We start from the raw sequence: 72,089 nt of genomic DNA, 5'->3' as shown, positions 1-72,089 counted from the left end.
TTGATTATGTGATTAGCTACACATTATATATATGCCATGTGATTCGCAGGACTTGGGTTCGGGACGAGCATCTCGAAGTGGAATTGATTTATCTGACGCGGTTGACAGATAAAGGCGGGTATTTCTTCCTTGGCTCTATATAGATTTTTATTGAGCTTAGTGCATGGTTATTATGTGATGGTTTAGGCTGCTTTACCTTATATCATATCTGTTTGTTGACTTCCTGCTAGAGACTTATGCTTGATCTTTGAGGTGTTCTATTTAATTCATATACAGTCTAAACTTTTGATATCTACTCTATGGTGATTACACGTGTAGAGTATGTCCTGTAGGGATTGTCGGGTGGCTGGTATTATCATGCTGATTGAGTATATGATGTGGACTGTACATAGGTGGGTATGTGTATAGGAGTCATCTGGTTGACCGTGCATTTACATGTGGTGTGTATATCCGTATTTGTTATGTACTTTTGGAGGAGTTGTGTTGATTGCACGTCTGTGATTTATACACGTGTCCGATGTGTTTTTATTGGAGGATACATGTTGATTGTATATGTGGGGTGGTCCATGTATGTCTGATATGTTCATTGGGGATTATTGGTTGATTATACATGTGTAGTTGTATACATAGGTTTGGTGGGATATGTGGAGGTATCATGACGATTATACTCATGTTGGAGGTATTTATGAGGTTTGGGGTTGTTGCATGGATGATGATTATATATATATATATCATGTTCATCATTCATTGCATCTGATGACCATTGTCTCCCTTGTGGTGAGAGAGTCATCAGTTGGTTTGGTTTAGCACCGCCCACTCGGCCACTCATGGGTAGTGGTAGTTGGAGCAGTTGCTGCTACTCCTGTCGTGCCACCCGGTCACGAGGTTTAGTGAGATCCGGCGTTGTGAGCAGTCAGGGACCCTGATGCTGTAAGGAAACAACTACTATTCATCTACCTATCTATATAATGTGGAGGGTGTTACACCCAAGCCTCTCGGCCATACAGGGGTCGTGGTGTCTAGAGAGGTGGCGGGGGTGACCATGGAGCATGCATACGCAGTTATTATTCTTGCATTTGATGCGCGGTGCATCTGCATTTGCATACATGCCTAGTAGATACTAGTTGCATGTGATTGTCGTTGTTGCACTTGATTGAGATATGGTTGTTGCATTTGGTTGCCATACTGCATACATGTCATTTATTTTACATGTATATGCAGTCGTACTTATATTGCACAGGTGTCACGGGTATATCTGTTGCAGATCCAGTGAGTTTACCGATCTTTGTACCTTGCGTCGATTTCAGATTGGGTATGTATTTACCATTATGTCAGCAGTGGTTTGTGCAGTTTGTAGGTTAGTCATGATTATGTCTGGTTATTACGTCAGGTATGTTCAGATGCATTGATTATGATAGTATGATCATGATCTTTATTCCCTACTGAGACTGTATACTTTTGATCTCCATACTTGCTTATTTACCATGCACTATCTTTTCTATTACCCGCTGAGTTCCCTATACTCACCACCGCATGTATACATTTATGTTTTCAGGTAGCAGGTAGATGGTTGTGTGTCGCTTGGAGTATCCTGTCTGCCGGGTCCTACGTCACATCCGAAGACCGTGCTGGTTTTCTTTTGCATGTCTTCTATTATTTTTGGCATTGTATTTATGTATAGCCATGTGGCTATCTTATGGTTTTGGTGTTGTATTTGTGTTTAAGCCGTGCCGGCATGCATTGTATTTATTTGTGTTGTGTGGGCTTTCCGTTTTCGTTTTTCCGCTGTGTTGGTTTTTAGTACAGCCGTGTGGGCTGTTTTATATATAACTGCGTGGTTGTGATTGTTTCATTCCAGCCGTGTGGGCTGTTATTATAACTGCGTGGTTGTGTATATAAATATTCCAGCCGCATGTGGCTGATGTATTTTGCTTGTAGTGATGCTTCAGATTGTCACCGGTACAGGGGAGGTTCTGCCGGATTTTTGTCTGACAGGAACTCCTTTGGGGGCGTGACAGCTCCATTGTAGTCACAATAGAGCTCAATGGGGTCAGCAATACTGGGAACCACCCCAAGTTCAGTGATGAACTTGCGGATCCAAACTGCCTCCTTTGCTGCTGTAACGCCCCACTCCTCCTGCTTCAGGGACGGGGGTTACTTTACTTACTTACTTATTACATACTTACTTGCATCTTAATAGTCTTTTCTACTTAAAATAGAGGAAGTCTTGTTTATAGAAAAGGTCACATAGCATACCTTACATGATTTTAAGTCATAATACCAAAAAGCATGATTAAATGTCATGGAGTCATGAAACAATAACATAAACTAAGCATAATTCTTATTGAATAAAACCAGGACTTTCTCTCTTAGCCGAGCCACTACCACACACATCCTTCTTGCCCCTCCTGCTGCTCCCTTAGTTCATCCATTCCTTGCCTTTATCTATGGTACAAGGAAAGTAAACTATGAGCACACAAGGCTTAGTAAGACCCTTTCCTACTCACAAAAAAAAAAATGTATAGCATAGCATAATCACAAGGCATAAAGCATGGAGTCAAACTCATCATATCATATATAGAAGCATCATATCGTAACTTTCATAAACATAAAATACAGAACGTCCTATCATATCATGTCATATTAAAAAAAACCCCAACTTGTATCATGTCATAAAGTACATCATGGCATATCGTAACATAATCGTAAGGTATCATGGCATATCATGATGTAATCATAAAGTGCATCCTAGCATATTATAACGTAATCATAAGTATCATGGCATATCATGGCATAATCATAAAGTATATGTAAGATGACTTTCAAAACATGTATCATGAAAATATATGCAGCATGTCTTTTGAAAACTTATTATATACATAATTAAACATAATTTCAACATAAGGAGGGCCCCGGCTTGTACCACATACATAAATGTGCGCGTCCTATGTAGGTCCAAGGTAGCAAGTCTTGAACCCTACAAGGCATACATACTAGGTCCGTTTCTTAGTCCATCGACCTAGGGGCACTTAGGAGCCCATCCCTAACGAGACCCGTTTCTTAGTCCATCGACCCCGGGGCGCTTATGGAGCCCACCCTTGGTACAAGCTGTAGGACCGTTAGAGTCGATAGAGGGGGAGGGTGAATATCGATTCGAAAATTTAGAGTATAAACGCAGCGAAAAAGTAAAATAGACACAGATGTTTTTTTACTTCGTTCGGAGCCTGTGACGACTCCTACTCGAAGGCCCGTGGTCCTTGACCACTTTCGTTGGGCAATCACTAACAATTCGAATATAGTTACAAAAATGAACATAGGAACTGCTAGTGAAAATAAAGCAATACCGACAAGGAAATTAAATAACCGAAGGTGCGCTTTGTCGAAGCTTAGTTGGCGTCGCACTGAACGTCGAGCAGCAAGACCAGCAGTAGAAGAGTTCTCAGATTGATTGATGATTCTGAAGCTCCTGTCTGGGGCTTCTTTTATATGCTGTTCCGAGCGCCTGGATCCCTTCCGGGCGCCTGGAATGTGACGTAGCTGCTCAAACCGAGATGCTCCACGTGGCGATGCGCAATCAGGATAAAGTTTGCCTCCTGGGCGCCCGGACCTCTGGGCGCCTGGATTCCTTCCGGGCGCCCGGGCCCTGTTTTCCCGCAGAATCCGTCCTGCACGACAAACGTTAGTCCGGAGGCAAATATATATCCTGTAAAATATATTGTTAGCACAATTAAAGTTCAACAAAGTAATAGCAAAGAGTATGACTTAGATTCCGTCTTTCCGAGATCGGAATCTAGTCACGATCTCGACTTAGACATCCGAAATGGATCTAAGCCGGATCGGCGCCTAATGTTCCCTTCCCGGGAACGCGTCCTCGCAGTCACTCCCCTCCAGTGACTTACCTCTTCTCGCCAGCTATCCGGTCAGCTCGTCGACCTAGCTGAACTTCTCGCCAAGCGTCCGGTCAGCCCGTCGACCCGCTTGGACTTCTCGCCAGCTATCCGGTCAGCCCGTCGACCTAGCTGGACTTCTCGCCAAGCGTCCGGTCAGCCCGTCGACCCGCTTGGACTTCTCGCCAGCTATCCGGTCAGCCCATCTTCCTAGCTGGATTTCGTGCCAGACATCTGGTCAGCCCGTCGACCTGTCTGGACTTCTCCTGCACACTCGATCAAAGTGTCAGACAACAACAAAATTAACTTAACCTATTTGTCATTCATCAAAACCTGGGTTAGACCGTTAGTGCTACCCGCACCAACAATCTCCCCCTTTTTGATGGAATGACAACTTGGTTAAGTTAGTGAAAGAACGAAAAAGCCAGGTACATTGGTTTTACAGTTAGTTTCAGTGTTTTCAATTTGGTTTATCTAACTTAACCACTTAACCCTCCCCCTTTGGCATTCATAAAAAAAAACAAGGGTAAACAATCATAGTGTAGAGTTTCTGTAAAAATAATCACAGCTAATCTTGAAGAAATCTGAGTTTGGTTTAAGAAAACAATTTTTAAATCCAAGGAAAAAATCAAGTTGACTTGGGGGAGACAAGTTGAATTTTGAAAAGTATAAATTTAAAGTTTTAACTTCTCAAGCGTGAAAAATTTTTAAATTAGGTTTTTCAACTTTTCAAAAGGTAAATTTTTCTTTTCAGGTTTGAGTAACATTTACTTTTAAAAATTTTTAACTTCAATCTTTCAAAACAAAGCAAAAGTTAAACGAGTAAGATTAAATTTGCCAAAATAATTTTTAAGGCTAATTTGATAAAGGCTAAATTTGGAAAGTTTAATTTTCAATAGTCAACATTTTAAATCAGGTTTGAAAATTAGGTGGGATTAAACTTTCAAGTTTTTCAAACACTTAGTTAAATTTAATTGTTTTTGTAAATTAATGTTCAAACATAAGCTAGTTTTTAAAAAGCATTTGTCAAACACATAAAATTTTGATTAATTTCTCCCCCTGAACTTGACACTTAAAATTAAACAGCTGTCTAACCAATTAGGTACTAACTAACTATCAGAATATAGTAGCTTTCACTTGGTTAGTCAGATTAAGGTGATTATAAACAGTCAGTGTATGACTTGACTGATGATCTTAATCTGATTACTGTCTGATTTGTATTTAACGTCCAGACTTATGCTGATGGACTGAAATAAGCATCTTAAGTCCAGACAGTTGGCCTATGCATCTCACCCCTTTCTATGTTTGTCAAACACAAGCAAGGTAAACCTAAGGTGTTGGTGAGATGCTCAAAAACTAGTCCTATGGGTACATTCTTTCTAAGGATTCAAAACAAGTCTAAGGCCAAAACTGTTTTTGAAAATCTAAAAATGAAAAGTTTTGAAAACAAACAAGTTTAACCTATAATTTGATAAAACCATTTTTGAAAGTATTTTTGAAAGATCCTAGTCTATCAAGATAGAACATAATCAATGTAAGTCTGAAATATCACTAGATAGATCCAAAATATTTTACAGGTAGTGTAGCTACAGAAGTGAGTCATAACTAGATCTACTGAGATGATGAAGGGGGTGGTCCAGATCCCAAGGATCGGAGAAGCGCCATCAGCTCAGTGTGTCGGGTATCCCCGGCAGCTCGTAACTCGGCTACCTCTCGCCGAATGTCTCGATGAAAATCAGAGTTCTCCTGCTGAAGACTCGCCATAGCTCTCTCTAGTCCGGTCATACGGTCGGATAGAGAGCGGGGAGCGTGACGTGGTGCTCGAGCTGGGGGAGGTGGTGGAGCCGGTGCGGCTTCCTCTGGAAATAGTGCGAGCATGAACTCGTCCACCTGTGCGTCTGGATTGGGCTGGTGCTGTGCCCCCCTCCGCCAAGACATAGTCCCGTCATCTCTATCTATCTGGATACCGGCTAGGGAGAAGTTCCGAGCTGCTATAACATCGAACTCGGTCATATGGGCAATGTCTCCTCTAGTGACATCAATGCACAACGAGGACATATAGGCTGTCAGAATGTGACCAAATGGCATATGGACTCGTCTATCAGTCACGAATCCAGCCGAGTAGATAATGGTGGAGAAAATATGTAGGCTGATGTCAATTTCTAACCTATGAATTAGGGCATAAAGTAAGAACGAATGGAATGGGTGCATCACAGCGATGTCCCGAGTAGTCAGTGGTAAAATGCAAAGGACTACAACCCTATAAAGAGCGTAGTCCTGGACCCGAAGTTCTACTGACCTAAACTGTGTCACAGTGGGATCTCTCTCTCCCCCAAAAAAATACGAATAAATCGTATCGAGAGTAATATGTGAGTAGGGATCTCCGAATGGTAGATCCCTCGGAGGATAGCACAAAAAAGAACAAGTAAATGGACGCAACTCTAAAAACTCTCGGATAGTCGTAGGGGAAAATGTGATATCAGTGTCTGCTGCCCTAGTGGTATAGGTGAGATCGTCTACTTTCACTAGGTTATTGTAAAATTCGGCACACAGACTTATGTTTATTAGACTGGTACATTCGACAAGGTTCCTTAAGTTATAGTGGCCTATAACCTCTAAAGCGGAGGGACATGACCTTAGAAAGAACGATCTATCAATGCAGGTAGTCCTAATGGCCTTATAAATGGTTGACTCAAACTTAATCCTAAGTTCGTCTGTGGGAAACCTAGGGTCTGTACTAGCATTGGAGGGTCCAGCACCAGTATTTGTTCGTTTCCTACTATATATAAATAAAAGAATATTCTAAGAAAAAAATGAGAAGACAAATTCTATTAAAATTTTTAGAGAGGGGAAGAATTTTTACCGAGGAGCCATCGACAAATATAGATTTGACGACTTCGGTTGAATCGCAACAGCGTCTTCACCGCAAGAAAATTTTGATTTAGAGTACTTTCGCACTGAGGTTCGGAGTGAACCTTGGCAAAAGTGAGAATTGGTGGGGCAAAGGTTGGGGGCGCCTGCTGCCCCTTATTTATAGGGGACTCCGGGCGCGCGGATCCCTTCCGTTTTGACTTTTTTTTTTTTTTTTTTTTTTTGATTTGAAGTTAAGTTTTAAGTTTAAAATTTTGAAATTAATTTTTTAAAATTTAAAATTCTGAAATTAATTTCTTAAGTTTAAAATTTAAAATTTTGAAAATAATTTTTTAAGTTTAAAAATTTAAATTTTGAAATTAATTTTTAAGTTTAAAATTGAAATTAATTTTTAAGTTTAAAATTAAAATTTTGAAAATAATTTTTTTTAAGTTTAAAATTTTGAAATTAATTTTTAAGTTTAAAATTAGAATTTTGAAATTAATATTTTTTTTTTAAGTTTTAAATTAAAATTTTGAAAATATTTTTTTAAGTTTAAAAATTAAATTTGTGAAATTAATTTTTAAGTTTAAAATTAGAATTTTGAAAAAAATTTTAAGTTTAAAATTAGAATTTTGAAAATAATTTTTTAAGTTTAAAATTAGAATTTTGAAATTAATTTTTTAAGTTTAAAATTAGAATTTTGAAATTAATTTTTTAAGTTTTAAAATTAAAATTTTGAAAAAATTTTAAGTTTAAAATTAAAATTTTGAAATTAATTTTTTAAGTTTTAAAATTTAAATTTTGAAAATAATTTTTTAAGTTTAAAAATAGAATTTTGAAATTAATTTTTTAAGTTTAAAATTAATATTTTGAAAATAATTTTTTTTTTTTGAGTTTAAAATTAATTTTTTAAGTTTAAAAATAAAATTTTGAAAATAATTTTTTAAGTTTAAAATTAAAATTTTGAAATTAATTTTTTAAGTTTAAAATTAAAATTTTGAAATTAATTTTTTAAGTTTAAAATTTGAATTTTGAAATTAATTTTTTAAGTTTAAAATTAGAATTTTGAAAATAATTTTTTTTAAGTTTAAAATTAAAATTTTGAAATTTTTTTTTTTAGTTTAAAATTAAAATTTTGAAAATAATTTTTTAAGTTTAAAATTAAAATTTTGAAAATAATTTTTTTTAAGTTTAAAATTATAATTTTGAAAATAATTTTTTAAGTTTAAAATTAAAATTTTGAAAATAATTTTTTAAGTTTAAAATTAAAATTTTGAAATTAATTTTTTAAGTTTAAAAATTAAAATTTTGAAAATAATTTTTTTTTTTAAGTTTAAAATTAAAATTTTGAAATTAATTTTTTAAGTTTAAAAATTAAAATTTTGAAAATAATTTTTTAAGTTTAAAATTAAAATTTTGAAATTTATTTTTTAAGTTTAAAATTAAAATTTTGAAAATAATTTTTTAAGTTTAAAATTTAAATTTTGAAAATAATTTTTTATGTTTAAAATTAGAATTTTGAAAATAATAATTATTATTTTTTTTTTTTTAGGTTTACAATTTTAAACCTTATTCATCTCACCCGATCTATATTATCAATCAGGGAATCCTATGATTTTGTGAGATGAAATTAGATTTTTTACTTATGGAGTTTTGGTTTAACTTGTGTTAGATTCAGATTTAGCTTTGGTCTCCACAAATAAGCATTCTTCGGATAAATTTCTAAGCTTGGTGAGTCACATGGACGTCATTAGAAGTAACCAACCTTTCGAGATATTCCGAATAGTCCTATCCACGGAGCTTAGTACTAAATCTTGGTCTAACTGATTAGGATCCATTTAAGGGTAGCTTCGGTCAATTCCACTTGGCCAAATGCACCAGATCGAAGCCATATCTTTCTAGACATGCGATGCCCAAGCTTCCTTAACGTACTATCATCCAAAAATTTCACCAGTACCATGATTCAAGTTAAACTTGGTTTCTAATCCTAATTACCCTGTCGGGTTAGTTTGTTTTGGGTTACCCTGTCGGGTAAGTTAGTTTTGGAGGTGCCAGCTATTCTGGAGCCTCCCCCTGAATTATTGACCATTAATTTAAATTTTGGTTTTAGGTTTGTGTCGATTCTTTTTATAGTTATGGTTAACTTGGTGATAATTTTGTTGATTTTTAAGGTGTTTAGATTTTGAATTTGGTTTAGGTTTGTATTTTGGATTTTGGTTTGGTTTATTCGATTTTATATAATGTATTTTTTCTTTAGGTATATAATATTGATTAAGTCCTACTTGCGTGGTCAGATACGCTTTCGGGACCCAAGCTTGATTAGTTGATTTGTATTGAGTTATTAACGACTTAAAAGTTTTATTTGAGTTTGACTTGTATGCGAGTCCGACTTTATTATAACATGCTTTTTGATTATTTAGGATTAAGTCTAAATTTTTTGATCTTGTTGTGAACTTTTCTAACATTTCTTTTAAATTGTTAATCTCATTTTTTAGTGATAAATTTTCCTCCTCAAGTGTTAGATCTTGAGTTGGATTTGAAATTTTGATTTGTTCCTTGAGGTTTTGATTTTCCTCAAGAAGTGATTTGTTTTCATTTTCTAATTTAGTTAATTTACTATTTAAACAGGAAATAATTCTAAAAAAAAATTTGTTTAAATTAAAATATACCTCATTCGGGCCTTCGGAAACGAGTACGGACTCGTGGCTTGTTTCGGGTTCAGACCCGTCTTCATCTTCCAACTCATTTTCTGTTTCGGCTTCGCGGGCCATCAGTGCGAGGTGGCTCTGATGTTTCTGCTCTTCTTCCTCCGATTCGTCCGAGGAGTCGTCCCACGTTGCTTTGAGTGCCTTCTTTTTGGTTGGCTTTGGTTTGTCGAACTTCAGTTTTGGGCATTCGTTCTTGTAGTGTCCCTTTTTATTGCAGCCGTAGCAAGTCACGTTCTTTTGTTCTGAGGGAGAGCTGATCTTTTGAAGGTCCTTTTTGCTGAAGCTCCTCTTTCTCCTGGTGAACATTTTTCTTACCAAGTTCACCAGGTGTTCTTCGTCTTCGGAGTCTTGGTCAGATTCTTCTTCAAATTCAGGCTTGCTTTTCTTTTCTTTGGAGGAACCTGCAAATAGAGCTATACCTTTCTCGGCTCCAGCATTAGTTTGTTCGTGTAATTCTAATTTACAGAAAAGCTCATCTAATTTTAATTTAGAAAGATTCTTAGAAATTTTGTAAGCATCCACTATTGATGCCCACAAACTATTACGTGGAAAGGCGTTTAATGCGTACCTTATTAAGTCTCTATTTTCCATCTGGTGGCCTATCGCATGAAGCCCGTTGAGGATGTCCTTGATCCTCGCGTGGAGCTGATTCGCTGTTTCTCCTTCCTGCATTTTTATATTAAAAATTTTATTTAAAAGCAGGTCTCGTTTTGTTACCTTAGCGTCGCTCGTTCCCTCGTGCAGCTCGATCAATTTGTCCCACAGTTCTTTAGCGTTTTTGTGTGAACCGACTCTGTTTAGTTCTTCTCTTGTTAGTCCGCACTGTAGAGTGTTGATCGCTTTATTTTCTGTTGACACCTTCTTCTTCAAGTTAGCTGTCCAGTCTTCAGGATCCAGTATATTCCCGGAGGTGTCTGCTGGAATTTTGTAGGGTCATGTAATGCTCATCCACTGGTCGAAGTCTGTTTTGAGGTAGACCTCCATGCGCTTCTTCCAGTATGGAAAGTCGTCCCCGTTGAAGAGTGGAGGTCGTACTGTGCTGAATCCTTCTTGTTGGGACATTCTGTGCACAGGTAAATAACCGAAAAAAAATATCCCAAGACTTGGTCTTGGATTAGTATTGCGGGAAGAAAAAATAGTAGAAAAATCTAGATTGGTGTTGCACCAATTTAGCTCTAATTAAAAAAATGATAAACCAGTTTGGAGTTTGAGTGTAAAACTGAAGACCGAAAAAAAAGAAAGAATTTCACCCCCAGTCTGATTGGTGGTTGCACCAAATCAGAGCGGTACCTGCTCTGATATCACTTGTAGGACCGTTAGAGTCGATAGAGGGGGGGGGGTGAATATCGATTCGAAAATTTAGAGTATAAACGCAGCAGAAAAGTAAAATAGACACAGATGTTTTTTTACTTCGTTCGGAGCCTGTGACGACTCCTACTCGAAGGCCCGTGGTCCTTGACCACTTTCGTTGGGCAATCACTAACAATTCGAATATAGTTACAAAAATGAACACAGGAACTGCTAGTGAAAATAAAGCAATACCGACAAGGAAATTAAATAACCGAAGGAGCGCTTTGTCGGAGCTTAGTTGGTGTCGCACTGAACGTCGAGCAGCAAGACCAGCAGTAGAAGAATTCTCAGATTGATTGATGATTCTGAAGCTCCTGTCTGGGGCTTCTTTTATATGCTGTTCCGGGCGCCTGGATCCCTTCCGGGCGCCTGGAATGTGACGTAACTGCTCAAACCGAGATGCTCCACGTGGCGATGCGCAATCAGGATAAAGTTTGCCTCCCGGGCGCCCGGATCCCTTCCGGGAGCCTGGATTCCTTCCGGGCGCCCGGACCTTGTTTTCCCGCAGAATCCGTCCTGCACGACAAACGTTAGTCCGGAGGCAAATATATATCCTGTAAAACAGATTGTTAGCACAATTAAACTTCAACAAAGTAATAGCAAAGAGCATGACTTAGATTCCGTCTTTCCGAGACCGGAATCTAGTCACGATCTCGACTTAGACATCCGAAATGGATCTAAGCCGGATCGACGCCTAATGTTCCCTTCCCGGGAACGCGTCCTCGCAGTCACTCCCCTCCAGTGACTTACCTCACTTACCTGCCAGATGTCCGGTCAGCCCGTCGACCCGTCTGGACTTCTCGCCAAGCGTCCGGTCAGCCCGTCGACCCGCTTGGACTTCTCGCCAGCTATCCGGTCAGCCCGTCGACCTAGCTGGACTTCTCGCCAAGCGTCCGGTCAGCCCGTCGACCCGCTTGGACTTCTCGCCAGCTATCCGGTCAGCCCGTCGACCTAGCTGGACTTCGTGCCAGACATCCGGTCAGCCCGTCGACGTGTCTGGACTTCTCCTGCACACTCGATCAAAGTGTCAGACAACAACAAAACTAACTTAACCTATTTGTCATTCATCAAAACCTGGGTTAGACCGTTAGTGCTACCCGCACCAACACAAGCCATATAAAGTAAAGTAGCATGTCTTACATATCATGATTCTTATCATATCATGCATATCATATTTCTTAACATATCATAAAACATGCATAATTTGGGCACATAGCTCATCATAATAGCATGCATAATTTGGGCACACAGCACATCATAAAAACATGCATATTTTGGGCACACAGCACATCATAATAGCATGCATAATTTGGGCACACAGCTCATCATAATAGCATGCATAATTTGGGCACACAGCACATCATAAGAGTTATTAACATGCATAGATCATGGGCATACATAAATAACATAGAAGCATAGCAAGTTCTTATCATATCATGAAGCATGGCATGTGAGACACATGAGGATCATAATTAGGTCTCTAACCCTAATATCACATAGTGGCCGAAACATATGGTTGTAACTTAGGTTAACAATCAACATATAAGCATGTGAACCTTTAACCAATATCGTATCATATATCATAAGGAACATCATGAGCATGTTTAGTTTAGGTTCTAGGTTTCCTAAGCTTATAAACCTGCCATGGCCAAATCTTATCAAGCCTTACATTTGATTAAAAATCAACATACAAGCATGTGAACTCTAAACCAATATCATATCATATATCATGAGGAACATCATAAGCATGTTTAGTTTAGGTTCTACGTTTCCTAAGCTTGCATTGGCCACCTTGTTCGCTTTTCCAGGTTGATAAAAGATTTCGCAATCGTAGTCCTTGACTAGCTCGAGCCATCTGCGTTGTCTCATATTTAGGTCATTCTGCGTGAAGAAATATTTCAGACTCTGGTGGTCTGTATAAATCCTGCACCGGGCTCCATATAAGTAATGCCTCCATGTTTTTAGAGCGAAGACCACAGCTGCTAGTTCTAAATCATGAATGGGGTAATTTCTTTCATGCTCTTTGAGTTGTCTAGAGGCATAGGCGATGACTTTGCTATCTTGCATGAGTACAGCTCCAAGTCCTAGTAAGGAAGCATCGCTATACATATCAAAGCCTTTGTTACTTTCCGGAAGAGTAAGGATCGGAGCACTGGTCAGTCTCCGTTTCAGTTCCGTAAAACTCTTCTCGCAGTCGTCCGTCCATTCATACTTTCTATTTTTCTTGGTGAGAACTGTCATAGGGGCTGCAATTTTGGAGAAATCCTCTACGAACTTCTTGTAGTATCCTGCTAGTCCGAGAAAAGTTCTGATTTCACTGGCACTCTTTGGTCTGTTCCAGTTACTTATAGCTTTGATCTTGCTTGGATCTACCATGACTCCTTCCTTGGAGACAACATGACCCAAGACTGTTACTCGGTCTAGCCAGAACTCTCATTTGGAGAACTTTGCATATAGTTGTTTCTCTCGGAGGATCTGCAGTACAATATTCAGGTGTTTGGCATGTTCTTCCTGGGTTCTTGAATAGATGAGAATATCGTCAATGAAGACGATCACAAATTTATCGAGATATGTCGTAAATACTCGATTCATCAAATCCATAAACACGGCAGGGGCATTTGTCACTCCGAAGGGCATAACTACGAACTCATAGTGTCCGTATCTTGTTCGAAAGGTTGTCTTTGGTATATCATCTTGTTTCACTCTCACATGATGATAGTCGGACCTTAGGTCAATCTTAGAGAAAACGGTTGCTCCCTTCAACTGGTCGAACAGGTCGTCGATCCATGGAAGAGGGTACCTGTTCTTGATTGTCACATTGTTCAGCGCTCGATAATCTATACACATTCGCATAGACCCATCCTTCTTTTTCACAAACAGTACTGGAGCTCCCCATGGCGAGTGACTAGGGCGAATAAGTCCCTTGTCGAGTAACTCCCGTAGCAGCTCTTGAAGTTCCTTCAACTCAGTTGGTGCCATCCGGTAAGGTGCTTTAGAGATCCGTTTAGTACCAGAAACTAATTCGATCATAAATTCTATCTCCCTATCAGGGGCTAATCCCGGTAGTTCATCGGAAAACACTTCTAGATAGTTGCATACCACCCTGACCTCTTCTAGCTTCTGGCCCCCGGTTTGACTTGTATCGACCACGTGCGCTAGGAATCCAGTACATCCCTTGTCTAGCATCCTCTGTGCCTTTATAGCTGATAAGAATCTTTCAGTTTCTTTCCCGGGTTCTCCAATGAATTCAAACATCGGTTCAGCTTCAGGTTGGAAAACTACTTTTCTCTTACGACACTCGATCGAAGCGCTGTACTTGCTCAGGAAATCCATGCCTAGTATAATGTCATAATCTTGCATGTCGAGTACTATCAGATTACAGTAGAGTTCTCTGTCTGCGATTCGGATAGGTACGACCCGCAGCATATGATCCAATGGCATAACTTCCCCAGATGGTAGGGTTGTTAAGAACGTGTCATTTATTGTTTGTGGTGGCATATCTAATTTCTTCATAAATGGTGTTGAGACGAACGAGTGTGTCGCCCCAGTATCAAATAATACTATAGCATACTGACTGAAAATAGGCAGCTGACCTGTGACGACAGTAGAGGCACTCACCACATCTTCTTTGGTAAGCGAGAAAACCCTGGCGTTCGTTGCCACTGGCGGGGCTTCCAATCTCCCTTGGCTAATCGATGTTCCTTCAATAGCAGCTTGCATCTGGTGTAGCTGTGAGGGGGCACTCCTGTTCTGGTTATTCTGCTGGAGTGGTGCCTGAAACTGGGTAGTGCAGTCTCTGGCCAGATGTCTTTCCCCTCCGCAATTGTAGCACTTTCTTGTACCCTTGTGGCATACTCCGGAATGCAGCTTCCCACAAATACTACACTAAGGGTATTTCGGTTGCTTATTCACTGGACCACCTTTTGCATTGTCCCATTGTTTCCTTTTTCCGGTAGGGGTCCCTTTCCAGCCTGTTCTGGTACCTAAAGGTCTCTGTCCTTCTGTTCGTGCCTGATTCTTATTCTCGTTCATCGCTTTCTAATAATGTTTTGTGATCAGGGCACTGTTGACCAGTTCCTCTGTAGTCTGCGGTCTATTAATTCTGCCGGCCACGTTCAGTGCTATCTCGGGTCGAAGCATCTTCAGCATCAGTCTGACCCTTTCCCTTTTCGTGCGGACCAACTCTGGACAAAGGCGTGCCAGACGATTGAAGCGCTTACTGCTTCGTTCACTAATAAGTCACCTTGCCGGAACTCGGTGAACTCGTCGTAATGCCGGTTCGTCACTTGCATATGGAAGAACTCTTCGAAGAACTCTGTGTCAACGTCCGTCCATTTCATCAGATTAATTTGTCTCTTAGCATTAACTCTTTCCCACCACATTCTTGCGTCACCGGAAAAGCAGAAAGACACGCATTTGATCTTTTCTGATATGGGCCAGTCCAGTAATTCCACTATGCTTTCCACTGTCTTGAGCCAGGCCTGGGCGTCCCATGGCTCGCAAGTACCCGAGAAGTTCTCCGGCTTCAGCCTTAGCCACTGTATTAAGTAGGTCTCCTGTCGGACCATTGGGGCAGGGGCTACCGGTGGTACTGGTGCAACTATTGGTATGACGGGCACTACATTTTGATTTACTGACGGGGTGGCAGGATTTCCTTGTTGACCTATTAAAGTCGTGATCAGCTGTTGTTGCTCTGTGATCTGACGCTAGAGGTCGGTGACTACCTGGGTCAGATCTGGTGGAGTCGCTGTCTCGTCTGCTCGGGTAGTGCGTAGCCTAGCCATGCTTATCTTCATTGATGACAATAAATTATCGTTATTCTGATCCAGGCTGACATAAGATTATTATCATTCTTATCCTACCATCATGCATACTTACACTAGAACTGTGACTTACCATAATCAAAAGAATAAGTAAACATGCATAATATTAAAGCATTATAAAAGAATTAAATTAAGCATATAGATTCTTACTTGGAGAGGCAGGATGGAGGCTTGACATGTGTGTAGTGAAAGTCTAAAACCTCGCTCTGATACCAACCTGTAACGCCCCGCCCCTCCTGCTTAAGGGACGGGGGTTACTTTACTTACTTATTTATTACATACTTACTTGCATCTTAATAATCTTTTCTACTTAAAACAGTGGAAGTCTTGTTTATAGAAAAGGTCACATAGCATACTTTACATGATTTTAAGTCATAATACCAAAAAGCATGATTAAATGTCATGGAGTCATGAAACAATAACATAAACTAAGCATAATTCTTATTGAATAAAAGCAGGTCTTTCTCTCTTAGCCGAGCCACTACCACACACATCCTTCTTGCCCCTCCTGCTGCTCCCTTAGTTCATCCATTCCTTGCCTTTATCTGTGGTATAAGGAAAGTAAGCTATGAGCACACAAGGCTCAGTAAGACCCTTTCCTACTCACAAAAAAAACGTATAGCATAGCATAATCACAAGGCATAAAGCATGGAGTCAAACTCATCATATCATATATAGAAGCATCATATTGTAACTTTCATAAACATAAAATACAGAATGTCCTATCATATCATGTCATATTAAAAAAAACCTCAACTTGTATCATGTCATAAAGTACATCATGGTATATCGTAACATAATCGTAAGGTATCATGGCATATCATGACGTAATCATAAAGTGCATCCTAGCATATTATAACGTAATCATAAGTATCATGACATATCATAGCATAATTATAAAGTATATGTAAGATGACTTTCAAAACATGTATCATGAAAATATATGCAACATGTCTTTTTAAAACTTATTATATACATACTTAAACATAATTTCAACATAAGGAGGGTCCCGGCTTGTACCACATACATAAATGCGCGCGTCCTATGTAGGTCCAAGGTAGCAAGTCTTGAACCCTACAAGGCATACATACTAGGCCCGTTTCTTAGTCCATCGACCTAGGGGCACTTAGGAGCCCATCCCTAACGAGGCCTGTTTCTTAGTCCATCGACCCCGGGGCGCTTATGGAGCCCACCCTTGGTACAAGCCATATAAAGTAAAGTAGCATGTCTTACATATCATGATTCTTATCATATCATGCATATCATATTTCTTAACATATCATAAAACATACATAATTTGGGCACACAGCTCATCATAATAGCATGCATAATTTGGGGACACAGCACATCATAAAAACATGCATAATTTGGGCACACAGCACATCATAATAGCATGCATAATTTGGACACACAGCTCATCATAATAACATGCTTAATTTGGGCACACAGCACATCATAAGAGTTATCAACATGCATAGATCATGGGCATACATAAATAACATAGAAGCATAGCAAGTTCTTATCATATCATGAAGCATGGCATGTGAGACACATGGGGATCATAATTAGGTCTCTAACCCTAATATCACATAGTGGCCGAAACATATGGTTGTAACTTAAGTTAACAATCAACATATAAGCATGTGAACCTTTAACCAATATCATATCATATATCATAAGGAACATCATGAGCATGTTTAGTTTAGGTTCTAGGTTTCCTAAGCTTATAAACTTGCCATGGCCGAATCGTATCAAGCCTTACATTTGGTTAAAAATCAACATACAAGCATGTGAACTCTAAACAAATATCATATCATATATCATGAGGAACTTCATAAGCATGTTTAGTTTAGGTTCTAGGTTTCCTAAGCTTATAAACTTGTCATGGCCGAATTCTATCAAGCATAACATTTGGTTAAAATCAACATACAAGCATGTGAACTCTAAACCAATATCATATCTTATATCATAAGGAACATCATGAGCATGTTTAGTTTAGGTTCTAAGTTTCCTAGGCTTATAAACTTACCATGGCCGAAACTTGTTAATCATGTAACTAGGTTTCATGTGGCATAAAAGCATGGCAAACCCTAAACCATTTTCATAGGATTTATTACAAAGAACATCATGAGCATGTTTAGTTTAAGTTCTAGGTTTCCTAGGCATATAAACTTGTTGTGGCCGAAAGTTTATGGAGCATGAAATAAAATTCTAACCAACCTACAAGCATGAGCATGTCATGTTAACTTCATATCTTGTCTTAAGGAAAATCTTGGCATGCTTGGTTTAGGTTTAAAGTTTTCCTAGGCCCTTAATCCTACCATGGCCGAATGTTTATGAGCATGAAATAAAGTTCAAATCAACATACAAGCATGAGCATATCATGTTAACTTCATATCTTATCTTAAGAAACATCATGGCATGCTTAGATTAGGTTTAAAGTTCTCCTAGGCTCTTAATCTTATCATGGCCGAAAGTTGAAAGGGAGACATCCTAATTCCAAGCAACATACAAGTATGAGAAATGTTAACAACTCTCTTATCATAGGGTACATATCATAAAAAACAAAGGGAGCATGTTTAGTTTGAGTCTTAAGCTTACCTAGTTCTTTTATTCATGCTTGGCCGAGAGTCTAGGATCATGAATCTAAGTTCTAACTAAACATTCCAGCATAGAAACAATAGATTAACCCCCTACCATAAGATACATGTTACAAGAAACATATTGAGCATATCCTAGTTGGGTCTTAAAATTCCCTAGGTCTTTCTTCTTTTTTTTTTTGTCTTGGCCGAAAGTTTCATGAAGAACTCCTAGGTTTTTAAGCAATCTAACCTCATGGAAGAACATATGAACTATTGTACCACAGGTGAGGGGAAACTTACATATTTTCACTTGTTGTTCCTTAAGGAAATGATACCCTTGTGAGGAGGAAGAAGAATCTTTTCTTCCTAGTTTCCCCCTTTTTGTTTTCTTCTTCTTGTAAGAGATAATCCTTGAGACTCCTTCTTGGAAATTTATTTTCTTAGGGAGGAAACCTTAACTTGACTTTTGAGAATGAGGGAGAGGAGCTCTAAGTTTTGGTGGAGAAGGAAAAAGGAGGAGGAAGAAGGAGGAAGAAGAAGAATTAGCAATTCTCTTTCTCTTTTCTCCTCTAAATCCCATTTATTCATCATGGGAATGAATCATGTCCTTATTCATTCCCCCTTAACTCCTCTATCTCTTCCCTCTTTAATTCCCATGAAAATTAGAAAGAAAAGAGGGTAGGAAGGCAATTTGCCTTTTTCTTGCTCCCTCTCTTAACCAAGAGGAAGAGAAGGTAAGCAACTTGGTTTTCTCTTACTCTTTTACTTAGTTCTTTCTTCTCACCTTTAACTACAATTTCGATTCCTTTCTATCCATCTATTATTCATTATTCTAGTGGTTATCATACACCAATTTAACTCTATTATTTGTGGGAGGTTCAAGGTTCAAACCTTCACCTCTCTTTCTTTTTATTTCTATTATTTCTTTTGATTCCTCTTACTTTTATGCTCTAACGAAAAATAATACCTATATCTTATAATTTCGTGGGTGTTACAGCTACCTCTGATGTAGCAATGTACTCGGCCTTTGTCGTAGAATCAGCTACTGTGTCCTGTTTCGAACTCTTCCAGCTCACAGCACCACCATTAATGCAAAATACAAACCCTGACTGCGATCGATAATCATCCTGGTCGGTCTGGAAGCTAGCATCACTGTAACCCTTTACAGCTAGCTCATCATTGCCTCCATATATCAAGAAATATTCTTTAGTCCTTCTTAAGTACTTAAGAATATTCTTGACCGCTATCCAGTGACTTTCACCTGGATCTGACTGGTATCTGCTCGTCATGCTCAAAGCATACGAGACATTAGGTCGAGTACATAGCATGGCGTACATGATAGATCCTATGGCTGAGGCATAAGGAATCTGATCCATGCAATCTCTCTCCTCTCTAGAAGAGGGACCTTGAGTCTTCGAAAGACTCACGCCATGTGACATCGACAGAAATCCCTTCTTGGAGTTCTGCATGGCAAACCGAAGGAGTACCTTGTCAATATATGTACTCTGACTTAGGCCAAGCAATCTCTTAGATCTATATCTATAGATCTGTATCCCTAGAATGCGGGATGCTTCACCTAAGTCCTTCATTGAGAAACATGTCCCTAGCCAAGTCTTGACAGACTGTAGCAAAGGGATGTCTTTCCCAATGAGCAGTATGTCATCCACATACAATATGAGGAAGACAACTATGTCCCCTACAACCTTCTTGTAGACATAAGGTTCATCTTCATTCTTGATGAAACCAAACTGTTTGATTGCATCATCGAATCAAAGATTCCAGCTCCGAGAAGCTTGCTTTAGTCCATAAATGGACCTATGCAGCTTGCATACTCTGCTAGTATGCTTTGGATCTACAAAACCCTCAGGTTGTGTCATGTACACATCCTCGAGTAAGTTTCCATTCAGAAATGTGGTTTTGACATCCATCTGCCAGATCTCGTAATCGTGGTAAGCTGCAATAGCAAGCATGATCCGAATGTACTTAAAATCGCTACTGGTGAAAAGGTTTCATCATAGTCAATACCATGAATCTGCTTGAAACCTTTATCTACCAAGCGACCCTTATAGATAAGTCCATCCACGTCAGTCTTTCTCTTAAAGACCCACTTACACCCTTTGAGTTTTACCCCTTCAGGTGGATCAACCAAAGTCCATACTTGGTTGGTGTACGTGGATTCCATTTCGGATCTCATGGCTTCTAGCCATTTCTCAGAATCTGGTCTCATCACAGCTTCCTGATAGGTGGTAGGCTCATCCTCTATGAGCACAACGTCATCATGGTCAGACAAGAAAAATGAGTATCTCTCAGGCTGACGACGTACCCTATCAGACCTGCGAAGAGGTATGTCTACTTGAACTGGTTGTTGTTCCTCAACTCTTTGTGGAACAACATCATCCACAACACTTTGTGGTTCCAGTTCAACATCCATCGAGACTTCAGTGCTAGGATCCGCATCTTGAACTTCTTCAAGATCGAATGTACTCCCACTAGTCTTTCTAGAAACAAAGTCCCTTTCTAGAAAGACTCCAGTCTTTGCCACAACTATCTTGTGCTGACTGGGAATGTAGAAGTAATATTCCTTAGTTTCCTTGGGATATCCTATAAAGTAGCACTTGTTAGATTTGGGTCCTAATTTATCTGAGACTTGACGTCTAACGTAGGCCTCACATCCCCAAATCCTCATGAAAGACACTTAGGCATCTCTCCCAGTCCATATCCTATATGGTGTCTTTATCACGGCCTTGGATGGAACTCGGTTGAGTATAAAAGCTGCTGTGTCTAGAGCATAGCCCCTAAGAAATGTCGGAAGATCTGTGTGACTCATCATACACCGTACCATATCTAATAAGGTACGATTCCTCCTTTCAGATACACCATTCCACTATGGTGTTCCAGGAGGAGTGAGTTGGGATAGAATCTCACACTCAGCTAGATAGTCACGAAACTCATGGCTAAGGTATTCTCCACCTCGATCTGATCGAAGTATCTTAATACTCTTGCCAAACTGGTTCTGTACTTCATTCTTGAATTCTTTGAACTTTTCAAAGGATTCAGACTTATGTGTCATCAAGTACACATAACCATATCTACTGAAGTCATCAGTAAATGTGATGAAGTACCTATAACCGCCTCTAGCCGCGACATTGAAAGGGCCACATACATCACTATGTATAAGTCCTAACAAATCAGTCGCTCTTTCGCTGTGCCCACTAAAGGGTGTCTTGGTCATCTTGCCTAGTAGGCATGACTCGCACGTCTCATAAGATTCAAAATCAAATGAGTCAAGCAAACCATCCTTATGGAGCTGGGATAAGCGCTTGTCATTTATATGACCTAAGTGACAGTGCCAGAGATAGGTTTGGTTCAGGTCATTTGACTTGAACCTCTTGGTATTTATGTTATAAATAGGGCTTTCAAGATCTAGAATATAGAGTCCGTTTATCAGAGGTGCACTACAATAGAACATATCGTTTAAATAGACGGAACAACATTTGTTCTTTATTTTAAACGAGAAACCTTTCTTGTCCAAACAAGAAACTGATATAATGTTCTTAGTTAATGCAGGCACATAACAACAATCATCTAATTCTAGTACAAGCCCAGAGGGCAGAGATAGATGATAAGTTCCTACAGCAACAGCAGCAACCCGTGCTCCATTGCCTACTCGTAGGTCTATCTCACCCTTCGTCAATGCCCTGGTATTTCTCAGCGCTTGTACATTAGTACAAATGTGCGAAGAACATCCAGTATCTAATACCCACGATGAAGAAATAGAGAGGTTGACTTCTATAACATGTATACCTGAAGTAGAAATCTTATTTCTCTTCTTCTTAAGATCTTCCAGGTATTCTTTGGAGTTCCTCTTCCAATGCCTTGCTTGTCCTTGATATAGGTGACAAAGATGTTCAACCATATCATAAGCACTCATCAACTCATATTGCTTCTGAAGCTCAGAGTTCATGGTCACGATCATAAGACAGGACACATCTAATGTGTCATCTTGATGTAAGCATCTTTGTCAGCTCGCGTGGCAGTGGTAGGAGGTGCCTCCGGAATGGGTTGCTCCAGAATGTACAGTTTACGTTTCTGAGTGAGAACTATTCTTAGATTCCTGTACCAGTCCAGGAAATTTGCTCCGTTGAGCTTGTCCTTCTTAAGGACAGAACGCAGAGAGAAGATGTTCGTGTTTGACGTCATGGCAATTCTACAACAGAAAAATACAGAAAATAAATATCATATTATTTTTAAATCATTTAATTAGGTCATTAACTAAATGATGCTCCCACTGAATTCTATAATTCATGTGGGACAAGATTCACATCATACTAACCCTTGAGTTAGCTTTGGCTAATACGCCCAAGATTTAGTATGATCGGTAGGTAACGATTTACCAATTACATCTCTATGCAACTCTTGTTTATAGGATCATTATCGGTAGTTATATTAAAACTTGAGTTAGCTTTGGCTAATATGCCCAAGAATTAATATAAATGGGATCTATGTCCTATCTTTCCAACCGTTGGAAGAATGCCTATAGTTGTACTCGATCCAATTGAGTTAACTAGTTACTCAATCTAATTGAGTTGTACTCACCCATGCGTTGATAGGCGGGACCAAGATTGTCCCTCCATACCCTACCAATATAATATGTGTTGCTCTGCTTTGGCAGATTCAACAACACATATGATCGAGGTAGTGATAGGTATCACGGCACGGTAGGCATTAGAGTTGACGTGATTTAGATCTAATCTAAACGTCGATGTTGTATCATATACTCGATATAGATCTAATATAATCGATAGGGTGCATCTTGTACACGATGTAGATCTAATCTAATCGTAGGGGTGCAACTTGTGCACGATTTAGATCTAATATTAATCGTTAGACACTAATTAATTACTTAATTAAACATGCATCACATACACAAGTAATTAAATAAATTTTGTGATTATGTCATGGCCCTACTACGATCTTCTCAAGCCAATGAGAAGATCGGATGGTCAACCTAAAGTCAACAGCTTCTCAAGCTCCTTCCTTTGACCACCTCGTGTTGCTCGCGCCCTCCTCGTAACTCCGTCTCGAGTGGACCTTCCACCGCTTCAAAATTTACATTACAATTTTGAAACTTGAGTTACATTCGAGTCTAAATCTAATTTACAACCAGAATATAAATAGGGAGGCACAACGCGCAGGTCGCGTATCAAATACAGCACACACAAACACATGACAGCACGCAGGCTGTATTATAAAATACAACACAAATCCAATCATATTGGGTCTTTTTGGGCCATGACTATCACAAAAATAATATATAATTCAAAATTATATATTTTCATAATTTTCTGTAATTTTTCATAATTTTTAAAATTTTTATGAGTAAAATTTTCCGGCGGTCCCGTTTAGCGGTTTTCGGGCGCAATCGCGGAACGAATCCCCTTGCGGGGCCAGGGGTAGCACCCCTACCCACGATCTAACCATCGCGAGGGTTCATTTGCGATCTAACAGCGCCTTAGCCCGCTGTCCCAAAAAGTTTTGGGGCGAAACTTGGCCGTTTTTGGAAAAACTTCTCGATAGTCGAAGCCTACAAGTGTCGAAACACTTGTGCTTCGCTTCTACGAGAAAAATATCCATAAAAACTATAAAAATCATAAATTTACAGAATGTTTATTTTTCATAAAAACCAAAATAAACTCGTATTCGTCTTCGCACGTGGCTCTGATGCCACTGTTGGGTTTTTCGGACCGCGAAAATTACTTTTTCGCGTCGCGGAAACCTCGAAACTCCCTAGCCAACGGATCCGTGCAAAGAAAATTTTTCGAAAAACTACGGGTACAAATTTACCTAGATCTACACTTAGATCCACATGGAGAAAATCTTATACCTTCGATGCGTGTCCTTCGCGAGTCCCGCTTGTCCAAGGAGATGCCGGATCTCTAGTTGTCAAAGTAGACAACTATCTAGAAGTATCCACACGAAAAAGATGTGTTCTCTAACACACAAGGATGGAGAAGAGAACACCACAAGTGTGCTAGCACTTCTTGATGCTCTCGGATGGGATTGGAAGAAGAAGAAAGGAAAAGAAGAGAACACACTCCTCGAAAATCTCTATGTGACTTTCACTAACCTTTTTTTTTGGATTAGATTCACTCTCCTTTCTTCTCCCTTGCTTGAAACCCACGACCAAGAGAAGAGAAGGAGCAAGAAGAGAGCTTGAGGAAGAAGATGATGTGAATGTGAGTGAATGAAAAATTCATTCTCATTCAAAACCAAAAAGGTAACCCCCATTCTCATTAAATGTGGCCATTAAAGAGAATAGATTTGTAACCCCCATGAGGTGGCACACTTTGATGATGTGGCACATCATCATTAGTCCTCCTAATGCCAAATCACTAATGATGTGGCAAATAGTCAAGTCAAACTTGACTCTTCCTCTCAAGTCAAGTCAAACTTGACTTAATCTCTCTCATGGTTGATCTAATCCAACCATTTAATTCAAGCCAATTTAATATAATGAATCTAATTCATTTAATTAAATTGATTCAATGAGTCATAATCTAAATTAGGCTCATTGAACACATGAATCAACTTGAGTCCAACTCAATTAGCCCAATTAGGATTACTCTTAATCCAATTTGATTCATCACATGAATCTAATCCTCTTGGTTCATCATATGAACCTAATCTCCATCCACTTGTTCTTTGTGTGTGACCCAATAGGTTCTTGTAACGTTGGCAATGCCCCTAAACCCATTTAGGACCATAAGTAATGAGCGGTATCTAGCAATACATCATTACTACCCAAGTTACAAGAATGTTGAGATCCAACATCACCTTGTGACTACTAATTGTGACTCCTCACAATATATGACAAGTGTCCTTCTATCCTAGACATCTAGATTGATTAATGTGAGGCATAGACTATGTCATCCTTTAATCAATCTAAATCTTGAACTCCAAGTAGACTCACTCAATCAAATGAGCTCAATATCTCATATTGACTCATTTGGGCATGGCCATGCACTTCGTGGTCTCACTCTATCAAGAATATCGATGTCTCTCCCATCATATAAGGGGGATAGATCCCATCTACATCACTGACATCCCTCTACATAATATGTTACATACCCAGTAATCGCCTTTACAGTCCACCCAGTTACGGGTGACGTTTGACGAAACCAAAGTACATAACTCCTTATATAGGGAACCATGGTGACTTCAGGTCTAAAGACTAGTAGTCATACTAATAGCCACCTGAGAAAGTATATGACACTCATATAATGATCCATGATACTTTCTCAAGGTGGGTCATTCAGTATACGTTCTCTAATGTATACCCATGTGTCAACTTGATATCTCTATATCCATGACTTGTGAGATCAAGTCATCGAGTTGACCTACATGCTAATCTTATTACATTAACATTGTCCCTGAATGTTAATACACTAGGAATGATTAAGAGTAGTGTTCCCTATATCATCTCACTATCGGTTCAACTAACTGATATAGGTGAGAACCTTCTACTCAAGGACGCTATTATACTTAGTTTATTTGGCACCAATATAAGTAAGTATAATAACCAAAATAAATGCCTTTTATTTATATAAAATATGATACAACAAGTCCATAATACAATCATCAAATGATTGGCTCTAGGGCTCTACCTACACCATTAAGGAAAGCTGTCTTGACATCCATTTGCCAAATCTCATAATCCATATGAGCAGCAATGGATAAGAGTATCCGGATAGACTTAAGCATGGCTACCGGTGAAAAGGTCTCCTCATAATCGATTCCCTCTTTCTGAGTGTACCCTTTCGCAACAAGCCTAGCTTTGAAGGTTTCTACCTTCCCGTCTGTCCCTCTTTTCCTTTTGTAGATCCACTTGCATCCAACGGCTTTTACACCATCGGGTGGTTCTACAAGCTCTCAGACCTTATTAGAGTACATAGACTCTATTTCAGAATTCATTGCCTTTTGCCAAGATGCTGCATCTATATCTTTGAGTGCTTCGTCATATGTTCGGGGATCAGGTTCATGTTTACCCGGGATCAAGTCCGAAGACTCTCCCAAAAACATGAATCTATCAAGCTACCTTACAACCCTCCCACTACGACGAGGACTGTCTGTGGTTGTGTGTGACATGTGTTGCAGTCTCTTGTGGTACTTCATCTTGTACTGTTGGTACTGAAGTAGACGTGTCCTCTCTAAGTTCTTCTAGAACAATTTTACTACTGGACTTGTGATCCATTATATAGTCTTCTTCTAAAAACTGGGCATTGGTGCTAACAATGACCTTCTGGTCTTTAGGACTATAAAATAAACCACCTTTCGTTCCTCTGGGATACCCCACAAACACGCGAACTTCTGTACGAGATTCTAACTTATCAACATTTGGTTTTAGCACATGTGCTGGACTACCCCAAATCCGAAAATGTCTTAGACTAGGCTTTCGCCCATTCCACAATTCTGTGGGAGTAGAAGAAACTGATTTAGAAGGTACTAAGTTCAGAATGTACACTGCCATTTCCAGAGCGTATCCCCAAAACAAATTTGGTAATTCTGAATAACTCATCATCGATCTAACCATCTCCATAAGAGTCCTATTCCTTCGTTCTGCCACACCATTTTGTTGGGGTGTACCAGGTGCGGACAATTGGGATTGAATCCCGGCCTCTGATAAGTAATTCCTAAACTTTCCTAAGAGGTATTCGCCACCACGATTAGACCGTAGTGTCTTGATACTTTTACCTAGACGTTTATCCACATCAGCCTTGTACTCTTTGAACTTATCAAAGCACTCAGACTTGCGGCGCATTAGGTAAATGTATCCATATCTTGAATAATCGTCTATAAAAGAGACAAAATATTCAAAACCACCTCTTGCCTGGACAAACATAGGACCACACAAATCAGAATGAACCAATTCTAACACTTCTTTGGCTCTATACCCCTTGGCCTTAAAAGGCCTCTTGGTCATTTTACCTTCCAAGCAAGATTCATAAGTTGGAAAATTTTCCAACTCTAATGAACCCAAGAGTCCATCGGCTATAAGCTTCTGAATCCTACTTAAGTTAATATGACCAAGCCTTAGATGCCAAAGATATGCTTGGTTCATTTCCGAAGGTTCGTTTCTCTTATTTGAGTTAGAAGATGTGTTATTAATTTCCATATTATGCTTTGTGGGAGAAATTGGATTTAAAGTATACAAATTGCCAACTAATGCACTAGAACAGATAATCTTTTTATTTCTCTTAATAACTACATTGTTACTAAAGGAAACTGAATATCCATCCAAAAATAGTTTAAAAACTGAAATTAAATTCTTTCTAAAACTGGGTACATAAATACAATTTCTTAAAATCAAATTTCTATTAAAAGATAAGTAGACATCTCCCACTGCAATAGCCGCCACCTTTGTAGCATTGCCCATGTAGACGGTAATCTCTCCTTCAGATAGTCGTCGAGTTTCCTGGAACCCTGTAACGACCCGCCTTCTAGGTACTAAGCTGTAAGGCCGATCGCTACAGTTATGCTGAGCTAACTGTGCGGAAAACTGATCTAATTTAAATTTTAGTTGCTAACTGATAACTGTTCCTGGTTCTACATGTACTGAAGGATGTAATCTAAAGTATACCTAACATATACTACATCCCCTATGGTCAAGGAGCTGAAATAAACGTTCTCCGGCTGTTATCAGACCTCCCAATCGATCCGTTGATCGATTGGAACGTCGGATCGATCCCGGGATCGATTCAGCCGGCTACTGTACGCGGGACATAGGTTGGATCGATCCAGTGATCGATCTAGCACGCTACTGTGCTCGGGACGATATTCTGGATCGATTGGCTGATCGATCCAGACTGACCAATCGATCCAGTAATCGATCCCCGAACCTTCTGTTCGCGACAGAAATCGCTGGATCGATCGGATAATCGATCCAGAAACCTACTGTTCGCGGAGCAAGTCGCCCGATCGATCAGCTGATCGATTGGGACCCCCCAATCGATCCACCGATCGATTGGGGTGTCTGATTTCACACTGAAGCTCTGATTTCAGCACTGGTTCGTGCCAAAACCTCACACTACAACTATCTAATGCATATTAAACATTACAATAACAAAAGACTAGCAATCTAAATTGTTATAGTGCATGGTTCTTTAATTTCTAGCATCGAACAACTTAAAATGCATAAAAAGCAAAATACTAAAAGTTCATATTTCTAAGCTAGAATGTTTAAGTCCCCTAAAGATCTTTGATTCCAGTTCCTGCCACACACACCATCTTTGCATTGCCCTCCAGCTTCCTCTGTTAGTCCATCTTTCCTTTACCTTTATCTGCAGTATAAGGAAAAGTAGAATCTGTAAGCTTAAAGCTTAGTAAAAAACCATCTACCTCACAAAAACATGCATTCGATGCAATATGCTTTTAAAACATGCTGGTTGAAATATGTACTGATTGAACTAAAACATGGCGTACCATCATACAATACATAGCAATCAAAGCTAGTCATGGCATACTATCATCTAAAGCATGTGTACATGAACTGAACATAGAGCTATCATACCCAATCATAGAAAGAAACTGGCTGAACATATAATGAGCTAAACTGAAGCTAAACTGATACTGAATTCAAACTCAACTAACATAACAAATTTTGAGTTTTGAAAACTAATTCATAATAAGTGAAAATACATAATCATGCTGTTTGGGCCCGGCAACTGTACTTGCTGTGCGCGCATCCCTAACTAGACCCGGGTTTGCAAGTCCCGAATTTAGTAGGGTTAACTAGGTTATCTAAACCTAGGGACGACTGTGGGAGTCCAACCCAATGGATATCTGATCCAGTACAGTGCCACTGAAAATAAAATACTGAATATAGCTAAATGTTTAACTTGCTGTTTCTAGGTTATCTGAACCTAGAGGCGACTGTGGGAGCCCACCCATTGGACCGTAGTCCCATAAAATTGGACTAAACTAATGTGCTGTTTTAAATGCTCCTAATGCATTTAACTGAGCTATTAAACACAACTGAGGTGGCATTTAGCTACACTAACATTTTACCGAACACTTAGTGTGCTTAAACTCTCTCCTCTAATAGGGAGATCACCTCTAGGCACCCGACAACGTCTAAAATCTCCAACTAAAGGGGAACAACGTGTCCGGCCCGTCTAGAGATGCTCAACTAGATCCCTAATCCTCGAGGAGGGTGAAAACACACCCTATGTGCCGAAAAACCTGCATATAGCTAAATCTAAAAGTATGCAATCAAACGAAAGCTATTATACTGCAAGTGAGCGGTTTCTTACCTCCTATTCATAATTTCTTACGATTCAATTCGCTAGAACTCCGGTGGAGATGATCTTCTCGACGATCCGCTCGCGTCTACGGGTTCTTCTTGCAAAGGGGAACGTCCTCGTATCGAAGATCTCGCCGGAAGAAGTTCCCTTGGCCCTTGGGCTTGGTGTGCCGTGAGAAGGAGGAGGAAAAGAGGGGCGCCGGCGTGAGGGTTTGAGAGGAGGAAGTGGCGTGAGGTTTCGTGAGGAGAGGGCTGCCGAACCAAATTAAACCAAACCCAACTTAAGTTCTTAATTTATATTAAGTGGATTATTGAACCCAACTCTAATATAAATATAATTGGTTCCTCTTTCTTTCAGCACGGCCCTACTGGGTTCACCGATTACCAAGGCTAACTAAAGGTTTAGCGGACCCGAGAGGTCCCGGGTTCGATTCCCGCGTAAGCCTTTTTATTCTTCTAATTATTTTTGCTACCCTCGCTACTCGAAAAATTCCGGAAAAATATCTAAAAATTTTAGAAAAATCAAAGGATAATTCTAATGCCAGTTTGAGAATTTTCGGGCGTTACAATCCCCCATACCTTATAAAAAGTTCGTCCTCGAACTCAGAACAATTCTGGGTACTTTTGTCTCATGCTGGCTTCTGTCTCCCAAGTTGCCTCTTCTGCTGTGTGACTGTGCCAAATGACTTTGACTAAGGGTACTTCCTTGTTCCGTAATTTCTTAACTGCTCGGTCTATTATCTGAATAGGCCGACTATCATAGCTGAGGTCCTCGCGGATCTGTACCGACTGGGGCTCAATCACCTGGGTGGCATCTGGGGTATACTTCTTCAGCATAGAGACATGAAATACGTTGTGGACAGCTGACATTTCCTGGGGTAGCTCTAGCTCATATGCTACCTTGCCCACTCTTCTGCTGATAAGGTATGGTCCCACATATCTGGGACTTAGCTTGCCCTTCTTCCCAAAACGCATTACTCCCTTCATGGGAGCCACTCTGAGGAACACTGAATCCCCAACTGAAAACTCTAAGGGTCTGCGCCTCGTATCAGCATAGCTCTTCTGGCGACTCTGAGCTGTCTCTATCCTCTGGCGGATCAGCTGTATGGCTGCTGTGGTATCTGCTACTAGGTCTGTCTGAAGTTCTAGTTCTTTCTGTTCACCACTCTCATACCAGCAGATTGGAGATCTACACCTCCGCCCATAGAGAGCCTCGTAAGGTGCCATGCCGATAGTGGCCTGATAACTGTTGTTGTGTCACGCCCCCAAAGGGGTCTCTGCTAGACAAAAATCCGGCAGCATCTCCCCTGTACGGGTGACAATATGAAGCATCACTACAAACAAAATATACATCAGCCACATGCGGCTGGAATATTTATATACACAACCACGCAGTTATAATAACAGCCCACACGGTTGGAATGAAACAATCACAACCACGCAGTTATATATAAAACAGCCCACACGGCTGTACTAAAAACCAACACAGCGGAAAAATGAAAACGGAAAGCCCAATACAACACAATCAACACACTGCTAGCCGGCTAGGCTTTATACAACAACCACAACAACAAATACCACAACCCACCAAATACAACAAATACAAATAAAACATATACAAAACTAAAAACGACCTTCGGATGTGACGTAGGACCCGGCAGACAGGATACTCCGAGCGACACCAACCATCTACAGGCTACCTGAAAACATAAATGTATACATGCGGTGGTGAGTATAGGTAACTCAGCGGGTAATAGAAAAGATAGTGCATGGTCCATAAAATAACATGGAGATCACAAGTATACAGCCTCAGTAGGGAATAAGAACATGATCATACTATCATAATCAATAACCAGACATACATAATAACCTGACATAAACTGTACAAACCACAACTAACATAATGACAGATACATACCCAATCTGGAATCGACACATGGTACAATGATCAGTAAACTCACTGGATCTGCAACAGATATACCCGTGACACCTGTGCAATATAGATACGACTGCATATACATGTAAAATAAATGACATGTATGCAGTATGGCAACCATATGCAACAATCATATCGCAAACAAATGCAACATACCACAAACACATGCAACTAGTATCTAGTAGGCATGTATGCAAATATAGACCCCAGATGCACCGTGCATCATATGCAAAAGTGCATGCATGCTCCATGGTCACCCCCGCCACCTCTCCGAACACCACGACCCCTGTATGGCCGAGAGGCTTGGGTATGTGACGACTGTACTACCCTCCAGCCCACTATATAGTGGTCGAGGCGGACAGTCCGCTAGTAGCTATCTAACTACATAGCATCAGGGTCCCTGACTGCTCACAACGCCGGATCTCACTAAACCTCGTGACCGGGTGGCACGACAGGACTAGCAGCAACTGCTCCAACTACCACTACCCATGAGTGGCCGAGTGTGCGGTGCTAAACCAAACCAACTGATGACTCTCTCAACCACAAGGGAGACAACGGTCATCAGATGCAATGAATGATGAACATGATATATATATATAATCATCATCCATGCAACAACCCCAAACCTCCAAAAATACCTCCAACAAGAGTGTAATCATCATGATACCTCCACGTATCCCATCAAACATATGTAGACACTACACATGTATAATCAACCAAAATCATCTAATAATCCCACCAGACACACGGACACAAAAACATAAGTACAATCAACATGTATCCTCCAATAAAAACACAACAGACATGTGTATATACTCCAAACATACAATAAACACCACTCCTCCAAAAGTACATGACAAATACGTGTGTACATACAACATGCAAATGCACGGTCAACAAGATGACTCCTATAACACATCCCCACCTATGTACAGTCAACATCATATACCCAATCAGCATGGTAATACCAACAACCCGACAATCCCTACAAGACATACTCTGCACGTGAAATCACAACAGAGTAGATATCAAGAGTAGAGACTGTATATGAATTAAATAGATCATCACAAGGGTCAAGCATAAGTATCATGCAGGAAAAACAGCAATCGATAATGATATAAGATAAAGCAGCCTAATTTATCGAATAATAACCATGCACTAAGTACAAGAAAATCTACATAGAGCCAAGGAAGAAATACCCGCCTTTATCTATCGATCGTGCTAGATAAATCAATCTCACGTCGAGACGCTCGCCTCGAAATAAAGTCCTGCGATCACATAATATATTTAGCTAATTACATAGGTAGCAAATAGCTAAATAAACTCCCCAATCTAATTAGGAAAAACTCTAATCGAAATAATTACCTAAATCCCTTAATCCAATTAGGTTTAACTAAATCCACAATTTCCTTCACTTCAATCCTACTCATGAGTAAATCAATTTAATCATGATCATCTTCTAAAATCAATATACACTAATCAAATCTAATTATCCAAAACATCTCCTTATCCCCAACATAATATGATTTAAATCTCTATTCATCCATCTATCACATAAATGCAACCAAAACTCCATACTTAACTCACCTTGATCCATTTACACCCTTTGATGAAGAAATCCAAAGTTTGTTGTGGAGAAAAATAGAGCTTCTCCACCCATTTACAGCTGGTCCAGCACAAACAGGTGCCCAAAATCAACACCTAGCATAAATCCAATACTCAATCCACAATCAATACATTCTCAATTAAGATTAAACCCAATAATTCATCCACAACCATTACCCTACACTTTACCTTGATTCACAGCCGATCAAGCTACTGGTTGGAGTGTTGCCGGCAAGGAAACACCACTGGAACCAAGATCACCTTCAACAGATCCTCACTGATGCATTCACCTCCCGATCACAGTTCCAGCACCTCATTGGAATCAATCGGATCAAGTAGAGGAATCAAGCAAGAAGCTCACTAAACCAGCAACAACCCTGTTAGCTTCTGCCCGAAAACTCAAGAACTCCTCATCATCATCAACCGAATCCCCCAATTAGCCACAAGAAGAGGAGAACCAATCTGATCAGGAGAAAAGTCCAGCACAAGAAGAGTCAATCTCGAAAGAAAAACCCTAATCTAGCTAAAATCCTTGAATCAACACAAATCCAACGAAACCTTACCTCAATCGATCCCTACAGTTGGTGTCGCGCGATCCACCTCAACTGGTGACGATCCGCACCTCCTCCAGTGAATAGATCAACGAGAAGATTGAGAGGGGCTCGACCCACCGAGAAAGATGCGAATCCAACCCCCCTGCCATGCCCTAGCTCCGCCGAATCACTACCGTGCGCGCAAGCACTGCTTAAGAGAGGATCTCTCCGTCGTAGATGGTCGGAGACGTCGCGGTCGGGCGACGTCACCCCCTGGTGACGCGAGGAAGACGAGATCGCCGGAGGAAAGCGTTGCCTCGTCGGTGTCGAGTCCTCCGCGCGCGAGAGAGAGGGAGAAAGGGAGAAAGAATCGGGTCGGGTGAGCGCGAGAGAGGGAAAGCAAATAGAGAGAAGGGGGAAACGGGTTAACGGGTCCGGGTGAGGAGGAAAGACCTTATAAACCTAATCCACTTAGGGTTAAGAAAATTAAACCCTAAATTATTCCTCAATCAACTCCCACTTAAGGGTATTCTAAACAAGCTCCACATAACCCCACCGATTCATCCCCTCAAAACAAGTCATACGGACTCCGTTTAAATCCCGAAAAATTTCTAAAAATTTCTGAAAAATCCCATAAGATTTTTCGTCCAATAATATTTATTATTTAAATTTACGGTATCTTACATGTTGTATGCAAATTCCGCTAAGCTCAGATATTTGCACCAACTTCCCTTGAAGTCTAGGGCACATGCTCGGAGCATATCTTCGAGTACCTGATTTACTCGCTCTGTCTGACCATCTGTCTGAGGATGGAATGCTGTGCTGAACTTTAACTTGGTGCCCAACGTTGACTGTACACACTCCCAGAAGTGTGATGTGAATCTGCTGTCTCTGTCTGAAATGATGGTCCGTGGAACTCCATGAAGTCTGACGATCTCCTGAAGATACAACTGAGCTAGCTTCTCCATGGAATAGGATATCTTGATACCTAAGAAGTGGGCTGATTTAGTCAACCTGTCGACTATCACCCAGATGGCGTCAAAACCATTCGTGGTTATGGGCAGTCCCACTATAAAATCCATAGAGATATCCTCCCACTTCCACTCTGGAATCTGTATAGGCTGTAGAACTCCTCCTGGTCGCTGATGTTCTGCCTTGACCCTCTGACAGGTGAGGCAGATGCTAACATATCTAGCGATGTCTCGCTTCATCCCGAGCCACTAAAAATGGTTCTTCAGGTCTTGATACATTTTGGTGGAACCTGGATGCATCGCATAGGGAGTCTTGTGAGCCTCATCTAAAACCTGTCTCCGTAGCTCCTCCTGATCTGGAACACAGAGTCTGTCACCAAAGTACAACACCCCGCTATCGGACACTCTGAATTCTCTACTTTCTGATTCTGCTAGCCCTTGCTTGATTTTCTGGATTTCAGGGTCCTGCTCCTGAGCTGACTGAATATCACCAAGCAAGGTAGACCCTAAGGTCATAGTAGAGAGCTGTCCAACGATGAGTTCGAGACCGAAATCTACGATCTCCTTCTGTAGGGGCGGTGACATGGCTGTAAGAGATAATAAGGTAGCACTGTATTTTCTGCTAAGTGCGTCGATACCTTATTGGCTTTCCTTGGATGATAGAGGATGTCTATATCGTAGTCTTTGACCAGCTCGAGCCATCTACGCTGTCGCATGTTCAGATCCTTCTGAGTGAAGAAGTACTTCAGACTCTGATGATCTGTATACACCCTGCACTGAGCTCCATATAAGTAATGTCTCCAGATTTTGAGGGCGAACACTACTGCTGCAAGCTCGAGGTCATGAGTAGGGTAATTCTTCTCATAATCCTTGAGTTGTCTGGAGGCATAGGCGATCACCTTGCCATTTTGCATCAGTACTGCTCCTAGTCCCAACTTAGAGGCATCACTATAGATGTCAAAGCTGCTGGTGTTGTCTGGTAGAGCCAAAATGGGAGCACTGGTCAATCTCCTTTTTAGCTCGCTGAAGCTGTTCTCACAGTCCTCTGTCCACTGAAATTTCCTGTCAGTGAGGAGGCTATCCTGGAGAAGTCCTCTACAAACTTCCTGTAATATCCTGCTAATCCCAGAAAGCTCCTGATTTCGCTGGCGTTCTTAGGTCTCTTCCAGTTACTTACTGCTTCTATCTTGTTGGGATCTACCATAATACCATCCTTGGAGATGATGTGGCCCAGGAAGGACACCTGATCTAGCCAAAATTCACATTTCGTGAACTTGGCGTATAGCTGGTTCTGCTGAAGGGTCTGCAATACTAGTTTCAGGTGCTCTGCGTGTTCTTCCTGAGTTCCTGAGTAGATAAGAATGTCATCGATAAACACAATAACAAACTTATCCAAATACTCCCTGAATACTCTGTTCATGAGATCCATGAATGTAGCTGGAGCATTGGTCACGCCAAAGGGCATGACCACGAACTCGTAGTGTCCGTATCTGGTTCTGAACGCTGTCTTGGGTATATCCCCTTCTTTAACCTTCACCTGATGATAACCTGATCTAAGATCTATCTTAGAGAACACTGCTGCTCCCTTCAGCTGATCGAACAGGTCATCGATTCTGGGAAGGGGATACCTGTTCTTGATTGTGACTTGGTTCAGTGATCTGTAGTCTATGCACAGTCGCATGCTTCCATCCTTCTTCTTCACGAACAATACAGGCGCTCCCCATGGTGAGTGACTCGGGCGTATGAAACCCTTGTCAAGCAACTCCTGTAGTTGCTCCTGAAGTTCCTTCAGTTCTGCTGGAGCCATGCGATAAGGCGCTTTGGAGATAGGATTTGTACCGGGAATGAGCTCTATCTCAAAGTCAATCTCCCTGTCTGGTGCTAAGCCTGGTAACTCTTCAGGGAAGACTGCTGGGTAGTCACATACGACTCGAACCTCTGCTAGCTGTTGGTTCTTGTCCTGGCTGGCGTTGACTACGTGTGCTAGGAATCCTGTACATCCTGAATCCAGTAGCTTCTGTGCCTTCATAGCGGATAGAAACTTCTTGGCCTTTCTCTTTGGTTCTCCGCTGTATTCAAATTGCACTGCCGCTTCAGGTTGGAAGATGACTTTCTATTTACGGCACTCTATGGTAGCACCGTATTTGATCAGAAAGTCCATTCCAAAGATAACGTCATAATCGGTCATTTCTAGCACTATCAGATCACAGAAGAGCTCTCTGTCTGCTATAATGACCGGCACTGCTCTGAGCCAGTGCATGGTGTCGTCAAAAATTGTCCACTGAGTACCACTGAGGGTATTTCTAATTTTTCGGAGAACATCCTGGCTATATATGAATGGGTTGCCCCAGTATCAAATAGAACAGTAGCACTATACTGAAAAATGCTAATCTGACCTGTGACAACTGTCGAGGCATTAGCTACGTCTTCTCTGGTGAGTGAGTAGATCCTCGCATTCGCCATAGCTGGAGGGGCTTCTAATCTGCCCTGGCTGATAAGTGGACCTTCTAGAGCGGCCTGCATCTGATATAACTGAGTTGGCTGGCCTGCATATTGAATCTGCTGTGGCTGAGGAAGACCAGTCTTGTTCGGGCACTGCTTGGCCATGTGCCCTTCTTGTACACATTCAAAGCATCCTCGTGTGCCCTTGCGACAAACCCCTGGGTGGAATTTCCCACAAGTAGCACACTTTGGATAACTGGGTCGCTTGCCAGATGGTCCTCCCTTTGGGTCACTCCCTGATTTGCGCTTGCTGTTGGAGTTCCCTTTCCAGTTCGAGCTGTGGCCTTGCTGTTTTTTAGTGTGAGAGTATCCTTGGCCCTTGGACTCTGAGGAGACTTGCTTCTGCTGCTTCATGCTATTCTGGTAATGCTCTGTGGTCAAGGCACTGCTCACTAACTCCTCTGTGGTTTGTGGCCTATGTATGCCACCAGCCACATTCACTGCTATCTCTGGCCTCAGCATCTTGAGCATCAACCGGATTCGTTCCTTCTCTGTGCTGACTAGCTCTGGGCATAGACGAGCCAACCTGTTGAATTTCTTCACGGCTTCCTCAACTGAAAGGTTGCCCTGACGAAACTCAGTGAACTCGTCGTAGTGGCGATTCGTAACCCGTATGTGGAAGAACTCCTCGAAGAACTCCTTCTCGAAGTCAGCCCATGACATCTGGTTCACTGGGCGCTTCGTTCTGATTCTTTCCCACCACATGCGTGCATCTCCTGTCAGGCAGAAGGAGGCACACTTCACCTTCTCGTGTTCTGGCCAGTCCAGAAGCTCCATCGTACTCTCCAGTGTTTTGAACCAGGCTTGTGCATCCCATGGTTCACTAGTGCCTGAGAAGTTCTCTGGCTTGACTCGCTGCCACTGGATCAGATAGGCTTCCTTTCTTAGCTCAGCTGCTGGGGCTGCTGGTACTGGTGCTGGTCTGGTGGAACCTCTAAGACTACCGGAGTCGTCAAATTCGGTTCCGGGGTGACTGTGGGGGTACTCTGCTGATTAGCCTTTAAGGTGGCTATTTCCTGTTGCTGTTCAGCTAGCTGCTGCTGTAACTGAGCCACCAATGCTGTAAGGTCTGGAGGAGGCACTGAACTGCCTGCCGTGCCCTTCTAGCTGGGCGTCCTCGTGCCATTTCTAAAGACATAGAGAACATAACATAACTAAGGTAATCACCGTTATATAACTACAGACATCATGTTCAAAACTATCACATACTAACAAGCAGTAGGCATATAAACATGAACTGTAATAACCAAAACAAGGAGCATAAATACAGTAGAGGTATTCTTACTTGGAAGCTATAGGTGCAATGCTGATGTGTGTGTAGGAAGTATGGAACACTGCTCTGATACCACTCTGTAATGACCCGCCTTCTAGGTACTAAGCTGTAAGGCCGATCGCTACAGTTATGCTTAGCTAACTGTGCGGAAAACTGATCTAATTTAAATTTTAGTTGCTAACTGATAACTGTTCCTGGTTCTACATGTACTGAAGGATGTAATCTAAAGTATACCTAACATATACTATATCCCCTATGGTCAAGGAGCTGAAATAAACGTTCTCCGGCTGTTATCAGACCTCCCAATCGATCCGTTGATCGATTGGAACGTCGGATCGATCCAGGGATCGATTCAGCCGGCTACTGTACGCAGGACATAAGTTGGATCGATCCAGTGATCGATCCAGCACGCTACTGTGCTCGGGACGATATTCTGGATCGATCGGCTGATCGATCCAGACTGACCAATCGATCCAGGGATCGATCCCCAAACCTTCTGTTCGCGACAGAAATTGCAGGATCGATCGGATGATCGATCCAGAAACCTACTGTTCGCAAAGCAAGTTGCCCGATCGATCAGCTGATCGATTGGGACCCTCCAATCGATCCACCGATCGATTGGGGTGTCTGATTTCGCACTGAAACTCTGATTTCAGCACTGGTTCGTGCCAAAACCTCACACTACAACTATCTAATGCATAATAAACACTCTAATAACATATGACTAGCAATCTAACTTGTTATAGTGCATGGTTCTTTAATTTCTAGCATTGAACAACTTAAAATGCATAAAAAGCAAAATACTAAAAGTTCATAATTCTAAGCTAGAATGTTTAAGTCCCCTAAAGATCTTTGATTCCAGTTCCTACCACACACACCATCTTTGCATTGCCCTCCAGCTTCCTCTGTTAGTCCATCTTTCCTTTACCTTTATCTGCAGTATAAGGAAAAGTAGAATCTGTAAGCTTAAAGCTTAGTAAGAAACCATCTACCTCACAAAAACATGCATTCGATGCAATATGCTTTTAAAACATGCTGGTTGAAATATGTACTGATTGAACTAAAACATGGCGTACCATCATACAATACATAGCAATCAAAGCTAGTCATGGCATACTATCATCTAAAGCATGTGTACATGAACTGAACATAGAGCTATCATACCCAATCATAGAAAGAAACTGGCTGAACATATAATGAGCTAAACTGAAGCTAAACTGATACTGAATTCAAACTCAACTAACATAACAAATTTTGAGTTTTGAAAACTAATTCATAATAAGTGAAAATACATAATCATGCTGTTTGGGCCCGACAACTGTACTTGCTGTGCGCGCATCCCTATCTAGACCCGGGTTTGCAAGTCCCGAATTTAGTAGGGTTAACTAGGTTATCTAAACCTAGGGACGACTGTGGGAGTCCAACCCAATGGATATCTGATCCAGTACAGTGCCACTGAAAATAAAATACTGAATATAGCTAACTGTTTAACTTGCTGTTTCTAGGTTATCTGAACCTAGAGCTAGGTTATCTGAACCTAGAGGCGACTGTGGGAGCCCACCCATTGGACCGTAGTCCCATAAAATTGGACTAAACTAATGTGCTGTTTTAAATGCTCCTAATGCATTTAACTGAGCTATTAAACACAACTGAGGTGGCATTTAGCTACACTAACATTTTACCGAACACTTAGTGTGCTCAAACTCTCTCCTCTAATAGGGAGATCACCTCTAGGCACCCGACAACGTCTAAAATCTCCAACTAAAGGGTAACAACGTGTCCGGCCCGTCTAGAGATGCTCAACTAGATCCCTAATCCTCGAGGAAGGTGAAAACACACCCTATGTGCCGAAAAACCTGCATATAGCTAAATCTAAAAGTATGCAATCAAACGAAAGCTATTATACTGCAGGTGAGGGGTTTCTTACCTCCTATTCGTAATTTCTTACGATTCTATTCGCTAGAACTCCGGTGGAGATGATCTTCTCGATGATCCGCTCGCATCTACGGGTTCTTCTCGCGAAGGGGAACGTCCTCGTATCGAAGATCTCGCCGGAAGAAGTTCCCTTGGCCCTTGGGCTTGGTGTGCCGTGAGAAGGAGGAGGAAAAGAGGGGCACCGGCGTGAGGGTTTGAGAGGAGGAAGTGGCGTGAGGTTTCGTGAGGAGAGGGCTGCCGAACCAAATTAAACCAAACCCAACTTAAGTTCTTAATTTATATTAAGTGGATTATTGAACCCAACTCTAATATAAATATAATTGGTTCCTCTTTCTTTCAGCACGGCCCTGTTGGGTTCACTGGTTACCAAGGCTAACTAAAGGTTTAGCGGACCCGAGAGGTCCCGGGTTCGATTCCCGCTTAAGCCTTTTTATTCTTCTAATTATTTTTGCTACCCTCTCTACTCGAAAAATTCCGAAAAAATATCTAAAAATTCCAGAAAAATCAAAGGATAATTCTAATGCCAGTTTGAGAATTTTCGGGCATTACAAACCCCTACAAGGAATTGCAGACATGATCAGTGGCTCCCGTATCTACACACCAGGTGCTGGTAGATAACACCGCTAAATATGTTTCAACAACTAGAGTATGAGATATACCTTTATTGTTCTATTTCCTACGAGGACAGTCCGCCTTCCAATGTCCAGTCTGCTTGCAAATAAAGCACTTGCCTTTCGGCTTCTTTATTCCAGCTTTTTGTCCTGCACCTTGAGGTTTATTCACCTTCTTTGCTGAGCCATTTTGTTTCTTCTTCTTCTTGCCTTTCGGCTTAGAAGTAGAACCATTTTTAGCATAATGAATTTGAGAATGTTAACGAAACAACCCTTCGGCTGCCTGAAGTTCTGTTAAAAGTTCCGCCAATGAATACATCCTTTTATTCATATTATAGTTTAGGAGAAAATGCTCAAAACTTCTGGGCAGCGTTTGGAGGATGATATCGACCTGGGTTTCCCCATCAATTTCCCCTCCAAGAACTTGTATTTCGTTTAAGTAAGTCATCATCTTGAGAATATGATCCCTCAAGGGAGTCCCCTCAGTCATGGTGGCTGTCATCAGTTTTCTCATTGCCTCTTGCCTAGCAGCCCGATTCTGATGTCCGAAGAGTTCCTTGAGATTATTCATTATATCATAGGCTATTGGTAAGTCCTGATGCTGATGTTGCAATACATTTGACATCGTGTAACACCCACGAATTTCTATAAGTAACATGAGTAATTATTTCCACTAGAACTCAGAAATAAGAGAAGGAGAAAGAAAAAAAAAAGAAAAAAAAATAATGATATATAATAATATGATAAGAGGAGAAGGTCAAGGATTGAACCTTAAACCTCTCACAAACAATGGAGAAAGATTTATGGCATGATCACCACTAGGATAGAGAGTAACATATGGATAGGAAGAGATGAAAATGTTAGTTAAAGGAGAGAAAAAGAAAATAAAGCAAGAAGCAATAGAAAACCAAATTTGCTTACCTCTTTTTCCTCTTGGTTAAGAGAAGGAACAAGAAGAAGACAAGTTGCCTTCCTCACTTCTCTTTCTTCTCATTCTCGTGAGAACCAAGGGAAGTGACATGGGAGAGTTAAGAAAGGGAGTAAATGAAGGCATAAATTCCCCTCATGGTGAATAAATAGAAAAAATGAGAAAGTAAATCCCTCATTTTCTCCTTCTTCCTCCTCCTTCCTCCTTTTCTCTTCTTCACCGAGACTAAGAGGTCTTCCCTCTCCTTGATCCGAACACTAGGTCAAGTTTCTTCTCCAAGAAAACTAATTTTCAAGAAGAAGTCTTCAAGTTCTAGCCCTTCCAAGCAAAGGAAACCAAAGGAAACACAAGAGGAAGAAGCTCCTTCCTTTCTTAGCTCCTAGGATATTCTTCTCTTAAGAAAGAAAAACCACAAGCGAAAGGATGTAAGTTCCCCTCACCTGTGGTACAATAGTACAATTGTCATGTAAATATATTGCTAGAAAAAAAAACCTATGTTTGTTTCATGAGGGTTTCGGCCCAAAACAAAAATAAGAAAGGTTTTAAGAACTTGAAAACCAACAAGGTATGTTCATGATGTTTCCTATGATATGTAATTGATGGTAAGGGGGTTAGACTAATATTTTCATGCTGGAATGTTTTGTTAGAACATAAGTTTATGGGCTTAGACTTTCGGCCAAGAAAGAACAAAAGAACTAGAAAAACTCTAGACCTAAAACAAAACATGTTCTCTTATCCTTATGATATGTACCTTATGGTAGATGGTGTTGTTGATGTTTTTCCCACTTGTATGTTAATTTAAACTTGATTCCATCTTCATGAACTTTCGGCTATGATAGAGTTGAGGGCCTAAAAGGGCTTAAAACCTAAAAGTTTAGCATGCTATGATTTTCATAAGACAAGATAGGAAGCTAATATGACATGTCATGATCTTAGGTTAAATTGAACTATAATTTTTATGTATATGATGTTTCGGCCATGTTAAGACTTGAACCCTAGGAAAGTTTAAATCAAGCCTAAGATACTTATGATCTTCTTGAAGAAAAGATATGAAGTAAACTAATGTTCTTATGTTGCTTGAAACTTGAATTTCTTATTCTACAACTTTCGGCCACACTTGGTTCTTTGACCTAGGATGCTCAAAATTCTAAACTAAGTGGTCCATGTTATTCCTTGAAATGAATTCTAGGAAAATTCTTATGGTCTTCATGCTATTATGCCACTAGAAACCTAATTTCCATGCTTAACAAGATTCGGCCACATTAGGTTAAAAAGCTTGAGAAGCTTGACACTTAGACTAAAAGTACTTATGGTGTTTCTCATGATATGTATTGGAATATTGGTATGAAGTTCAATCTTTTTATGTTACATGTAACCTAGAAACATGTTGCTAGGGTTTCGCCCATGTTGGGGTTAAAGGCTTAGAGAACTTAGAACCTAAATCAAACATGCTCAAGTTGTTTCTCATGAAATGTGATGTGACAATTGTTAGGGTTTTCATTCTTGTATGATGTTTATAGCCAAAATAAAGGCTTAATGGGTTTCGGCCATGTTATGAAAAAGGAAACTAGAAAGCTTGGAACCTACACCTAACATGCTTAAGATGTTCCTTATGTTCTAAGAAATGATAAATGTTTAGGGTTCACTTGTTCTTTTTGTTGTTTGCTAACCCAAACCATCTTTACATGTTTCGGCCACCCCTTGTTACTAGGGTTAGAGACCTAATTAGGTTCTCCCATGAACTTCACATGCGATGCTTTATGATATGTTAAGAGTATGACATGCTGTGATGTCTATTTATGTATGCTAGGTCAAATTTCATGATATGCTATGTACTTAAGTTCATGATATGCTGTGTGCTAAATTTCATGATATGCTATGTACTTAAGTTCATGATATGCTGTGTGCTAAGTTTCATGATATGCTATGTGTTTACTTTCATGATATGCTGTGTGCTAAATTTCATGATATGCTATGTACTTAAGTTCATGATATGTTGTGTGCTAAGTTTCATGATATGCTATGTGTTTACTTTCATGATATGCTGTGTGCTAAATTTCATGATATGCTATGGGCTTATTTTCATGATATGCTATGTGCTCAAAGTCATGATATGCTATGTGCTTAACTTCATGATATGCTGTGTGCTCAAATTCATGATATACTATGTGCCTAAACTCATGATATGCTATGTCACTACAACACAAATGTTAAAAGACAACGGTTTTAGAAGGAACTGTTGTTAATTTGGTAAAAGACAATGGTTTTTGACAAAACCGTTGTCTTTGAGCTCCTCCAAAAAATAAAAGACAACAGTTTTGCAAAAACCATTGTCGTTGAGCGACTTTTTGTAAAATCAACAACACCTTTTACAACGGTTTTCTGAAACTGTTGTCTTTAAGAGCTTTTTTAGGGGTCAAAGACAATAGTTTTAATAAATCGTTGTCATTTTCGTTGTTGCAATGTTTTACTCCCCTCAAAATTTTTTGGCGCCCTGTTTTCCCCCTTTAGCCTTCCCGAACCCTAAACCCCTCTCTTCATACGATCTTTTATTCCCTTAGCCTTCCTACCGAGAAAAATGTCTCTGGTGAAGGAGTCACCGGTGAACCCTTACCCAAGGAGAAGGAGAAGAATAATCCCCAAACTCCACCGCCTTCGCCTCCGCCTCCGCTCCCGCCCCCGTCCACCCCCGAGCCTCCGCCTCGCTCTGCCCCAAACGACGAGAGGGACTTCAAACGCGTGGGCAAGATGGCCTACAAATGGGCGATCACCCTCCTCACCATCTCCGTCGCGCTTCTGCTTACCACCCCCAAGCGCTCTACCACACCAAACGAGTCTTCCTCTATGCCACCGACACTTGCCTCGCTTGCCTCTCCCTCGTTACCTCTGTCGGCCTCATCTACTACTCCATCCTCAGCCATCCCGGTGCCCAACTCGCAAAGGTATAGGAGAGGGCTGTACAAAAATTCGATAATTATTTGTCCCCCTGCTCCTCCTGCTTCTCTTTTCTTTCTTTCTTTCTTTTCTTTCGTTTCCCCTGCCCATGGTTATATAGAGGTCACCCTGTTCAGCTTGGCACTCATCATTTTTTTTTTGCTTTTCTTTTCCTTTTACTCTGTCAACGAAGAAGGATTGGAGCTGATTAGTTTCCTTCAAGGTTACAATGTCTAAAAGCTTTGACTCTGTGCAAAGTTCTCTAGCCCCTTGTTTTTCCTTCTCTTTCCTGCAGCAGTTTAATGCTTTAGGATGAAGTCTTGCAGGCAACTATGGAAGATATTGAAGGCATCTGTTGGAAGAAGGTTTGAGATTTGGTCTTCTCCTTGATGAGGAAATTCACTATTCACCAACCCCTCAAACAGACCTTTCCCATGTACCCAAGGTTTTGAAGGGGGAAGGGATAATTAGGGTTCTCAGCCTCTTGCAGCTTTTGGAAAGATGAAGTATATTAAGCTTGGATCGAGGCCAGATGACTTTCATTCTGATGGGAACAATATCAGGTGAAGCTCTTGTGAAAATTGATCTTTTATTGTCGAGAAAATGGAAGTTAAAATTACCTGTTAGCATTTTCTTTGTTCCGTGTGTATATCTTCTGAGGTAGCTCATTTTATGAAGCAAATTGCCTTTCTCTTTGTTCTTCATGTAGAGAGTGCTCCACCAAATAGACAACTATGTCATAAAAAAAAATTGCTTCTTTTGAAGCTTTTTATTGCACTAGAGTACAGATTCTACACCAGTTAGAGGTCTTAGAGGTTAAATTCAAGGTTTAAAATCTCTTTCTGATCTAGAGTTTTTAGTGTGCCTATGCCAGAATGAAACACTTTTGGTGTCATACAAAGTGTCAACATATCCTACTAGTGGTGAATTGGTGTTGAGGATGGAGCTGAAAAAAGAAGAATGTACCTAAAGGAGCTATTCTGCTGCTTCCAAAATCAACGAAAGTTATTTGAGCCTCAACCATTTTGGAGCTATTCGTGAGTCAAAGAAAACACTCAGCAGTGTAGAGCTTGAGTGCGGTTCTCAGGGAGAGCTATTCATGAGTTGAAGAAAATTTCACAAAGTTGTCTCGAGCTCACTGAGTTGTCGTAGAGCTTAAGCAAGCCCCTTTGCATACAAAAGGTGTTTGTGGGTGGGGTGTAGAGATACTATGAGTTGACAAACAGAAGTTGTTCCAAATCTTCTCACTCAGAGAATGCTTGCATTTTTTTTTAATAATCCAAGTGTTTGGGCTTCTCCCGACTAATCCCGGAGGTAGACAACCTTCCCCCTTGATTTGCCTATCGTGACCATTCTATGCATTGGTGGGCAGATAGAACAAGATGTTTAACTCGTGCCAACTGACAGTGATATCTCAAACCATATAGTTTCTGTGAGTGATATCATGTCAACATGGGTGACATAATATCATTCACCCATGCCAACAGTATTATTGTTGGTAACCAAAGGCTTGTGAAGACATAAGTTTCATTTTTTTTCAAAAAAAGAAGAAGCTTTTTTCTACTTATTGATTGTCCCTATCAGTTAACTTGAGTTTCAGAGAAGGGTGTTAGGCTCCTCTTAACATGAAGAATCTGAATTTTTTTACAACATGTGGATACATTTTCTCTTGGACTGAAAGTAGTCTATCTAGAAGTTTTTTATTCAAAGAGTGATGGTTTTAGAAGTATATTTTATCATAAAAAGTATTAAGAAATGTACAGTTCTTTAATGAATAGGATAAGGAGACATTTCATTTTTAACACAGTTGCAATCATCACATAGTTCGCTGTCAGCTTCTCCAGTTTCCTCTTTATTCATGACTATATGTTCAGAAATTGAGTTTATTGCTATTTTACCTTTTTAAATGATTTTCCATATCCATTGTGTTTTTTCTTTTCATACATATTAAAAGACGTCAGTTCATTCATCTGAATACTGAGATTTGAGAATTATCCAGGTTTGTTACAGCTGAACTGGAAGCTGACATTGTCATAAGTGTAGCAGATGTGAAGTTTTATCTACATAAGGTAACCACTATACTGTACCTTTGCGAGCTGGGCGCCCACTTTCGGGGTTGTGTTGTTTTATTATTTGTCAGTATTTTGCAATCAATTGGTTTATAAGAATCTTTGAATTTTTGAACTGTATGTAATGAAGCATTGTTTTAAGAACTAGGAGAAGCTGCTTTTATATAAATGGAGGCACCAGTGGCGGACATCTCCGGCATCCAAGAATTTTATTTCAAGAATTTTAGTATAGAATTATTTCATTTCAAGTAACAAACTGATCCATTTTATGTTACTCCTTCAACCGAGTATGCCATGTCTTCTATATATTCCAATAGTCTAGAAATTATCTTGTACCTTTTGTCTTCTAGATGATTTTATTTTGCAGAAAATCAACAGGGCAGTGTGAGAATCTATAGCATACATTAATACTTTGTTATCTTTTTCTTCAGGTTCTAAAATGTGAGTATGTTGTTCGTGGTGAGATTGTTAGTCATGCCCAGGTGCTTCTTTCTCTTTTACTAAATGATTGGCATACCTAAATTGACAACTTAAAAGATATTGTTTTATCAGTCATTCCAAGGATCCAATAGTTGAATGGCGATTAGGCACATTCTTTTCCTATCTTAGAATTTGTATAAAAGAAATAATTGCATAACATTTCTGCCCAATTACAGCGGTTACAGCTGGAGCTTCAAACTAAACCAGGGTGTCATCCCTTTGAAGAGGTGTGTGTCAAAAGTATTTGTATGCCATTTTATTTTCTTTTTATCCCTAAACATGGGTTCTATTTCCATTTAGTTTGTATTATTTCTCAGTAGTTCATGTGAGGTTAATTTATTTAATAAGCAAGCAACTACATGTAAGAATAGATGTCTTTCTTAACAATCCCTTACTTGCAAGTAACAATCCTTGCAAGCAACTACATTTCTCCAATAAGGTAACAATACTTGCGCTCTATGTGTTGCTTGCAAGTATGTTGTTCGTAGTTGCTTTATATACGATGTCTTTCTTAACATTATTTCTTTTCCAACATTCTCGAAGTAAGGGATTGTTGGTTTATTCCGTGTAAGGCTTCACCTTGACTTAAGCAGGGTGGTGTTATCATATTAGATTATGTATAGCTCATGTGTACTTGGTATGTGTTGGATTCAACTTCATCTGCTTGCTAAGACGTTTTTGCCAATCCTGGTTTCAGTCCTGCACACTTTTGCTCTATTTCATGCACAAGATGATTTAATTCAATTACCTTATTTCTTTAACTTATCTGCTGTAGTATTTGTCCAACTTTGTACAATTAGCCTTGAACTAACAAAAGAAATGAATTTGAAGGGTTGGAACAGCCATATGAACCAGTTTCATAAACTTTTTTCGTGCTCACTTGCTTCACTACTCATGAAATTGTGAAGCGGCAACGTTTCTCGTGCTTATTTGGCCATTCTTTTTTTCTATGGCTTTAACTATATTTTATTTTCATAACAGGGAGAAATTGCTGGGTTTGCAAGCTGGGTATGCAGAAAAAGAACCAGGGAGAAATTGCTGGGTTTGCAAGCTGGGTTTGCATGGTTGTGGTCTTATAAACTTAATTTTGTGGTTTCATCTTTTGTGGTTGTCATGATTGGATACTACTTGTGGTCATGTTTGGATAGCTTGTAGTAATTGTATAGAATTGTTTATAAACTTAAGTGAATGTACACATGTACGGGTTTTTGTTTGAGACAAGATGTATATATAAATTAAAGACAACTAATCGAATGTATATATGTTGAAAACTATTTTTGTGAATGTATAAATGTTACATTGTACCAGTTTGTGTGCAATGGCCATGGTTTTAACCGTTGTAAAAAGTACATATATAGACATGCAACTGAATGTACAAAGACAACGATTTTTAACCGTTGTGAAAAGTATTCTAAGACAATGGTTTTAAACTAAATTTTGAAGAAAGACAACAGTGTATATGTTGTTAAAAGTATATCTGCGATCAAATTTTTGCAAAACTGGCAATTACAACGGTTTTATACTGTTACAGAACTATTGTCTTTGGTATTAAAAGACAACACTTTAAATCCGTTGCATGATTGTTGTCTAATGTGGTCAAAGACAACGGTTTTTAACCGTTGTCTTTTACTGCACATTTAACAATAGTGTCAGTTACAATGGGTTTAAAGGGCCTATGACAACGGTTTTTAACCGTTGTCTTTTAACAAATTTGTTGTAGTGTGTGCTCAAATTCATGATATGCTATATGCTGTGTGCTTAAACTCATGATAGGTTGTATGCTTAATTATGCATGTGTTCATGATATGTTGTGTGCTCAAAATCATGATATGCTGTGTGCTCAAATATACATGCATTAAGCTATGCCTAAAAGAGTTGCTTCCCTATAAGTGGGATCAAGAGCACTCTTCATGATATGAATATGACATGAGTGATATGGACTATGTAGATATGACATGCTATTTTACTTTTAAGGCTATTACAAAGGGTGGGCTCCATAAGCGCCCCGGGGTCGATGGACTAAGAAACGGGCCTCGTTAGGGATGGGCTCCTAAGTCCCCCTAGGTCGATGGACTAAGAAACGGGCCTAGTATATGTATGCCTTGTAGGGTTCAAGACTTGCTACCTTGAACCTACTAGGACGTGCGCATTTATGTACGTGGTACAAGCCGGGATCCCCTTTTATGTTGAGATTATGTTTAAGTATCTATGCTATACGTTTAAAAAAAAAAGACATGATGCATATGTTCCATGATGTATGTTTAAGAGTTCACCCTGCATATACCTTAGGAATATACCATGATAATTATGATGATCATGTTATGATATGCCATGCTACCTTGTGTTTATGCCATGATTATGCCATGATATCTATGATGATGCTTATGACATGTATGATGATCATGTATGTTATGCCATGATACCTTATGCTATGATGTATGTTTTATGATTGATGACATGCTATATGGTTTTTGTGAGTAGGAAAGGAACTTACTGAGCCATGAGTCCTCACAACTTACTTTCTTGTACCACAGATAAGGGCAAAGGATGGATGAACTAGGAGAGCAGCAGGAGGGGCTAGCAGGATGTGTGTGGCAGTGACTGGCTAAAGAAGGAAAAAGACCTGCTTTTTGTTTAATGGAAATTATGCCTAGTTTATATAGGACTCTATGACATTTTATCATGTTTACTCTATATGTCTTGAAATAATGTTAAGTATGACATGTGGACTCTATGTTTCAAAAAAATTTACAAGTAAGACTTCCGCTGTAATAAGTTATTAAGTTGTTAAGTATGGTAAGTAACCCCTCGTCGCCTTAGCAGGAGGGGCGGGGCGTTACACATCGAAGCCAAGATGTAACACCTCGCCATCTCATCAGCTTTTACCCATTTATTATAATACTGAATCTCCTCTGGGGTAGAATCATTGCTAGGTGTTTCTGGGCATTTCTCTGACAGTACAAACTTATAGCCCTCAGCAGTAAGAACAATGTCCAGGTTCCTTTTCCAATCTATGTAGTTAGGACCAGTAAATCTGTTCTCTTTTAGTATGATGGCTAGTGGGTTGAAAGTCATCCTAAGAATCACAAATAACTTTTGGTCAGAACTCTAAATTTATAATAATATTGATTCCTCAAATAATACTATTTTAAATTAACCAACACCTCAAAACACCGTGAATTTTGTATGCCACGATAGCGTGGACGTATACAAATTCAACATTTGTAAAAGGAGGGTTTTACCCATTAATTTTATTATCTTGTCAACCTAAATTTTTGACAAATAAAATTAATAGTTGGTTTACTTTGGTCACACGAATAATAGCAGTGACTCCTATGGGGAGGATACTATTAGACGTGCCTAAGTGTGTACCATTACTTGACACTAAGTCCATTAATAAGATTGTGCCCCTTCCGATGGGGAAGATCACACACTCTTAATTAACTTCCTATAGTCATCCTAAGAATGGAAGTTTAATCTAGTGATCCGCAAACAAGCTCATCCGATATGGAGGAAGGCACTCAGAGCCAACACGCAAGCTTGTTGCATCACTTATAAACCAGTAATGGAGACCGTGGAATTTATTTAAAATTAAATCCCTCTCCCACTTAGTTATTTAAAGTGAGGAATTTTGACTATGCTAGCCTACTAAACATGCATACTAACAAGCACACACAGTCACAGCATAAAAAGCAATAAATAGAAAAACTAATTTTCAACTATTATGACTTTTATCTATTGTTGTCCTCCGTGTGTCACCAACCCTAGCTGCTGCCATCTTTGGCCACTGCCACCGGGTATATTTGTCGCATCCATCTTGCCCCTTATTCTGCTGCGTCTCTGGTCCTTAAAAAGGTTCCACGCCTTGCAAGATTCGATCCGCGACTTAAATAGAATTTTACATTTTTCGATCCTATATTCCTTGAAGGAATGTACATGTGAACTAGATCGAACATAAAATAAAAATTTACATCCATCGATCCTATATTCCATAAACGGAATGCACATGTAACTAGATAAAAAAAATCCTAATAAAACTAAATACAGCTCCTGCTATATTTTATAATACAATCATGCACACATAATAAATTCCCTTGACATGTCCAAGGGTCCAATCACACACATAATAACTATAAGCCATAATAGTTGGATCCTGCATCCACAAAGTTAGCACATCCTACTATTAACCTGCCTAAATTATGTATGACATGTGTATAATTAAACTAATACCAAATACACAGAGGCAAAACCTCACTCTGATACCAATTGTTGGTTGCTACTCGGAAAACCCAATGGCTCCACTGTACAAAAATTTTGTACGTGATCTGAACCTTCCTAGCTACCATGTGTTCTTTTAAGTTAAACTTGTATCTCCTGCGGAACTTAACACGTTTGATTCCAAGTGTAACTTATATGTTCTTTTAGGTTTAGATTTGGATCTCCTGCGGAACTTAACACGTTTGATCAAAATCACCTAGGTTATAAATTCAATTAAATATTAGTTTCCAAAATTGGCTTCTAGTACTGCATGGCGAGACACTTGGCCTTCTTGGATATGGGAGCAACCACCACCGACTAGACAAAGCCTTTTAAGGAAAGTTAATATTTAATTTCCTTATATAACTCTAGGTTAACCAAATGGAACAATCAAATCACAAGGAAAAAAGAAAAAGAACACAACATCGAAATTAAATTCGAAAAACAAGAATCGAATGCCTCTTGTACTTGATATTTATACAAAGAGAAATTAACTAGTATGATGCAGAAATTAAATACTAGTTATACCTCTTCCTTGTATGCTAAAAACCTCGAGATCTTCTGTCGTATCCCTCGCCTCCACTTAGACGTCTTGTGGGCGACGATCCTCCAAGACGAACACCACCCGGAAAGCTTCTCCTCCTTCTCTAGAATTCGGCCACCACCACCACAAAGGAGCAAAAGAGAGCAAAGGGAAGAGAGGGAGAGGGGCCGGCCACTTGATGATCTCCAACAACACAGTATCAATTGTTATGTTATTCAAGGTCTCCCCTTCCCCCCTTTTTATATTAGTTTCCAACGGAAAATTATGGAAAGAGTTTTATAAAAAATTAGACTTATTCCTATTTCCTTTTCTTTTTCTTTTTCTTTTTCTTTCCTTTTAATTAATCAATCCTAGATTGATTTATTAATTAAACAACTATTTGTTGATGTTTAATTATTTGACCGGCCCCTTGCTTGGGAACCAAGCAAGGTGGCCGGCCACTTATTAAAAGGAAAAGAAAGAAAAAATTTTTATAAAATTTTAAAAGAAGAAAACTTCTAATAAAATTTTATAAACTCTTTTTTTTCTAATGTGGATATCAAAAGGAAAGTTTTAAAATTTAAAACCAAGTTTTAAAATTTAAAACATATCTAATAATATTTCTTTTTAAAAGAAAGTTTTATAAATTTTACAACTCTCTTTTAAAACCTTGTGGCCTAATTTAAATTGGGAAAAATTTATAAATTTTTAAAATCTTTCTTTTTACAAATTGTAAATATCTGAGGAAATTTAAAATTCAAAAACAACCTTCCTAATTTAAATATTACGGCCGACCCCCTTGCCCAAGGCAAGGGACGGCCATTTCTAGAGAATATGTGGTCGGCCATTGCTTGGTGACCAAGCAATGAACCGGCCCCTTCTTGGACACCAAGATAGCCTTTTCTTTGGATGGACTTGAGGCTTTATTGAGGCTACAATAGGGACCTAGAGGAGAAATTGGTTTTGGCCTTCCGATGAGCTTGAGTATCCCGTGCTCGCCCCAAACACACAACACAAGTTCATCGATAATAACTCATTCCACTAGAGAGTTATTACTGCATTACCGCACTAATCCAAAATTACATTATGGGCTCCTTCTTATCATGAGTGTGTTAGTCTCCCTGTGTTTAAGATTACGAATGCCCACTAATTAAGTGAGTTACTGACAACTCATTTAAATAATATCTAGCTCCAAGAGTAGTACCACTCAACTTTATTGTCATGTTGGACTAGGTCCACCTGCAGGGTTTAACATGATAATCTTTATGAGCTCCTCTTGAGGACATTCTCAACCTAGATAACTAGGACACAGATTCCTTCTATAATCAACAACACATACTATAAGTAATATCATTTCCCAACTTATCGGGCATATTGATTTATCGAGCTAAACCTCACCCTTTGATAAGTCAAAGAAATAAATATTAAATATACATGCTTGTTATTATATTAGGATTAAGAGCACACACTTCCATAATAACTAAGGTCTAGTTCTTTTACTAAGTCAGTACAAAAAGAACTTGTTGGATCGAGACGCGCTAGAGGGGGGGGTGAATAGCGCTCGTGGCTATTTCTTTTTCAAATCAGAAAACTATCGTAGTTTAAAAACACGCAGCGGAATAAAGAACAAACACACACAGAGAGACACGAGAGATTTTACTTCGTTCGGAGCCTAAGGCGACTCCTACTCGAAGGCCCGCGATCCTTGATCGCTTTCCGTGGGCAACAAATATAAGCTCGTAAAATGTACAATAAGATATTACAATTGAAAGAACTAAAACAAATTATACCGACAACAATAAAGTAGCAGAATCTGAAGCTCCGGGTTGTCGGGGACTTGTAACAGCACTTCTGGGCATTTCTAGAGCAGCTTGTAGCGTAAGGATTGCTTGGAGTTCGTTGAAGAGAGCTGCTGGTCGAAACCCCTTATAAAGGGTGTTCAAGGCGCCTTCTACTGTTCACCAAGGCGCCTTGAATAGCTTCTCGCAGCCAGCTCCTTGCCTTGCACCCGAGGCGCCTCCAAGCTCCATGAAGGCGCCTCGGACACTGTTCATCCGAGGCTTTAGGTTGCTCCTTTGCCCCTGCAAGATACGTTAGTCCCAAACACTACCCTGCAACACAAAGTTAGCACCTAATGCAATAAATGTGATAAATGAAGTATAGACAGTCTCCGGACTGTCTAAGTCTGACTTCGGGTTTCCTACCGGAAACCCTAGGTCGACCCGACGCCTATTGTTCCCTCTACGGGGAACGCGTCCTCACCTACTCCACTCAGGAGATTTACCTGTTGCCAGTGCGATCCTCCAGATCGACTGGACTTTTGCTCAGCACTCGACGCTTCCGGACTTTCTGCTGGACATCCGCTTCCCGGCTAGTCCAGACTTTCACCTGGTTTGCGACACCAGGACTTTCCACCTAGGGTTACCACCCCCTAGGACTTTTGCCTGAAGCTATCGACCTGCCAAGACTTTCCGCATAGGGTTGCCACCCCCTATAACCTAGGGTTACCACCCCCTAGGGTTTTCCCTCTGCCTAACCGCAGTTAGGACTTTTCCTGAGACACTCATTCAACATGTTAGATCACAACTCACCTTAACTTTGAATCCTTTGCCATTAACAAAACTTAGGTTTGATCGTTAGATGCTTCCCGCACCAACAATCTCCCCCATTTTGATTATAGCAACCCAAATTCAAAGTTAAGTAATAACAGATGCACAAGTAGAAAAAAGTTTTAAGTGAGCAAGCTTAAGTATATAACTTCAAATGAACGCCTAACTTAAGCTAACACTTAAACTTTTGTGAAGCTCCCCCTTAATACAGAGTTTCCTTTAAATTTTTACTTTTTACTTTTGAATTACTTTTGATTTGAATTTCCTACTCTCCCCCTTTGCCATTTATCAAAAAAAATAGTTGAAAATAATTTTCCACTTTTCTCGAAAAAACAGGATTAGTGAAAAGAGACTAAGTGAAAAGATTGACCTTTGAAAATGTAGCTTAAGTGAAAAGAGACTTAGCTTAATTTTGAATACAAAGCTTGTTAACTTTTAGGTTGACGAGAGAGAGTAGCTAGAATTTTAAATTAGGTAATTTATTCAGTTGGTCCTTAAGTCCAAACATGAGTCAAGTTAATTGGTGTTGATCAGGTATCAGAGCTATAAGGAACAGAACATTCTTAACTAAAAGATTGAGTATTCTTTACCAACTGTCTAACTTTTGAGTTACTTGCTAATTGTCTATAGGACAATAGCTTTCACTTGGTTAGTCAAGTTAAGTTATTTTGATCCAGGTAGATTTGACTAGAGCTGGAGAACTTAACTTGATTAATGTTTATTGCATATTTAACGCCCAGACTCATATTGATGCACAGATATAAGCATTCTTGAGTCCAGGTAATACCCTATGCATCTCACGCCGTTCTATGTGTGTCAATCACAATCAAGGTAAACCTAGGTGTTTGTGAGATGCTCTGGCTTAATTCTAGAGGAACATGATATCTAGGGCGAATAAACTAGGCTAATTCCAGATAGCTCAAAATCTAACAAAATTGGAGTTTTGAAAACTGTTTTTCCTAGAATTTGAAAAAAAAAAGGTTATGGTAAGATGTCTACTCTACCCAACATATTCCTATTTGCCTTCTAAGTCCACTGAACTCAAGTTCAGGTAATGGTTTTGTGAAGATGTCAGCTAAGTTTGATTTGGACTCAACATGGTTGAGTGCAATTTCACATTTAGCTACATGATCCCTTACAAAGTGGTGTTTTACCTCTATGTGTTTGGTCCTAGAGTGGTGTATAGGATTTTTTGTCAGATTAATTGAGCTGATATTATCAATAAAGATTTTAGTATTTTTATAGTCTAGTTGATAGTCTTTTAGTGTATGCATAATCCATAACAATTGAGATGCGCATTCTCCTAGAGTTATATATTCAGCTTCTGTAGTGGATAGAGCAACACAATGTTGCTTTCTGCTTGACCAACTCTATCCACTACAATGTTGCTTTCTGCTTGACCAACTTACTAGGCACTGACCTAGAATCTGGCAGCTTCCACTTGTACTTTTCCTATCTAACTTGCACCCAGCATAGTCTGAATCAGAATAGCCATAAAGGTCAAAGGTGCAAGTTCTTGGGTACCAAAGTCCTACATTTAGAGTTCCTTTAATATATCTAAGTATTCTTTTAACATATGTTAGGTGTGACTCTTTTGCACATGATTGGTATCTAGCACACATACCTACTGCAAACAGTATGTCAGGTCGACTTGCAGTTAGATACAATAGACTACCTATGGCACTCCTATAGTATTTTGGGTCTACAGGTTTCCCTTCGGGGTCAGAATCAATGTTTTTGTTGGTTGCCATTGGTGTATTTATAATTTTAGAATTTTCCATGCTGAATTTTTTGATTAACTCTTTAGCATATTTAGTTTGATATATGTAGATTCCATCTTTGGTTTGTTTTATTTGTAAACCTAAGAAAAAATTGAGTTCTCCAACCATGCTCATTTCAAATTCACTTTCCATTAACTTAATAAATTCTTTTAGAAATTTTGAGTTAGTTGAGCCAAAAATTATGTCATCAACATAGATTTGGGCTATAAAGATGTCTTTACCTATAGTTTTTACGAACAAAGTGGGATCGATTTGTCCTTGGTTAAATTCTTTGGATATTAAGTGATTAGATAATCTTTCATACCATGCTCTAGGGGCTTGTTTTAGTCCATATAGTGCCTTTTTTAATTTAAAAACGTGATTAGGGTAGTCTATGTCTTCAAACCCTGGAGGTTGACTTACGTAGACTTCTTCCTTGATAAAGCCATTAAGAAAGGCTGACTTGACGTCCATTTGGTACAATTTGAATCCTTTATTGGCTGCATAGGCTAATAACATCCTGATGGACTCAAGTCTAGCTACTGGAGCATAGGTTTCATCATAGTCTAGGCCTTCGACTTGACTAAACCCTTTGGCTACTAACCTTGCCTTGTTTCTTACGATTTCACCGTGATCATTTAACTTGTTCCTAAAGACCCATTTAGTATCTATTATCGATTTATCTATGGGTTTGGGTACAAGGTCCCAGACTTGGTTTCTCTCAAATTGGGCTAATTCTTCCTACATCGCAATGATCCAGTCTGGATCAGGAAGGGCTTCTTCTATAGTTTTAGGTTCAATTTTAGAAATTAGAGCGATCTGACTAAGGTTTCTATAGGATGATCTAGTTCTGACTCCTAGGTTTGGGTCACCCAAAATTTGGTCAGGTGGGTGAGAGGTGCTTATTCTAGTTGGTCTTATTTGTGAGTCAGAACCTGGTTCTTCAGACTCATTAACATTAGGTTGGATTTCATCATCATCTACATCTCTTGGATTAATATTTTCATTTATATTAGGTAGGTTATTTTCTTCATCAAATATTACATTAGTTGTTTCTTCAACTTTTAATGTATTTTGATTATATACTCTAAAGGCTCTACTGGTAGAGGAGTATCCTAAGAATATTCCTTGGTTAGATTTGGGTGTAAATTTTCCTAAGTAATCCTTAGTATTTAAAATGTGAACTTTACAACCAAATACTTTTAAATAGTTTAGATTGGGAATTTTATGATAGTAGAGTTCATACGGTGTTTTGTTGTGATATTTGTTTATTAAGATTCTGTTTTGAATATGATTTTCCGTATTTATTGCTTTAGCCCAAAATTGGTGACTTAACTTATATTCGTTTAACATTGTCCTAGCGGCTTCTTGTAGTGTTCTATTTTTACGTTCTACTAGTCCATTTTGTTGGGGAGTTCTAGGGCATGAATATTCATGTTGGTATCCGTTTATTTTACAAAATTGGGTGAACTTCTGATTATCAAATTCCCCACCGTGATCACTTCTTATTCTTTTAATTTTAGTATCTTTTTCATTTTCTATTAAGTTGCAAAAATTACTAAATATTTCATAGGTTTCATCTTTTGTTTTTAGAAATTTTACCCAAGTAAACTTAGAGTAGTCATCAATTATTACTAAGCAATACTGGTTCTTGCTTAGTGACTTGGCTCCATGTGAATCAAATAGGTCAAGGTGAAGGAGCTCAAGTAACGAGTTGGTTCTTTCTACATTTGTTGATTTGTGTGTAGACTTAGTTTGTTTACCTTGTTGACAAGCATTACAGATTAAGTTTTCAATGAATTTTAGTTTGGGCAAACCTCTAACTAGACCATTATGACTCATTCTTGAAATGAGTCTAGTGTGGGTGTGACCCAATCTTCTGTGCCATAAGTCAGTTTCCTCTTCCTGTGTTATTAAACACTTTATTGAGGATGTGGGTAGATTAATTGAGTACATATTATTTTTCCTAAGTCCCTTAAGTGTAATTTTAGGATTTTTAATATTTTTGACTAAACACCTAGCTTTGTCAAAAGTAACTAAGTATCCGCTATCACACAATTGACTTATACTTAGTAAGTTGAAATTGAAATTTTCAACTAACAGAGCCTTTTTGATAACAAAATTGGAGCTGAGTTCGATATTACCTCTTCCGATTACTTTAAGTAAACCGTTGTTGCCGAATGCAACTGATCCTAAATTTTTTAGTTTGAGCTTTGAAAACTTCAATTTATCTCCTGTCATATGTCTGGAGCATCCACTATCCAACACCCATTGATCCAACTCCTACACATAAAGTGAATGAGTTGGTTCTTTGTTAATGGAAAAGAGATAGTTTGACTGAAGTAATTTTGAAATTTTGAAAGGTTTTTAAAGTAATTTTGAAATTAAATTTGAAAAGATTGAAAAGATTTTTAAATAATTTTGAAAATATTTTTAAATAATTTTGAAAATATTTTTAAATAATTTTGAAAATATTTTTAAATAATTTTGAAAAGATTTTTAAATAATTTTGAAAAGATTTTGAAATTAACTTTGAAATTAATTTTGAAAATATTTTGAAAAAGATTTTTAAATAATTTTGAAATTGATTTTGAAAAGATTTTGAATTAAAGTTAATTTTATTTTGAAAAGATTTTGAAATTAACTTTGAAATTAATTTTGAAAAGATTTTGAAATAAATTTTGAAAAGATTTTTAAATAATTTTGAAAAGATTTTGAAATTAACTTTGAAATTAATTTTGAAAAGATTTTTAAATAAATTTTGAAAATATTTTTAAATAATTTTGAAAAGATTTTTAAAAGATTTTGAATTAAAGTTAATTTTATTTTGAAACGATTTTGAAATTAACTTTGAAATTCGTTTTGAAAAGATTTAAGAATTTTGAAATGATTTTTAAATAATTTTGAAAAGATTTTGAAAAAATTTTGAATTAAAGTTAATTTTATTTTGAAAAGATTTTGAAATTAACTTTGAAATTAATTTTCAAAAGATTTTTGAAATTGATTTTGAAAAGATTAAAGAATTTTGAAATTTATTTTGAAAAGATTTTGAAATTAACTTTGAAATTCGTTTTGAAAAGATTTAAGAATTTTGAAATGATTTTTAAATAATTTTGAAATTGATTTAAATAATTTTATTACTTGGTCATCTCACCCGATCTAAATTTTCAATCAGGGAATCCTATAATTGATGTGAGATGATTTATTGTTGAATTCAGGAGTCTGGTTTAACTTTGTGTTAGATTCAGATTTAGCTTTGGGTACAACAAGTAAGCATTCTTTGGATAAACTTCTGGGCTGTGGTGAGTCACAAGGAGCTTATTAAAGTAACCATGCCTTCGAAGTTTCCAAATAGTCCTACCCATTGAGCTTAATACTAAGCCTTGGTCTAACTAGTTAGGATTCATTTAAGGGTAGCTTCGGTCAGTTCCACTTGGCCAAATGCACCAGGTCGAAGCCATATCTTCCTAGACATGCGATGCCCAAGCTTCCCTAACGTACTATCATCCAAAAACTTCACCAGTACTGTGGTTCAATGTAACTTATCCCATTTTTAATCTAATCTTAATTACCCTGCCGGGTAATTTATTCTTGCTTTACCCTATTCCGGGTAAATTAGGTTCAATTACCCTGTCGAGTAGTTCAGTTGGAGGTGCCAGCTAGTTTGGATCCTCCATCTACTTTTCATAATTTCGAATTTAATTTAATTTAATTTCGAATTTGACTTTTAAGAATTTGATTTTTAATTTTAGGTTTCGAATTTTAAATTAAGAATTTGATTTTTAATTTTAGGTTTTTAATTTAATTTTGAATTTTAAATCAAGATCGTTTTTCTTCTAGCTCCCCCTGGATCACGGCCTCGATATGGTCTATCGAGGTAGTATATATGATCCTTAGGGACCCAGTATTGACCAAGTCCAACTTGATTGATCAATTTGGACTTGGGGACCCATGCTTGGACTGATTTACTACTTTGTTTGTTTATTAAGGATAAGTAAGATTTAAATTTACTTTTATATCCTAGTCCAGTTCTATTGTAAATGACCCTTTGTGTCCCAAGAATTAGATTCAAATTCTTGGAGCCCAGAGAGAACTTTTCTAAAGTGATTTTTAAATCATTTAACTGATTTTTCAGATTTGAATTTTCTTTCTCAAGTTGTTGTACTTGAGTTGAATCTTCAGTTAAAGATTTTGAGTTAGTTACTCCTTTAAGAATGGTTATTTCTTTTAAAAGTGACTTAAATTTCAAATTTGACTTGGCTAATTTGCGAAGTAAATAATTGACTAAATTATTAAGCCTAGGAATACTTACAGCGGAGTCTGGCCCTTCGGAAACGGATGCGGATCCGTGGCTTTGCTCGGAGTCGGCTTCTGACTCACTCTCGGATTCGCTGATCTAGTCCCGGGCCATCAATGCGAGTAGACTCGTTTGGTCGAGTTCGTCATCTTCGTCCTCCGAAGAGGATTCGTCCCAGGTTGCCTTTAGGACTTTCCTTCTTCTTTGCTTCTTGGCTTCTTTTTGATTTGGGCAGTTGGCTTTTATATGCCCCTTTTGGTTGCACCCATAGCAAGTGACTTCGAACTTCGTCTTTGAGTTCTGTTGAGCCTCCTTAGATTGAACTGCCTTCTTCAGATCTTTCTTGTTGAAGCCCTTTTTCTTCTTGTATAGTTTCTTTACAAGATTCACAAATTTGCTGGCCAGTTCATCTTCCGAATCTTCTGAATCGGGTTCGTCTTCTGATTCCGATTCAACTTTTCGCCGTTCTCTTGATTCCCTTATTCGACTTGTACCTGCAACCAAAGCAATGCCCTTCTCGGATGGCTGTGCATTAGTCTGTTCATGGAGTTCAAATTCACTAAATAATTCATCTAATTTTAAGGAAGACAAATCCTTAGAGACTTTGTAGGCATCTACCATTGATGCCCACAATGAACTCCTAGGAAATGAGTTAAGAGCATACCTTATTATATCTCTGTTTTCTACTTTCTGCCCGATTCCATGAAGGGAATTCAAGATATCTTGAATTCGAGCGTGTAAAGAACTTGCCGTCTCGCCTTCCTGCATTTTCAAATTATATAATTTATTAAGTAACAAATCACGCTTACTTACCTTGGTTTCCGAGGTGCCCTCGTGTAGTTCGATTAGTTTCTCCCATAGTTCTTTTGCGGAGGAGAATGGACCGACTCTGTTGAGCTCCTCTTTGGTAAGAACACATTGGATGGTGCAGGTGGCTTTTGCGTCAGCTTCCACCTTTTTGATAAATGTTGGCTCTCAATTTTCACAGGGTGTAGGCTTACCGTCGGTACCATTTGGCAGTTCCAGTCCTGTTTTGATGATCATCCAGGTATCGAACTGGATCTTCAGATATATCTCCATTCGCCTCTTCCAATACCCGAAATCTTCTACGGAAAATAGTGGGGGACGAACGGTGCTATATCCTTCTTGTTGGGCCATTTTAGATCTAAAAGAAAAAAAATAACAAAATCTATTCCAAGACTGAGTCTTGGATTAGTAGTGCGAGAGAAAGAAAAAAAAACGAGCCCAAGTGGAATTGACCAACTTTGAGCAATACCGATTCGTGAAAAGTAATTAGAATATAGCTATGAAGCTAAATTCTGATCAACTCCGAACAAAATACCACGACAAAAAAATGTTTTAAATGGTGGTTGCACCAAATTAAAACAACCCCGCTCTGATACCAATTGTTGGATCGAGACGCGCTAGAGGGGGGGGGTGAATAGCGCTCGTGGCTATTTCTTTTTCAAATCGGAAAACTATCGGAGTTTAAAAACACGCAGCGGAATAAAGAACAAACACACACAGAGAGACACGAGAGATTTTACTTCGTTCGAAGCCTAAGGCGACTCCTACTCGAAGGCCCGCGATCCTTGATCGCTTTCCGTGGGCAACAACTATAAGCTCGTAAAATGTACAATAAGATATTACAATTGAAAGAACTAAAACAAATTATACCGACAACAATAAAGTAGCAGAATCTGAAGCTCCGGGTTGTCGGAGACTTGTAACAGCACTTCTGGGCGTTTCTAGAGCAGCTTGTAGCGTAAGGATTGCTTGGAGTTCGTTGAAGAGAGCTGCTGGTCGAAACCCCTTATAAAGGGTATTCAAGGCGCCTTCTACTGTTCACCAAGGCGCCTTAAATAGCTTCTCGCAGCCAGCTCCTTGCCTTGCACCCGAGGCGCCTCCAAGCTCCATAAAGGCGCCTCGGACACTGTTCATCCGAGGCTTTAGGTTGCTCCTTTGCCCCTGCAAGATACGTTAGTCCTAAACACTACCCTGCAACACAAAGTTAGCACCTAATGCAATAAATGTGATAAATGAAGTATAGACAGTCTCCGGACTGTCCGAGTCTGACTTCGGGTTTCCTACCGGAAACCCTAGGTCGACCCGACGCCTATTGTTCCCTCTACGGGGAACGCGTCCTCACCTACTCCACTCAGGAGATTTACCTATTGCCAGTGCGATCCTCCAGATTGATTGGACTTTTGCTCAGCACTCGACGCTTCCGGACTTTCTGCTGGACATCCGCTTCCCGGCTAGTCCAGACTTTCACCTGGTTCGCGACACCAGGACTTTCCACCTAGGGTTACCACCCCCTAGGACTTTTGCCTAAAGCTATCGACCTGCCAAGACTTTCCGCATAGGGTTGCCACCCCCTATGACCTAGGGTTACCACCCCCTAGGGTTTTCCCTCTGCCTAACCGCAGTTAGGACTTTTCCTGAGACACTCATTCAACATGTTAGATCACAACTCACCTTAACTTTGAATCCTTTGCCATTATCAAAACTTAGGTTTGATCGTTAGATGCTTCCCACACCAACAGAACTTACCTAAATGATCCTACTCAATACACTTAAAGTGTATCAGTGTAATTTATTAGTCAAGATAAACTAATACTTAATTACACTACGTCTATTCTGATGGTTTGTTCCTTTCCATCTTAGTCGTGAGCAACTGTTTATAATTTATAGAGAACCGACAACATGATCTTCTAAGTGTGACTCCACACTCCATGTTATCTACTATATAAATTAATTGAACAATTACATTTAACAAATAAATGTAAACATTTGACCAATGTGATTCTTTATTTCAAAATAAATGTGTACAAAAGCTAAACTTTTAAGTATACACTCCAACAGGAGCCCTAGGTTTCTTGGCCGAAACTTGAAAGGAGGAAGAAGAAGTTTTGGCTAGAGGAGAAGAGAAAAATGAAAAATAGGTTTTAATCTCATCCATCCCCTTTTATACTAAGTGGAAGTTGAAGCATCACTTCACACATAATCTACATATAATGAATTGTTTCATGTTGCTCATGTGATGCTTTACCACCACCTAATGGCTACTTAAACCAATCTCAACTTAGAGGTCTCAGGTTCAAATCTTAGCCCGGGCCATTTATGAATATATTTTTATTTCTTTTCTCTTCTTCTATTCCTTTTTTCTCTTTTTGGAAGAAATGAAATTTACGGGTGTTACACATTTCCCCAATAACCTAACTCATGAATATATTTTTATTTCTTTTCTCTTCTTCTATTCCTTTTTTCTCTTTTTGGAAGAAATGAAATTTACGGGTGTTACACATTTCCCCAATAACCTAACTCAGTCTCAAAGGGGTAACTTTCTTGTTTCCACTTATGACAACTAATTTTTATATTCTTTATTCATTTTTTTTATTTAGTGAGTGTAAGATGTAACACTTAAACACAAATGCATATAAGTGCAAATGTTGGGATATTTTAATTTTTCCAAATGAGCTTACATAACTCGAGCATCATCTAGTAACCAAGATGTAGTTTGAGAAATCACCATGGGAACAAAATACTAAACAAATGGGATGAATCATGACTATTCTAATAATATCAACTATTCAAGCTCAAGTAAAGTGATTTAGAATCCTTAAGGTTAAGCCAAAACTTGAATTTGTTTTTGTACAATACTTAGCTCATATCATGCTACTTAAGATAGAGACAAGAGGTACACTAAACATACTAACATTATATCCAAAACATCATGAATGAAGATATAAACGTGCAAACAATTTTACTTGTAGACAAGTCAGCAGAAGTGAGGAATGATGTTCTCAATATTCTACATATTTCAAAAGACAGTCAAGTGACAGTTAAAACCAAATCTACCAAACAAAGCAAGGAAAAATGCAAGACATAAGCAAAAATTGAATGCAAGCAAAGCAAAAAAAAAAAATGCAGAACAACTGAAAATATAAAAGAAAAATAGAAAATGTAAAAACAATTGCAGAAATTTCAAAAGAAAATGAAGAAATTTCAGGTTTCAAACACCCCTCCAAACTTAAAATTTTCATCGTCCCGATAAAATCAATATCGTGGTGGTAGAGGGGGAGGGCGGGGAAATGGAGGTCTACGCAATCGACCAACAAGAAAACTAGGAAAATCAGGAGTCTCGCTCAGGATCCTATGATATTCATAGAGGGCGTCAACTTGTTGACGCGTAACGGTCATGCCCTCTATGAACTCTCTCATTCTAGCTTGATCCGTATCATAATCCTGGAAATTCAGCCACCTGGCCTTGAAATTTCCTTGTGAACTGAAAATGATCTTGCACCTCTCTATACTGGTCATCAGATAAGGTGAAGCAACCCTCTTACATTACTTGTTGGGCCTCTTGCTTCTCGTGAAGCGAGTCTAGAGAGACACAAAAATATGAAAAATCAAATCTAGAGTGACTCATACCATAGGCAAAAAGAGTACCTAGCAGGTTTCGGATGTCCAAACGGCTGTGGGTGTCCAGATGATGAGGGCTCAAGGTGGGGCTCGGTGTCTCTGGACAAGGAAGGGGCATTCTCGGGATCTAAATCAATGATCACCCAATTAGCGGGGTTGTGAATAGAGGTCCGCTCGGGATAAGGAAGGGATAATGGAAACCCATCCTTCTTAGGAAAGGCAAACCCATTCTCATCCCGGCAAATCATTTTCATGGCAAGACATGCATCGATATCAATCATGTCATTGCCATGAACAATTTCTAACTCTTCTAGATCACAACCCAGATTTATAACTATTTGGGTAATCAATCCACCAAAGATAATCAATCTTGAGGATGCTTTCCTGGCTCTCACTAGGTTTTGCAAAAAATGAAAATCAGAATCAAAGTCAACCTTATGTAACATAGCCCATAGAGCATAAAGTTCCACTTCCCTTATGACTCCACCCCTTTCCCCTCTACCAAAAATAGTTTTACTCATAACACGGTGTAAGTCTCTAAAAATGGGATTTTGCATATGGTAAGCTTTAGCTCTAGAAGGCTCATAAGGTTGATTCAATCCGGTGATTGAATTCCAAAAATTATTCTAATTAAATCTAGGGTCAAACCTATAAGAGCCGCTAGTAGACAAACCAAAACAACTGTTGAAATCACTAAATATCCACTGAATTTCTTGATTCATTAATCTAAAAGTAATTTTGCCAACATAATCATCTTCATTTGAATAGTGGACATCAATGAGCTCAATAATTCAAGTATAATTTAGGGGTATGTAGGAAGATGTGTGTTCATAATATCGTCCCAATCTAGAGAACTAATCATCCAATCTACATCATCTCTAATTCCCAAAATGTTCAAAATAGTTGGGTCCATGTATCATGTACACACAACCTTCGTTGTGACAAGAATATCAAATCTAGATTTATGATCCTCATTTCTAAAAATGACATTGAATTCATTATCGTTACCTTCGTTGGGTGCCCTCCGTTTGCCTTTCCCCTTTACGACTTTCTCTTTGCCATTTTCCTTTGATGGATCCTTTTATCGGCTTCAACCACCACTTCCTTTTCAAAGCTTCTTCCAAAGGTTGGACATGATGTCAAGTTCCAAGAGGGAAAAGTTTTGTTTAATTGGAGAAGTGAGATCTTGAGAGAATAGATCTTGAAAAATAGGATCTTAGAGAAGAAAGTTGTAGATCTTGTGGGTATGAGAGGAGAATTGTTGTTTAGATCTAGATCTGGATGTGGTTTATGGGGAAGAATGATTTAGAGATCTAGATCTGAGAGGTTAAGAAGGAAGGTTGGAGATGAGAAAGGGTTGGAGAGAAAATTTGGCTTGGGGGTATGGCCGAAACGGCCTTGGCACAGCCGTGTCTTATAGACATGGCCAGGTCTAGATGCTCCACACGACCGTGTAGATCTACATGGCCCAAGCAGTCCTCATTCAATCAGAATCACACGACCATGCCAAATGGCATGGGCAGTGTCATCTCCTCCTCGGCTGGGCTCACACGGCCGGTGTGTGTCACACGGCCGTGTTCATTTTCTTCTCGTCTTCCTCACACGACCATGTGTGTCACATGGCCTCCTTCTTCTCCTCCTCTGGAATTTTCACACGACCGTGTGAAATCACGCGACCTTGTCCTTCTTCTCGGGTGAACTCACACGGCCAGTGTGAGTCACACGGCCTTGTGCTCCATCACCTCTGTAAGTGTCACACGACCATGTATGGTACACGTCCGGGCTCTGTTCAGTCCAATATTTCTGAATTTCCTACTTTTCGACTTCTCCAATGCTTCCATGCCCATGAAAAAAAAACCATGGCGAGCTCATGGAAGTAATGTACAACCTGAAAATAATAAACAAAAATAATTTTAAAACATGAACTAATGAAAAAGAAAGTTACAATTGAATCTAACTAAAGGAACCCTTGGGTTGCCTCCCAAGAAGCGCTTGTTTAAGGTCATTACTCGACCCCATTTCCATTTTCATAGCTATACCCAAGGGGACACGGATTTCCCTAGGGTTGAGTGTGCTTCTTCTTCCCTCATTCTTGGCCTCAGAAGGTAGATGTACTTCTCAGTTTTTATTTGGGGCCTTCTGCCAACAATTGTTGGATCATGTTCCTCATCCGGTGGACTCCCATGAGGATGGAAGTTCCAATCCTCCAATTTGTAAGCATCCGCCCCGCTGCAAATGCTCACTAAGAAAGAAGAGGCATGGTTAGAAGAATTAGATAGATCATACTCTAACATTTTCTTACCGATTACCAATGAAAGTTTATGGTTTTTCACATCAATTATAGCTCCAGTTGTTGCAAGAAAAGGTCTTTCCAGTATTATTGGAATCTTCGGGTCTTCTTCCATGTCAAGGACAACAAAATCTGTGGGAATAATGCTCCCACCCACTTCTACTAGCATATCTTCAGCAATACCCATAGGGTTCCTGCAAGTATGATCAGCTAATTATAGTGTCATAGTAGTAAGTTTAAAGTTTTTGAGACCTAGCTTATTACAAATTGAGTATGGAATAAGGCTAATACTTGTCCCAAAATCATAAAAAGCTTTTTATATAAATTCTGATCCTATAGTGTAAGGAATATAAAAGCTTCCTGGGTCTTGGAGCTTCAGGGAAGTGTTCTTCTCAAATAAAGTGCTAAATTCTTCATTAAGATCTATGGTCTCGATCTCTCCTTTTCTTCTTTTGTTGGACATAATATCCTTTAGAAATTTGGAAAACTTTGGAAATTATTGAATGGCATCTATTAGAGGTGTTGGAGTGTATACTTAAAAGTTTAGCTTTTGTACATATTTATTTTGAAATAAAGAATCACATTGGTCAAATGTTTACATTTATTTGTTAAATGTAATTGTTCAATTAATTTATAAGTAGATAACAAGGAGTGTGGAGTCACACTTAGAAGATCATGTTGTCGGTTCTCTATAAATTATAAACAGTTGCTCACGACTAAGATGGAAAGGAACAAACCATCAGAATATGTTGGATCGAGATCGCGCTAGAGGGGGGGTGAATAGCGCTCGCGGCTATTTCGTACGTATCGAAATCGAAAATAGCGTTAGAGTAATTAAAGCAGCGGAAAAAATAAGCAAGCACACAAGAACACAGGTCGATTTTACTTCGTTCGGAGCCTAAGGCGACTCCTACTCGAAGGCCCGTGATCCTTGATCGCTTCCGGTGGGCAACAACGATAAGCTCAATTATTACAAACTAAGTATTACAAGAGATGCGATAAAAGAAATCTATACCGACGACGAAAACGAGAGATCTCAGAGCTCTGGGTCGTCGAAGACTTGTAGCAGCACTTCCGGGAGTCTTTCAGAGTAGCACGTTGAGTAAAGAAGACTTGGAACACGTTAGATTGAGCTCCTGGTTGAACCCCCTTTATAAACAGTGTTCAAGGCGCCTTAAACAAGCTCCAAGGCGCCTTAAACCTGAATTTTATCCCGATCTGCTCGCTGGGATAATCTTTTGACCGCCGCGAACTAAAGGCGCCTTAAACCCATTCAAGGCTCCTCCAAGCTGTCTAAGACGCCTTAAACCCCTCCGAGGCGCCTTAAGCCTGCTCCTCGCGCCAGCTCAGGATTTTGAACCCAAGGCGCCTCCAAGCCCCATGGAGGCGCCTCGGACACTGTTCATCCGAGGAAAATCATCGTTATTTTGTACCTGCAAGATATGTTAGTCCCAAACAACATCCTGCAACACAAAGTTAGCACAAAATAACATCATGGATAATAAAGAATATTTAAGACAGTCTCCGGACTATCCGGGTCTGACTTGACGCCTACTGTTCCCTTCACGAGGAAGCGTCCTCACCTACTCCACTCGGGAGATTTACTTGTGCCAGTCGATCCTCCGGATCGACTGGACTTTCCGCCTAGTACTTCCGGACTTTCTGCTGGACATCCGCTTCACGGCTAGTCCAGTCTTTCACCTGGCTCGTGACACCAGGACTTTCCACCTAGGGTTACCACCCCCTAGGACTTTTTGCCTGAAGTCATCGACCTGCCAAGACTTTCCGCATAGGGTTACCACCCCCTAGGGTTTTATTCCTTTGCCTAACCGCATTTAGGACTTTCCTGAAATCCGCAAGTAGACTTGTTAGAATACAAAACATCTTAACTTTGAATTCTTTGCCATTATCAAAACACGAGTTCGATCGTCGGATGCTTCCTTCACCAACAATCTCCCCCTTTTTGATTATGGCAACTCAAATTCAAAGTTAAGTAATCCAAAAAATAAATCACCATTTAATACAGGTAAATTTGCTAATTACAAAAATAAATCACCATTTAATACAGGCAAATTTGCTAATTACAAATTTTGCTAAAACTCTATGCTCCCCCTTAACTGTTGCTCCCCCTTAACTGTTGCTCCCTCTTAACTGTTGAATTTTACTACTCTCCCCCTTTGCCATATATCAAAAAAAAAACAATAGACTAGATATTTCTTAGTTAAGTGCAAAGATAGATTTTACAGTTAGCTAGGCTCAGTAAGGATATGAATATTAAGATTGTAATGTTGCATAGATGGAAGTATTGATAGTAAACTTAAGTTTGGATAATATTTTAAATTTGGTTTAGGTTCAAATTCAGTTGATCCTTAAGTCCAAGCATGAGTTATAATCACTTAACTTACTAGGTATCAGAGCCCTGAGGTTCAAAACATTCTTAACTAAAAAATTGAGTATCCTTTATCAACTGTCTAACCTTTAGTTACTTGCTGATTGTCTACAGGACAGTAGCTTTCACTTGGTTAGTCAAGTTAAGTTACTTTGGTCTAGATAGACTTGACTAGAGCTGGAGGACTTAACTTGATTAATGTATATTGCTTATTTAACGCCCAGACTCATATTGATGCACAGATATAAGCATTCTTGAGTCCATGATTTACCCTATGCATCTCACGCCGTTTTATGTTTTTCAATCACAATCAAGGTATACCTAGGTGCTTGTGAGATGCTTTGGCTTAATTCTAGGGGAAAATTATTTCTAGGGGAAAGCCTAGGCTATTTCAAATTTTTTTTGAACAATCTAGGAAATTGGGAATTTTGAAAATTATTTTTCCTAGAATTTGAAAAAATGAAAAGTATATCCAGAATTTTGAAAAATCTAGGAAATTAGAAATTTTGAAAATGATATTTCCTAAAAAAAAAACAAGACACCAAAATGAGACCCCTACTCTACCCAACACATTCCTATTTGCCTTCTAAGTGCACTGAACTCAAGTTCAGGTAAGGGTTTTGTAAAGATGTCAGCTAGGTTTGATTTGGATTCAACGTGGTTGAGTGCAATTTCACCTTTAGCTACATGGTCCCTTACAAAGTGGTGTTTTACATCTATGTGTTTAGTCCTGGAGTGGTGAATAGGATTCTTGGTGAGATTAATTGAGCTGATATTATCAATAAAGATTTGTGTATTTTTATACTCTAGTTGATAGTCTTTTAACGTATGCATCATCCACAGTAGTTGAGATGCACATTCTCCTAGAGCTATGTATTCAGCTTCTGTGGTGGATAGAGCAACACAATGTTGCTTTCTGCTTGACTAACTTACTAGGCACTGACCTAGAATCTGGCAGCTACCACTTGTACTTTTTCTGTCTAGCTTGCACCCGGCATAGTCTGAGTCAGAATAGCCGTAAAGGTCAAAGGTGCAAGTTCTTGGATACCAAAGTCCTACATTTAGAGTTCCCTTAATATACCTAAGTATTCTTTTAACGTATGATAGGTGTGACTCTTTTGCACAGGATTGGTATCTTGCGCACATATCTACTGCAAACAATATGTCGGGTCGACTTGCAGTTAGGTAGAGTAAGCTACCTATGGCACTTCTATAGTATTTTGTGTCAACTGGTTTTCCTTCAGGGTCAGAGTCAATGTTTATGTTGGTTGCCATTGGAGTATTTATAATTTTTGAATTTTTCATACAGAATTTTTTAATTAACTCTTTAGCATATTTAGTTTGATAAATGTAGATTCCATCTTTAGTTTGTTTAATTTGTAATCCTAAGAAGAAATTAAGTTCTCCAACCATACTCATTTCAAATTCACTTTCCATTAATTTGACAAATTCTTTTAAGAATTTTGAATTAGTTGAGCCAAAGATTATGTCGTCAACATAGATTTGGGCTATAAAGATGTCTTTTCCTATAGTTTTCACGAACAAAGTAGGATCGATTTGTCCTTGGTTAAATTCTTTGGATATTAAGTAATTAGATAATCTTTCATACCATGCTCTAGGGGTTTGTTTTAGTCCATATAGTGCCTTTTTTAATTTAAATACGTGATTAGGGTAGTCTATGTCTTCAAACCCTGGAGGTTGGCTTACGTAGACCTCTTCCTTGATAAAACCATTTAAAAAGCCTGACTTAACGTCCATTTGGTACAATTTGAATCCTTTATTTGCTGCATAGGCTAATAACATCCTAATGGACTCGAGTCTCGCTACTGGAGCATAGGTTTCATCATAGTCTAAGCCTTCGACTTGACTAAACCCTTTGGCTACTAACCTTGCTTTATTTCTTATTATATCACCGTGATCATCCAACTTGTTCCTAAAAACCCATTTGGTGTCTATTATTGATTTATCTATGGGTTTAGGTACAAGGTCCCAGACTTGGTTTCTCTCAAATTGGGCTAATTCTTCCTGCATTGCAATGATCCAGTCTGGATCAGGCAGGGCTTCTTCTATAGTTTTAGGTTCAATTTTAGAAATTAGAGCAATCTGACTAAGGTTTCTATAGGATGATCTAGTTCTGACTCCTAGGTTTGGGTCACCCAAAATTTGGTCAGGTGGGTGAGAGGTGCTTACTCTAGTTGGTCTTATCTGTGAGTCAGAAACTGGTTCTTCTGACTCATTAAGATTAGGTTGGATTTCATCA

At 39.2% G+C, this 72,089-nt stretch overlaps 2 long non-coding RNA genes across 2 annotated transcripts in view; both read left to right on the top strand.

The window, feature by feature from the left end:
* LOC121987328 overlaps positions 1 to 119 on the top strand; it is a 1,564-nt gene extending 1,445 nt beyond the window's left edge. The window contains exon 4 of the long non-coding RNA XR_006113495.1: positions 50 to 119. This is a non-coding gene — a long non-coding RNA (uncharacterized LOC121987328). The remainder of the gene's footprint in view (positions 1 to 49) is intronic.
* A 44,694-nt stretch (positions 120 to 44,813) lies between these two features.
* LOC121987327 lies at positions 44,814 to 46,804 on the top strand. The gene is made up of 3 exons (XR_006113493.1): positions 44,814 to 44,853; positions 45,026 to 45,293; positions 46,730 to 46,804. It is a non-coding gene; the product is annotated as an uncharacterized LOC121987327 (long non-coding RNA).
* The last annotated feature ends 25,285 nt before the right edge of the window (positions 46,805 to 72,089 follow it).

This window comes from Zingiber officinale, chromosome 5B (assembly GCF_018446385.1).
Source record: "Zingiber officinale cultivar Zhangliang chromosome 5B, Zo_v1.1, whole genome shotgun sequence".
Taxonomy (NCBI): domain Eukaryota; kingdom Viridiplantae; phylum Streptophyta; class Magnoliopsida; order Zingiberales; family Zingiberaceae; genus Zingiber; species Zingiber officinale.
This window is presented reverse-complemented; position numbering and strand designations above follow the sequence as displayed.